This window comes from Triticum urartu, chromosome 7A (assembly GCF_056163025.1).
Source record: "Triticum urartu cultivar PI428250 chromosome 7A, HENAU_Tu73, whole genome shotgun sequence".
Classification (NCBI taxonomy): domain Eukaryota; kingdom Viridiplantae; phylum Streptophyta; class Magnoliopsida; order Poales; family Poaceae; genus Triticum; species Triticum urartu.
Window position 1 is genome coordinate 739,033,164 of NC_141879.1, and position 72,089 is coordinate 739,105,252.

A 72,089-nucleotide genomic window follows, 5' to 3' on the forward strand; every position below is an offset into this window, starting at 1 on the left:
CATGAGAGGAAGAAGAGGATAAAAAAAGAAGAGGAAGAAGAAAAAAAAGAGGAGAAGAAAGAATAGAGGAGTTCTTCTCCTCTATTCTTTCTTCTCCTCTTTTTTTCTTCTTCTTCCTCTCTTTTTATCGGGAATGAGGGTCGTCGAGGGACATAGATGTAGTGTCGTCGTTGTCGATATATACCCCCTCCCGATAGCTTACTATGATTAGGTAGCTAGTTCTACGTTTGGCACTAATATATCCATCTGTCATGTTTGAATAATAATTGCCATGTTGTAAATATTTGTAGAAACTATGGACACCGCCCTAGACGAAGCAAAAGAAGCGTTGTTGAGGGACATAATCATAGAAGGAAGTGATGCCGTCTCGTTGTTTCTGAACGAAATCGATGGTCTGGAAGGAGAGGGTGAACAAGCTGGCTACGGTGACCTAATGCCGGTGCAAGAAGAAGAACATGAGGACGGCTCCGATGACCCAATGCCGGTGCAAGGAGACCGTGATGACGGCTCCGGTGACCGAACCGAGTCCGGCCAGGTATATATATTAGTTAAGCCTGTGCTAACTAGCTGATTGATGGATTCATTGTTTTGGTATGTACACATATTAATTAAGTCTTTGTTCTCTTTTCTAGCCCTCCGGATCGAGCACAACTTTGGTAAAGAGACGAGGCCCGAAGAAAAAGTTGAGCTCGGATGAAAAGTTTGAGATCATAGCAATCGCGCCCGACGGCCAACCGATTGAACCCATCCGAACAAAGAACGCATTTGTTGCTCAGTGCGGGGTTCTGGTTAGGGACAAGATCCCGATAAGCATCCAACAATGGTTTAAGCCGGCTACAGAAGACCCTGAGGTGTCTTATGTCAATGATATGCAAAAAAATGATCTTTCGACTGAGATGAAGTCAAATTTCACCCTACCGCCAGAGGATAATCCAGAGAACCCAGTTAAAGAGAAATTAATCAAGTCTTTTTCTCTTAAGAGGATGGCAGAACTATTCAGGAGGTGGAAGAAAGAGCTGAATAAGTTTGTCGAAAATAATGAGACACCAGAATTCAAGGGCAGATATGAGAAGATCAGAGATCACTGGCCCGCATTTGTGGCCCACAAGACATCGAAAAAGAGTAAGAAGATGTCGGCGACAAACAAGCAAAATGCTGTGAAGAAGAAGCTTCACCATCGCACGGCGTCAGGTGGCTACCTCGTAGCCCGGCCTAAGTGGTCCAAGACTGAGAATGATTTGGTGATAAAGGGATCGAGCCAGAGACAATTAACTGGCCAGACCGTTGCCGGACTTGGTTCTTCGGGGCTGGCGGAACCTTGGACCCTGTAACAGGGAAGTGCATTTGGACGAACGATCAAATGGACATACCAGTCACGAAGCTTAAGCAGTATATCGAAGCAGCGCAGGAAGGGACGTTCTTTCCAGACAGAGAGAACGACGAGCTCACAATGGCCCTTGGGAATCCTGAGCACCCTGGACGGACACGAGGCACGCCAGGCTCCATTCTGTGAAAGGTTGGGTTTCCGGACGCAGGCGGTTACAAATCCCATGAGAGGAGGAAAAAAGTGCAGCAGACCCAAATGCAGGCGCTGCAAGCAAGGGTAGACGCCATAGAGGAACGAGAAGCAAATCGCAGCAAACGTACTGTCGAAGCCTCCCCCGAAGCTACCCCGCCATCTCAGCGCAGAAGCAGCGTGGCTTCCACCGAGCTGCTTCAGCCGGAGCATGCCTTGACGGCTCCTGCCAGCTATCCCGTGGATGCTATCACGGAGTCTCAAAATTGCCACCTTATGACGCAATGGATGAATTTGAAGGTCAAGGCGGCTGTTGGCTTTGTTTATCCTACTGAACCTGGCGCAACTTTTCACTGCCGGCTGATTCCAGAAGGATATGCTAGGGTGATGGTGGATGAAATAACGGAGGGATTTGAGGACCTCCAGCTTGACCACCCTACCGGTGAAGGGGAGACTCGGCTGGGGTCTGCTCTGAAGACTCCATGCCTATGGCGGAAGGAGCTCATCAACCTTCCGAACCGGACGCCTCCGCCTCCTCCTCCTCCTCCGGCGAGTCAGGGCACTCCACCTCCTCCACCGCCTCCTCCTCCGGCGAGTGACGATCAGGGCCCTCGGCCGGCTCCTTCTCTGGTGCGTGGCGGCACTCCGCCTCCTTCTCCGCCTGCGCCGACGCGCCCGAGCAGCCAGCCTCCTCCTTCTCTGCCTCGTCAGCAAGGGCGGAAGAGACCTGCCGCCGCTCCAGCTGCTCCGGCGCGTCGTAGTCCTTCTCCTCCGCCTCGTAAGCAAGTAAAGAAGACAACCGCTCCGTCTGCTCGGTCGGCGTCTAGCAGTACAACCAGAGGCGGGAGGACATACAGATTCGGTCCTTCTCTGAAGACTCCAGAGAAGTTACCATACGAGAGGACCCCGGAGGAGAACGCGAAGATCACGCGAACCGAAGTGGATGACTGGTTTCAAGGGTTGAAAGCAAAGAGACATCCACCTCCAGAGGAGAAGGTAGATCCGGTGAAAGTGAAGCGCACTCTGGCTGCCCTGGCAAAACCACCCAAGTCTCCGCCGAAAGGCAACTATGAGCGCATTATTGCAAAGACATGGGCCGAAGCGGAGCGGTCGGGAAGTACAATCAGTGATCAAAGGCTGAAAGAATGACGAGCAGCTGGGAAACAAATTGCCCAGCTCGGCGAACAAGTGAAGCAATCATGCCCCCCCCCTCAAGGTGCCTAGCGACATCGTCGATCCGAAGATGGTGCCCGGTTATGGCAATGTGGACGATTACCTGCCCGACGATGTACATTATGATCCCATGGAGGTGCAGATACACAGATACGAGTACGGGAAGCCTCTCGTCAAAGATGAAAAATCTTTAACAACGATGATGCGAAGATTACATGATTGGTACTTGAAAATCTGCAGAGAGTCTGGGGGGAGGAGTACTTTGTATGCGGGAGTTAAACAGGAGCATGACCTCATTGGAATTGAACTGTTGCCTATTCCATTTGAGGAGTTCTATCAGTTTTCCAATCAATTGGCCCTCGATAAAACAACGATCACCTGCTACTGTCTGTAAGTACTACTACTTCTGTCATTAAGTCTCTCTATATAGCTCATCTCTTTCATTGCATGTATTTATAATTATCCTCACTATATTATGCAGAATGAAGATCGCCGAATTGAAGAAAAGACAAATCGGTGATATTGGGTTCGTTAACACATATCTCATAGATGCAACTGAGGTTGAACATCGTCCCAGAGATACCGAGGCCAACTTGCTACGATCATTCAACAAAAATGAAAACAAAGATATAATACTCTTTCCTTACAACTTCAAGTGAGTGTTACTGTCTTGTGCATATTCGTTTCCCTTATATATTAGTCCAGGTTATAGTAATGTAATTGATGAGTTATGCATGCGTGTGCAGTTTCCACTATATTCTCCTAGAGATTAGGCTTGAGCAGGGAGTAGTAATCGTCTTGGACTCTAAACGAAAAGATCCCCAGGAGTATGCGGACATGACTGAAATCCTCAAGAAGTAAGTTAAATTGATCATTATCCACCATATCAGCATCTTTGTTCATTTCCTAATATCAAGTAATTGTTTTCTTTGTCCGGCAGGGTTTGGAGAAAGTTCACCAGAAAAGTTCCGGGACTGCCAAAGGAGCTGGAATTTAGACACCCGAAAGTAAGTACTATAGTAGCATGTTCCGCGCATCACCTAGTGATTCAAGCGCTAGTTTCATCAGTACCATTTAGCATTCTTGCTTATCAGTTTGATTGACCTCTATTTCTTGTAAAGTGGTTGTGGCAGGAACAAGGGAATGATTTCTGTGGATACTACGTCTGCGAGTCCATCCGCCACACGACCTGTGAGCAGGGCGGGTACTCTGACGAACAATATGAAGTACGTAAATAACAACATTCACAATTTTATTTTATTACCATCATTTGTATTGAGTTTCATTCATATATATATGTATTGACCCCCTTCTTCAAATTAGATGTTTCGGAAGCGGGATGAACTCCTAGCACCAGCTTGCATGCGAGCAATTCAAGAGGAATTGGCGGCATTCTTTCTTGACCAAGTGATCACTGAAGACGGAGAATACTATGTGGACCATGAGTCCGTATGATTATATTTGTAAGAGATAATTATTGTATATATGTAGCCGGTAGTGTCGGATAGATATACGAGAACTTGTTGTTCGACCAATCTCTCGGAGAAGGAGAGGTGGTCGATATCACTTCTCTCTGTATGCATATATGTTCATGACGATCTTCTGTTTCCTTCGTTTGCTTACTAGCTAACTAGCGTGTCTAGTCCTCTCTATACGTATGTATAGTACGTAGCGTCGACCAAGCACGGACGTAAGAGAGGAAACTTCTCTCTATTAATTATAGCTAGCTAACACAATATATGAAACACCTAAATTAACCCCCCCAAAATCCCCAAACCCTGTAGCGACCCGACCCGAATGGATCAAGTGCTCTGTGCTCAGGTGTCATCCCTGGATCAGTAATGCTGACACCACACAGTACATCGAAGGATTTATAGCAGAGTGGCAATCACACACTTATTACATCGTTGTCTCAAAAGAGAACTTATTACAATAAATATGGCTTAAGGCCATCTAGTGTCGATAACAGCGGAAGACTTGGAAGATAAATGGGTCCATCAACTCCAACGGCATCACTGAGTATAGAACCACGACCTAAAACACCTTACTCGTTGTCTGAAAAGTCTGCAACATGAAAGTTGCAGCCCGAAAACGGGTCAGCACATGGAATATGCTGGCAAAGTAACACATAGAGAGTAATGGAATGATACAGCTATACTATATGCATATATGGCTGGTGGAAAGCTCTATGGTTACAGTTTTGCGTAAAGCCAGTTTTTCCCTACTGCAAAGGAATAAATTTATTTAACTATCATGGTGGTTGTGAAACATCGAGAATGGTTGACAGCATTCCGATCCCAATTAAGTGAACAATTAAACCCAACAATATTAATTAGAAGTAACATGTTGAGATTCACATGATATTCAAGTACTAGATACTCAAGTTGTCCATAACCAGGGACACGGCTAATCATGATTAGTTTATACACTCTGCAGAGGTTTGCGCACTTTTCCCCACAAGACTCGATCGCCTCCGTTTGGTTTCTCGCACTACATGGTGTTTGAGAAGACGGATGACCGAGACACAGTCTTTCAGAAGCGCTAGCACCTTACATGTGGGGTAGACCGTACCACCTATAACCCCTACATCTGCTAGTCCACCCCGTAAGAGTTCGCACAACTTAGTCAACTATGCCAGAGCCCATAGTAGCATGTGGCTGCACACGGAAGTTTCTAGCATGAATTATCTTATGATCCCTTTGAGCCTGAGTGGCGGTCCAAAATAAAATAGGCAAGTCCTCAGGAAATACATACTCATACAGTCCATATCTTGTGGTGAATGCGGTCTTAGGTATGTCCTGCTCCCGAATCTTCAATTGATGGTACCCTGATCGCAAATCGATCTTGGAAAACACTTTAGCTCCTTGCAACCGATCAAACAGATCATTGATCATTGGCAGTGGGTACTTATTCTTGATGGTTACTGCATTCAATCCCCGATAATCTACAACCATCCTTAATGATCCATCCTTCTTTTCCACTAGAAGTATGGGTGATCCCCAAGGCGAAGAACTTGGGTGAATGTAACCTTTATCCAATAACTCCTTAATCTGATTCTTAATTTCCACCAAATCCTTTGCTGGCATCCTATATGGTCTCTTTGATATTGGCCCAGTGCCTGGCAATAACTCAATCAAAAACTCAATGTCTCTATCCGGTGGCATGCCCGGTAATTCCTCAGGAAATACATCAGGAAAATCCTTCACCACTGGTACTTCCTCCTGCACAACTCCTGTTAAACAATTTACTTGAGTCCTCTTTGGCACATGTCGGGATACATACTTGATCCTTCTTCCTTCTGGTGTGGTAAGCAAAATTGACTTACTAGCACACTCAATATTCCCTTCATACTTCGATAACCAATCCATGCCTAATATCACATCCAATCCTTGAGATTCCAATACTATTAGGTCTGAGGGAAACACATAGTTACCATTCCTTAATGGTAACCGATCACACCATCGTCTAGCCATAAACTCCGCTCCTGGTGAGCTTACTAACATGGGTGACCTAAGGGCTTGGGTAGGCAGGTTATATTTATCCACAAATCCCCTTGATATGTATGAATGCGATGCACCAGTGTCAAAAAGAACAAGTGCAGTAAATGACTTAACCAGAAACTTACCGATTACTGCATCAGGCTGATCTTCAACCTCCTCCACATTAATGTGGTTCACCTGTCCCCTATTGAAAGGGTTCGGCTTTTTCCCAGAGCTTCCATTGCCATTTCCATTCTGGCCTTCAGGACATTCATTGGCATAATGTCCGGTCTTGGAACACTTGAAACAGGTGACTTGACTCAGGTCTCTCTTGGTTGGGGTCGATGGGGTGGTCTGGTTCTGGCCGTTGCTTCCTCTATTCCCATTACCATTCTTGTGGCCATTATGGTTGTGCGAGCTACCTCCTCCATGGGTATGCTGAAACTGAAATCCCGGTTTAGGGGTAAAACGGGGCTTCTGCTGGGCTCCAGAGTTATACTTCCCCTGTCCATACTTCCTCTTACGGTTCTCAATCTGCTGTTGCTTCCCTTCAATCATGATGGCACCATCTACCAACTCCTGGTAGTTGTTGAAACTCGCCACCATCAACTGCATGCTTAGCTCATCATTCAATCCTTCCAGAAACTTCTCCTGCTTAGCTGCATCCGTAGCAACGTCATCTGGGGCATAACGTGCTAACTTGCTGAAGTCGTCAACGTACTGGCCAACTGTCCTTCCTCCTTGGCATAAGTTGCGAAACTCACGCTTCTTTATGGCCATAGCTCCTGCTGAAACATGGGCAGTGCGGAAAGCTTGCTGAAACTGATCCCATGTGACAGTGTCAACTGGGTAAGTGGCTGTGAAATTCTCCCACCATGCTGCCGCGGGTCCGTCAAGCTGGTGAGCGGCAAACTTCACTTTCTCACCATCCGTGCATCCTGCAGCGGTCAACTCCCTTCCTATCTTGCGGAGCCAATCGTCTGCTACTATCGGCTCGGTGCTACTGGAAAACACCGGCGGATTTAGCCTAAGGAAACGAGCTAAGTGGTCAACAGGTGGTGGTGGTGGTGGTGGGTTGTTGTTGTTGTTCTGCTGGTTCTGGACTAACATCTGCATCAATTGATTCTGCTACTGGATCAACTGAGTGAGCTCCGGTGGGAATCCATTGTCACGCCTCGGAGGCATCTGAGGGTTTAGAAAAGACGAGAATTAAGAATAGAGTGAGGTCTAAAGGGAAAACACTACCCCAATGCACATGAGCAAATGCACACAAAATCACTTCAATCAATCAAACAAGGGCTTACAATCGGTCTAACTATCGCAAAAGTGCTCGACTATAATGTTTACATGGGGAAATACTACTACTATTTGGTGGTCATCTAAAAATTTAAACCGGTGGAAGACTCCATGATATCTGCTCCAGCTTCGTCTTCAAAGTCGGGTTCACTTGGATCCGAATCGGTGTCGTCGATGATGATGTAGTTGTCCGGACATGCGACGTACTCGTCGTCCTCCTGGGATGCTAACTTCCTCTTGAGTTCTTCAATCTCCTGCTTAAGATCGCCATTGTGTCTCGCTAGAGCTACGATCTCGTCCATGTAGTCCTTGCGTGTAGATTTCAGTTCTCCTTCTAGCTCGATGATCCTTGCCTTTGCATTCTTCAACTCTATCATATCATTGCACATCTGGTTCTCGTGGCGTCGAATGTGCTGATTTAACTCCTGGATGAATGATGCAATGGATCTATCCTTCTTGGTGCTGACTAACTCCCATTGTTCATCTCGGCGTCCGCAAATCTGGTAGATAGTGTCCTTGAGGTCTTCTTGGTAAACTTCTCCAATGCGTCCTATGGTGATATGAGCTGCCATGCTCCTTCCCAGACTCCAGGTTGGTGCATTGAAAACACTATCTATAGGCTTCGTGATTGGCGCGAATGTCCTTCCCGGAACGTGAGCTTGAATCTTCCAGCGCTCCTCTTCAGGCAGAGTGGCGTTGAAGGTTCCCGTGAAGCTTGGTAATCCAATGTTCAGGTACTTGGTGACTTCCTTCAAGTGCAATCCAAATGGTGTGCCTTCATCCGGTTGAGCGTACTTAATCTTCGCGTGCGTCATCCTAAAAGAGTAGAAAAGATGAGGAGTTAGAAAATGAGAAGAGAATGGTGATCTGTGGCTTTAACTTAGTGGTCGTGTCCTACAGTCAGCGTGTGCTCTGATACCATTCTCTGTAGCGACCCGACCCGAATGGATCAAGTGCTCTGTGCTCAGGTGTCATCCCTGGATCAGTAATGCTGACACCACACAGTACATCGAAGGATTTATAGTAGAGTGGCAATCACACACTTATTACATCATTGTCTCAAAAGAGAACTTATTACAATAAATATGGCTTAAGGCCATCTAGTGTCGATAACAGCGGAAGACTTGGAAGATAAATGGGTCCATCAACTCCAACGGCATCACTGAGTATAGAACCACGACCTAAAACACCTTACTCGTCGTCTGAAAAGTCTGCAACATGAAAGTTGCAGCCCGAAAACGGGTCAGCACATGGAATATGCCGGCAAAGTAACACATAGAGAGTAATGGAATGATACAGCTATACTATATGCATATATGGCTGGTCGAAAGCTCTATGGTTACAGTTTTGCATAAAGCCAGTTTTTCCCTACTGCAAAGGAATAAATTTATTTAACTATCATGGTGGTTGTGAAACATCGAGAATGGTTGACAGCATTCCGATCCCAATTAAGTGAACAATTAAACCCAACAATATTAATTAGAAGTAACATGTTGAGATTCACATGATATTCAAGTACTAGATACTCAAGTTGTCCATAACCGGGGACACGGCTAATCATGATTAGTTTATACACTCTGCAGAGGTTTGCGCACTTTTCCCCACAAGACTTGATCGCCTCCGTTTGGTTTCTCGCACTACATGGTGTTTGAGAAGACGGATGACCGAGACACAGTCTTTCAGAAGCGCTAGCACCTTACATGTGGGGTAGAACGTACCACCTATAACCCCTACATCTGCTAGTCCACCCCGTAAGAGTTCGCACAACTTAGTCAACTATGCCAGAGCCCATAGTAGCATGTGGCTGCACACGGAAGTTTTTAGCATGAATTATCTTATGATCCCTTTGAGCCTGGGTGGCGGTCCAAAATAAAACAGGCAAGTCCTGATAGACATCAGGTGCCTCAATCCACCCAGATGTGTGTTTAAGTTGCCACCTTAGATAAACCATTAATTAACAATACTCACATCTGTCATGGATATCACTCACCCAATCCACGTCTACTAGCATAGCATGGCATAATAAGCAAACGTAGAAGTAACTCCCAAAGGTTTCATAATAAACAGGTAATAGGTACTACCTCATCTACTTCCCATCCCACAATTTAATTAGATCCTAATCATGCAATGTGTGAGGATTGATCTAATGCAATAAAACATGGGTTGTAGAAAAGGTATGATCAAAGTGTTACTTGCCTTGCTGATGATCCGCGAGTCCTAGGGATTCGAAGTAACAAGCGGCGCAATCCGGGTGATCTATCGCAGACAAACAACAAGCACACAATAAGTACTCATCTAATGCACAGGCAAAACTCGAACAAGAGATCGAACCAAAAAATTCAACTTAAGAACTCCGGTTGCAAAGAAAGAACGAACCGAACAAAGAAACGGAAAACAAATGGCAAAAGAAAACAACTCTGTTCTAGCAAGTTGAAACTAGGTCAAATTTTACAGGGGCAAAAACTTGTTTAAGTTGATTAGACAGAACGGCGGTTTCGAAACGAAACTCCAGGCGTTTGAATCACCTGATTCCGATAAACGAGCGAGAAGATAAACTAGAACGAAGATCGGATCTGAGATCGCGATCGCAGAATAAATCCGACGAGAAGAAAAAGAAGAACTGTTAAACGAACGGACGTTCGTTAACCTAGAAGAATCCGGTGATCACGTTCGTTAGGACGAACGGTCCGGCGAACGGTCCAAAGGCAACTAAATCGGAAAAGAAAACGAATCCGATCTAGGGTTTCGGAGAAGAAAACTGAAACGAAAAACCGATCTAGAAAACGAATCAAAAGAGAAGAAAAGAATCGGAACGATTAGAAGAAAACGATCCGAGGAAAAGAGACGCGGGGAAACCTCCGGCGAGGGGCTCCGGCGGCGTGGCGTAGGGCGGCGGCGGCGTGGGCAAGGTGCGGCGGCGTAGGGCACAAGGGCGGCGGCGCGGGTGTGGGGTGGCGCGGCGCGGGTGTAGGGCGCGGGGTAGGGTGCGGTGGAGGGCTTGGGGTTTGATTTGATGGGTTTAGAGGGGGGGGTGTTGGGGTATTTATATTGGGGAGGGGAGGGTTTACTTGGGGTAGGGGACAAGAAATAGAATAGGAAAAGGAAAAGAAAAACGAAACAAAGGAAAGGGGGCTAAGAATCCTACTAGGATTCGGCCTAGAAGCAAGAGGCGGCGGCAGCTGGCGCCTGCCTGCGCCTGGCGCGCGCGCGCAGGGGCTGGGGCGGTGGCCGGCTGGCTGGACCTTTGGCCCGGCTGGCCTGGAGGGAGGTTTTTTTTTAACTGGTTCCGCGCGCAGAAAACAAAAGAAAAAGAAACTAAATGAACTCCGAAAAACCTAAAGTAAATTTTCCCCGACTCCTAAAAATGAGCCGAACAAAATGAACTTTACTCCGGACCTAAAATGCAATTTTCGAAAACGCGCATTTTTCCCTATCCAAATAAAATGCAAATAAACTCCGGAAAAAAAATCCAAAATTTGACTTATTCATTAAATCTTCATTTTTCCTAAATTTGGGAAAGTCATATTATTCCCTCTCTTATATTTTTTATATTGGAAAAATAATTGAAGATGAAATAAATAAATCAAATGATCCTCTTTTCCAAAATTTGAGAGAACTCTCAAATATGAAAATAACGAAATCTCCAACTCTCTCCGAGGGTCCTTGAGTTGCGTGAAATTTCTAGGATCGGGCAAAATGCAAGAAAATATGATATGCATGATGATCTAGTGTATAACATTCCAAATTGAAAATTTGGGATGTTACAAACCCCCCCTTTCAAAAAAAAACAAAAACCCCAGGCACAGAAATGCTGACGCGTGGATGCCTATTGGTTCCGGTTGGTGCCACCAACCGGGACCAAAAGGTCTCCTGCCTGGGCTCTGCGCACTGCCCACGTGGAGGCCCATCAGTCCCGGTTCTGGATTGAACCGGGACTAAAGGGTCGGGGCATTAGTACCGACACTTTAGTCCCGGTTCAGGAACCGGGACTAAAGGCCCTTACGAACCGGGACTATAGGCCCTTTTTCTACCAGTGTATAAGCATGGCATATCATCAAGAGTTAGCATTAATAAATACTCATACAATAGGGTTGACTATAAGTTTAGAACTTTTTTCCACTTTCTCTCTATCTCTTTCCTCTCATTAGATACCTCCACCTAGGAGCATGAATATAGCCTGGCTCTTGCATAAGAGGCACTCCTTCAATTTCTACTTGAATCCCTTTTCCATATAGGCAAAACTGCCATGTAAGCAGGCTTATAGCCCACTATTGTACTTGCTCTTATGAGGTGCTATTTAATCTGGTTCTTTGCTCCACGAGTTAATTTTATTAAGATTTACTTTACTTCATCTTTTTCTATTTTGTGTACATAGATTATCGACTTATGGCCTTTATGAAGTATGCCGATTAGTTATTGGACCGTGACAAAAGGTTATTCTCTATCGCATGTCAAGATGTGGCAGTTGTTGGCGCAAGCCAATTATGATGATGGACTGGATGGTTTTGGAAAAGGAGAGTTGAGTATTGGGCTACGGAGGAGAAAAGAAAGGACTGTAAAGCTTTGTCACAAATTCAACTCCATTTGCAGAATAACTTTTTCGAGGAAGTTTTGGCACAGAAAATAACCGATGCTCTATGGCTAAAGCTGAAAGAGATTTGCATGAGAAAAGAACTTAAGAGCAAGTTCCATAAGAAGCAAAAATAATTCCTACAAAGGTTACCTGCGGGGTGTAATGTTTTCAATCATATCTCGGAACTGAAAGAGATTACATCTGATTTGACTGCAATGGATATTCAGTATGAAGAAAAATATATAGGTTTAATGTTATTTGTGATAACTCAAGTCCTTACACCAATTTTAGAGATACAATACGATGCAGTCGTGAAACTCTCACCCTTAATAAGGTTTGGGAAGCTTTGCACTCTATGGAGAAGATGAAACTAATGGTATCCCGATCTGAGGGACTATCTGTTCGTGGAAGGATAAAGGAGAAGAACTCCAATAATGCAAACATAGGCAAAAATTTAAATGTCTATAGGGATCATTCCCAGTGAAGATGGAAGTACAAGCCTTGCAAATATTGCAAGAACAATGGGCATGCTATTTCTAAATGTTACAAGTTGTAGAACAAGGAAAATAGAAAATGCACATACTAACCGAAAGGTGACAAAGAAGGCGAAAATATGCTAATGTTGTGCATGACGATAGCTTTGATGCTGAGGTCAATGATGAGTGGGCTTGACAATACATGTACTATTCATATATTCCTAGATAGACATTAGTTTATTACTTTTGATTTGGTTAATGTTGTTGTTTTCGTTTTGGGTTTCGATAATTCACCATGCAATCGAAAGCTTATGTTCCATTAAAATCAACATGTTTGATGGTACAATCAAAACCTTTATAGGTGTTCAGTACATTCCTAAGATGAAGAGTAAGCGTATGTCGGCAAGTGCCCTTGATGCACAAGGGTACAAGTATTTAGGTGGATATAGCAGTTTGAAAGTCACCGATGATTCTCTCATTGTTATGAAAGGTGACCTAAGTTCGACCAATGGTTTTTATTACCTTTGAGGTTCTACAGTTTCAAGAAAATTTACTCTGGTTTTTTCAAATAATTCTACTTCTGATGTTGCTAACATTTGGCATATGAGTCAACTATGTTTGGCAGAGTTGAATAAGAGAGGCCTTCTTGATTGATATGAACCTAATAAATTGAAATTTTGCGAGCATTGTATCTTCGGCAAGCACAACAGGGTGAAATTCAACACTTCGATTCATATAACTGAACTTATTCTTGATTATGTGCATTCTGATTTATGGCGACCATGTCGCAGAAAGTCAATAGGTGGATCTAGTTACATGTTAACAATTATTGATAATTACTCGGGAAAAGTATGGCCTTATTTTTTGAAGCATAAATATCATGAATTGTCAGCATTTAAAGAGTGGAAAGCTATGACGGAATATCAAACTGGAAAGAAGGTAGAGATACTTCGTACTGATAGTGGTATTGATTTTTTCTTTAATCAATTTGATGATCATTTCAAGTTTGGAGGCCCTATCAAACACTACACGGTTCCTTATACTCCTCCATGGGTGTTGCTGACATATGAACGGGGCCATTACCTCCAAGGCCCGCTAAATGTTGTCAAATACAAGATTGCATATGCATTTTTGAGCGGAGGTCGATTCCACTGTTTGTTATCTTATTAACTGGTCACCATCAATTGTTATCAATAAGAAAACTAATTGAGGTATGGGTGGTTGTCCTTCTGATTATTCATAATTATGAGCTTTTGGTTGCACTGCTTATGCTGATGTTGACAATAAAAAATTAGAGCCTAGGCTATTAAATGCATCTTTTTTGGTTACAAACCTAGTGTTAAAGGCTACAAATTGTGAAATCCTGATAACCCACAGGTGTATGGGCTCGGTTGTAGACTTTTTAATAAGTAAGAGTGTTGAAGCAAACGAGAAGCTAAACATAGAATTAACCTTTTTTTTAACTTGTTTTAAACCCAAACAGATTCAACTCGCATTATAACTTTTTTAAGAAAAAAGCACGTACACTATTAATTGTGCAAGTTGTGCTTCATTCAATCCGCATGCATCACAATCGTATCATGGGTGCAAAGTGTCTACGATGCACCGCTTTCTTTCACGTGGCCAGAGTTGACGAACGAGAAGCCCATGTCATGTAGGGCGTCATCGACGATCCCATCCAGCCTCGATGCCATCTTCGGCGTCATGTGGCTGAGCCAGTAACTGACCATGTCCTTCCAGAAGAAGGCGTCGTTGGAGACAATGGTCATGCCTGGCGCGCCGTTCCTGTTCACCTCCAGGTTTTGCAGCTTCTCCAGGCTACACAGCTCCAGGATGGCGCCCACCACACTGGTGTCCACCTCCCCCGCCGTGAATGGGCACCCGAGGAATCTTAGCTAGCCTCCAGACGTTGCCCGACGCATCACACAACATCTCCTCGTACCCGAGGAAGAACACATTGTCCGAGCTCTCCCTGCTAGCCTCCCAGTACTCGGCCGCCTGCCGCCACACCGGCCCGCATCTGTTTCGGCCCTCGCGGAACAACTCGAAGAGCTCGGGGATGTCGAGGTCGGGGTCAGGATGGGGGTTGACGACGGCGTTGTAGGCGATTACCTTCTTGAGGAACCAGTACCACGACACTAGCACGTCCTTGGGCTCCCGGCAGATGTACACGATCCGGCAGCCGCTAGTGAAGCGGTCCGACAGTTGGGAGTTAGCTTAGTGTGTGGCGAGCACGCACCGCAGGGATGGGAACGCCGCGGTGAGGACGTCGTGAGCCTCGTTGTTGGAGTGGCTAAAGAAGATGCCTTCGAGGAACCTGACGCAACCGTCCAGGTTGTGATCAAGGAGCGGGTGGTTGGCCGAAGACGGCGGGTGAGCGGCGCGGTGTGTAGTGGCGAAGGCGAGGGCCTTTAGCCACGTGGTTCCAAACTTGGGGCACGTGATCAGGAGCACGCCGCCGGGTGCCGGCTCGCCTGGCTCGAAGTGGTCGTAGAAGGCCGCCAGCGCCGACAGGAATCTCTCGGGATCACCTCGGCCACGTTGTGCGTGTGTGATACGTCTTCATCGTATCTATTTCTTCAAATTCTTTTGCCCTTCTATTGCACTATAATTTGCATGATTTGAATGGAACTAATTCGGACTGACGTTGTTTTCAGCAGAATTTTCATGATGTTATTTTTGTGCAGAAATAAAAGTTCTCGGAGTTACCTGAAAATTTATGGAGAATTTTTGTTGAATATATAAAAAAATACTGGCCCAAAAATTAACTAGATGGGGTCCATCCAGAGGCCACAAGCCTGGGGGGCGCTCCCCACCCCTGGGGCACCCCTAGAGGGCTTGTGAGACCCCTGGACCTCCTCCCACCCTGACTCCAACTCTATATAACCCTATTAGCGAAAAAAAAATAAGAGATAAGAATTCATCACATTTACGACACGGAGCCATAGCCGCCTCCTGTTCTTCATCGAGAGGGCTGATCTGGAGTCCGTTCAGAGATCCGGAGAGGGGGATTCGTCGCCATCATCATCACCAACCTTCCTCCATCACCAATTTCATGATGCTCACCGCCGTGCGTGAGTAATTCCATCGTAGGCTTGCTGGTCGGTGCTGGGTTGGATGAAATTCATCATGTAATCGAGTTAGTTTTGTTAGGGTTTGATCCCTAGTATCCACTATGTTATGATTGATGTTGCTATGATTTTTCTATGCTTAATGCTTGTCATTAGAGCCCAAGTGCCATGATTTCAGATCCAAACATATTATGTTTTCATGAATATATTTTTGTTCTTGATCCTATATTGCAAGTCGTAGACACATATTACGAGTTATGATCCGCATACCCCAAGGTGACAATAATTGGGATACTTTCCGGTGATTACCGTAGTTTGAGGAGTTCATGTATTTAGTAAGTGTTAATTCTTTGTTCCGATTCAATATTAAAGGAGGCCTTAATATCCCTTAGTTTCCATTAGGACTCCGCTGCCACGGGAGGATAGGACAAAAGATGTCATGCAAGTTCTTTTCCATAAGCACGTATGACTATATACGGAATACATGCCTACATTATATTGATGAATTGGAGCTAGTTCTGTGTCACCCTAGGTTATGACTGCTACATTATGAATATTATCCGGCACAATTATCATTGCTGGTCCAACGCCTAGGAGCTTTTGACATATTGATCTTTGCTAAGTTACTTTCATTGCCACTAATGTTATCATCACTGGAAAACTTCTACTGTTACTTTTGCCATCGCTACCATTACTTCCATACTACTTTGCTACTAAATACTTTGCTGCAGATATTATGTCTTTCAGTTGTGGTTGAATTGACAACTCAACTGCTAATACAAGTGAATATTCTTTGGCTCTCCTTGTGTCAAATTAATAAATTTGGGTTGAATACTTTACCTTGAAAAACTATTGCGATCCCCTATACTTATGGGTTATCAAGAGCTTTTTCTGGCCCCGTTGCCGTGGAGCATAGCTCTATTCTCTGAATCACTTGTGATTTATATCTGTTGATCACTATGAAGAATTTGAAAGATACCAAAACCAAGATTTTTCCCTCTAGAATGAGGGGAGGTAAGGAACTTCCATCTAGCTCTGCACTTGATTCACCTTCTGTTTTGAGTAAGATTGTGACACCTACACCTGCTATTGATTCTGATATGTCGCAAGTAATTGATGATGCTACTTCTACTATGCATGATGCTTATGATGATACTACTACTTTGCTTGATAATACTGTGTCAGTGGGTGAATTTCTTGATGAACAAATTGCTAGAGCTAAATATGTTGAGAATGCTGGAACTGATGATATTTTTGAAACTGATGAAATTATTGAAACTGAAAACTTTGAAACACATGTTAGACCTAGCTCTCCAAGATATGAACTTCCTGTTACACCTGATGGTTATGTTATGAATGGAGAGGTAGCTAGTGAATTTCTTGCTTGAAAGAAAAATCTTGGAATGCTAGAATGCAATATGATCCTAAGTTTGCTACTTCACATATCTTTGTTACTGATATAAGGATTATGAATTCTCTATCGATACTGAGTTAATTACTTTGGCTGAATTTGATCCTTTCCATGGTTATGAATCTGAAATTGTTGTGGCACATCTTACTAAATTGAATAACATAGCCACCCTATTTGCTCATGAGGAAAAAAATTGCTATTACTATATTCTTAAGTTGTTTTCTTTCTCATTAAAAGGTGATGCTAAGATATGGTTTAATTCTCTTACTCCTGGTTGTGTGTGTAGTCCCCAGGATATGATATACGACTTCTTTGAAAAATATTTTCCCACTCATAAGAAACAAGATGCTTTACAGGAAATATTTAACTTTGTGTAAATTGAAAAAAATAGTCTCCCACAAGCTTGGGGGATCCTTCTCCAATTACTTAATGCTTTACCTGATTATCCTCTCAAGAAATATGAAATATTTGATATCTTTTATAATGGACTAACCGATACTTCTAGGGGTCACTTAGATAGTTGTGATGGTTGTGTTTTCAGGGAATAAACTGCCGAACAAGCTCAAGCACTATTGAACAATATATTGAGTAATGATAATGTTTGGACTCTTCCTGGACCACCTCCTAAGGCAACTCGGAAGAAGAGATGTATTTTATTTCTCAGCCCTGAAGATATGCAAGAGGCAAAGAAATCTATGAAAGAAAAAGATATTAAAGTTGAAGATATTAAGAATTTACCACCTATTGAAGAAGGTTCATGCATGTCACTAAAAAATATATCGTTGGATTCGTATGTGAACATAGTTTTTAATGATATTATTTTTTATGACATGCATTCATATTTTGTTAATTAAATTTATGGTAAAAATTTGACACAAAATACATTGGGAACTTATAGTTAGTCTTATGTATTGCCACGCATGACACATAATAGCATAGAATTTATTATGATATGGTATCATAATATGATACTCAAACATTTTTTTGTTCATTTAATTTTACGTCATTTCATCAAAATTGCCTAATTGACATGCATGATGCTAGTTATGATACTCCAACTACGACCAACCTTATACATGTGCTGTGGAGCTCATCGACTTAGAAATTAAGTTCTTAGGCCAACCACAACGGCAGACTCTTGACTAGGTGCGTATAGAAGAAAAGGTAAATGCTATTGAAATAAAAAAATATGTCAGAGCTAATGGCAGACGCAAATACTGGCGCTAATTGAACGGTAATTAAACAGCCTACGAGCTTGGTGCGGGAGAAAAAATGACTTAGTGTCTGATGTCTTTCTTTGCGCCAACATGGCGTCTGACATGGCCTTATGATGCATGTGATGGGTGTTGGGGGTGGGAAACAAGACATGATTGCGAGTTGATCCTCCACCAGGCTTAATTTAACTTATCTTGCAGGTGGAGCCTAATTAAATCAGCTGCTCAATTTTATCAAGGATTAGAGGCACCGGCATTGCAGGCCATGTCGGCTCAATCTGCCCTCAGGCTGATGAACGTTGGTATGTTTGCTTTGATGCATCATGCTAGCTGCAAGGGTACCAAAACAATGTACTAACTAGTACTACAAAAGATTCTTTGTATGCTTACATCTGAAACTGAAGTATGAGTCAGCTGCACAGGCATCACGAGGAGGGCGGCCGGCAGTGTGCCATGTAAAAGGCAGTGGATGAAGCTCTCGCTTGCAACTATGAACCATGTGAAAGGTAGTTTTTTGAGGGAAGAAGAACAGAGTGACCTGCATGGCTGCATATTATTACCAACTACTGTGAAACCACTCGATGGATCCTTGTGTGCGGCCCAGCCCAGCCTGGCACAAAAAACACATGTGTGTCTTGCTTGAGAGCTCCTATTGGCCCCCGTGTGCATCCAATAGTCGAACTTTCCCTGAAAGCCGCACAAACGAGCCGGCCCATTCCCCGGCGTCGAGACAAATGTGAATATTTCACGACCAATAAAAATCTGGTCGATCCTATTTGACGCTCGTTAGTGTCAAAACGCCGGAGCTTCTCTAAAGGCACTTCAAGTTGGGCCGGCCCGCGTAGGTGTCACTACTTTTCTGTTTTCCGTTTCCATTTTTGTTTTTTCTGTTTTCAAATCTTTGTTCCAAAATCTAAACTATGTTTCGGGGTTCCAAAAAAAGTTCCCGTTTTCAAAATTTGTTCACAGTTTTCTAAAAATGTTTACATTTTTGAAACAAGTTGTTCATGTATTAAAAAGCCTCAATTGTTTTTAATTAGTTCACATTATCAAAACTGTTTGAAATTCAAAATTTGTTCGGCGTATATCACAAAAATGTTCAATATAAATTCAAAAATTGTTCAATGTATATCACGAAAATGTTGAATGTATATTTAAAAATTGTTCAGTGTATATCACAAAAAGGTTCAACGTATATTTAAAAATAATTCACTGTGCATTTATCTATCATTCAGTGTATATTCAAAATGATTGAAGATGAATAGATTGGAAGTTTCGCACCAAAGATAATGTTTCAACTTATACTAAAAAATGATCAATATATATTAAAAATAGTTTACTGTGTATTTAAATATTGTTCAGTGTATATCACAGAATGTTCAATGTATATTTAAAAATGGTTCAGCGTATATCACAAAAATGCTCATTGTATATTTAGAAAGTCCATATGTTAAAATATTCGATGAATGATTACAATTTCAATTTGTTTTCACATTTTCAATAATTATTCAGGTTTAAAACTTTGTTTGAATATAAAAAAATCATGATTTTCAAACATTATTCAAAATTTTGAAGAAAATTTGTTCACAGTTGTTTCCAAGTATTGTTGGATTTTTTTAAAAAATATATGTTTCTGTATATAGTAGTTTAACTTTAGCACTGCAATTTAGCAGTACTTAGTCGGTAGCTCCTTTTGTTGGCAATGCTTTTTTACGTTCGCTCGTCTCCTTGGTATGGGGCGGCCTGTTTCCGTGATCCTTCAGCGAAATCTCCTCTATCGGATGCTCCCTGGTGTACAATAGGAGCTCTCTAAAAATCTGAGGTGTTGTTAGCCAGTTGAGCTGGCGACTGCCAGCGGCTAAACAGCACTGCTAAGTTGAAGTAGTAAGTAGAAGAGACGATCCTTTTTTCACAAAATTTTCAAAATTTCAGGGGAATAATGTTTGAAAACCATTGTTTTTTTGGAATTTTGAACAAATTATGAAAAATAAGAACAATGTTTCAAAATATATGAAAAAATCTGAATTTTTTGAACATTTTACTTAAATGTGAAGAAAATTCGAAAATCAAACAAATGTTTAGACATGAATTTCTGTTTGAAATAGCGAACAAATATTGAAATATTAACAATAGTGAAATTTTTTTGAAAATTTGAACATTTTTGAAACTCGGAACAATATTTGCACATGTAAATAACTTTTCACTATGTGAACAATATTTGCAAATTTAGATAATTTTTGTATTGTATTATACAATTTCAAATGCACATGTATTCTGCTTTGATGCATGTATGTACTTCTAATTGTATTTGACACAGTGAGTGGATTGGTTAGGGCTTAGACATGTGGACTAAGAAGAACATACTATGTTAAGAAGATAAATATTAATTATTTTTGTAATGTGTATAATAATATTGTTTTGGAGTGCAGAATTTCACTTAAAAATAACAAATAATAATGGTGCCTGCTTGCTTCCGATATTTCCCACAAGATTCAAAGAGAATTCGTCTTATCATGAAAATTGCCAAAAGATATATACAAGGGTGAAATCACATTTTCAACCACCACCATGAGGACAAACCAATATAAATGAAAAATGTTTAATTTATAATTATTGAATACTAGCCCACGCATCAGCGAGGGGCTCTTTGCTAGTTATATAAATAAACATAATCCAGCTTCTGAACTGTTTTGGAGCACTGCCAGGTTCGTCCGTGCAGGATTGGCTAGGGTTATTTAGAGACCAAATGGCAAACTTGTCAACTTGGTCAAGATAGCAAACGTAGGCGGCGACGGTGAGTACACTCTGCGTACCAACCGCAATTACAACTAGAGGTACGATTCCTCACTGATGCTCCTTATTAATCTATGACATAATCTTCCAACTGTAATCACGTTGACACATTTATAATATTTGGCCAAAACTCAGCCAAGATCGTGTTTGTTCTCAAACTGTTCCTTTTCTTTCAAATTGTTCTTTCATGTGGTCATTAATTGATGTTTCTATATTTTATTGAAAGGTGTATGGTGTTTAGTTTCCAGGTGGGTCTTTTCATTTTTTGGAAACAGTCAGCTGAAATTCCATACAGGTCGCTGGTACTCAGAAAATTCAATTTGCTTTTTTGTGTGTGTCAAGGTTATTTCTCAAACTTTTTGTGATTATGTTTCTGTTTAATATGCCAATGAAAAACTGATCTAACTCAATATTAACACTTTGTTTTTATTATGCTGCTGCATGACAACTATTTCCTATCCTTTGTTTTTGACTTTGAGGGATCACTTGCAACATATCTGCAGAAATAGAACTATCAAGTTCCTTGGCTCCCTCGGCCCACCCACTAATTTCCTATACGCAAAAAGTAATATAGAAAAATGACCAACAGCCCATCTTATATATTTTGCAGCTCTACCATATAAAACCTAACTTATATTCACAAATTAATCAGCATAAAATAGTTTGAATTTTTAAATCTACTTTTAATTACTATAGTCTTTTAAAAAGCAATAAACCAGAACAACATAGGAAGACCAATTTTTTTGAAATAACTAATAAACAATACTAAAGTCTAACAATTCTTTGTCAACAAACAGAATTATAAAGGAACCACTTTGAAACCAGCTCGCTCTCAACAAAAAAAAACACATTAGCAAGGGCTTAGCAACGGGCGCGGTGTGCTGCCGCGCCTTCTGCCCGCTAGTGAATGCCTCCATTTCGTGTACAATATCATTTTCATACTCATCCGGACACTTACCAAAGCACAAAAATTGTGCTCTTAGAGCATCTCTAGTAGAATCCCAAATATAGGGGACACTACACCGACAAAAAAATGAATTTAGTTACAGGTCAGAAGAACATTCCTATATTCTGATTCCTGCTTCCACCTCCTTGACAGAACATCGTGTGTGGGGCTATGGCATGGAAGTGCTATGTTTTTCAATTTTGAAGTGACCTTATTGTTTTGGTTGTTTTTAGGGTACATTTCAACTTCAAACCTTTTTATTGTTTAGTACACACCTTTGGAAGTCCCATGCTCAAATTTGGATACTTTTTGAGTTGGTGTGCTATTTTTTTCAAAGCATTAACTGATTTTTCAGCAATTTAAAAAAAGGCAAAATGCTCTTCAGTTCCAAATAACGTGCAAACGAGCTTGAAATTGATGAAACTTGGCATGATGTCTTCATAGGACCCCTGTAGGTTATTGCAAAAATGTGACAACTTTACGAAAAAAACTTGATGCACTTCACACACAACTCATTTTTTCAAATGGAACACTCGGCGGCGAAGTATCAGAACACTCTGCAGCGAAGTATCAGGGTTTCGAATGGGAAACCGCCACTTTTCACACACAACTCAATTTTTCTACATTATTTCAACTTCAAACCTTTTCACGGTCTTCAAGTCCTGATATCGTTTCTAGTGGCGAGTGGCTATTACGGTCTTCAATTCCTTATATCGCGAGGGCGCTTGCATGTTCCCCTTTCGCTTACCACCATTGTAGTGAAATTTTTAAGCTTCGGTGGGCAGTATACAATTGAAGGCAAAAGGTGAGCGTTTTCTATGTAATTTTATTTTTGGTTGGTTGTTTTGTGTCTTGTTGTCTTTGCTTTATACATGCTACTGTTTTCCTTTAAAATTATCAAATATATTGGCGGATTTTCTAAATAAATAATTAAAAAATTCACAATATGCGTTACTCGTATCATATAATCTGACCCCAGTAAGTAGCCATCCAAACCTACTAAAATCCATCTCTGCACCCGAGCTCATTTGCACCCGCGCTGACGAAAAAAATCAAAATAAATACTAGAAAAATTCAAAAATTCCAAATTTTTTGTGTTGTAGAAAATTTGTTGCGTGAGACCCACTCCAAATTTCAAGTAGTTTGGATATATGATCAGCTCTCAGCAAAAAAAGACAAATTGGGGATCTGTAAAAATGTTTACTGTTCATGTATTGTTTTGACCCGATTTGTCTTTTGTGCTGAGAGCTGCTCAGATGTCCAAATGACTTGAAATTTGGAGCGGGTCTCACGCATCAAATTTTCTACCACACAAAAAAATTTGGAATTTTTTCAATTTGTTTTGAATTTTTTACGATTTGTTTTCTAACCGGGTGCAGATGAGCCTGAGCACCGAAACGCCCTACTCTCCAAACCTATAGCTACAATTACACTCATCTAATCTGTCAAACCACCCGGACAATACCAAGTGCCTCAGATTGAACGAGATCGGCAACCTGGATGGATAGCAGCAGGCCATGCTCCGTCTCCTTTGCCAAGGGTGGCATCGAGAAGTGCCCGTATGTGGAGCTCCCGGTGCGGAGCTCCCTCATGGCCACCAACGCCGCGACGGTGTTCCTAAGGATGCCTTGCTCCATTGCCATGGGAGTCATCTCAGTGTCGGTGCAGCGCCTCCTCGTCCACGGATCACCATTGTTGTCGGAGGCGAACACGGCCTCCATGCTATCGGAGGATCCTCGACATGAGCTCTGTCGTGTAGAAGGGCTGCTTAAGCACCTCCTCGATGAAGGGCAGCCGGAGCAGCCGGCCCGTACGATGATGGCCTTTATTGAGCAGTCTATTGCTTTTTTATTCCATCATCACAAATTCGTACCAAGTTTTATTTTCCTTTCTAATAAAAGATCATATATATTTAAGAGCAATATTTTTATTCCTAGTGTTAGAGGAACACTTGTGTTGGATCGACCCAAATTGATATTATGCTATGAGATGCATTCGTCACAAGTTGATGATTAGTAACATAAAGAAATTTAGTGTTTGCATAATTCCTTATGACCATGAGAGTATCGGGTTCCTTCATGCTTACTTCACGAACTTTGGGGTTAGTTAAATTTCATCCGTAATAGGCTGGCTATTACGGCGGCTTTCGGGTTCTTGGAAAAGTATGACATGGGACTAGATAGCTCAGGATTGGGATTTAATTGTCCGACAATGGAGAGATAGTCTTTGGGCCCTCTTGGTGCTACGGTATCTATCATCATCTGGCCAGACACAACGTGATTTGGTCACGGGGATGATGGAACGCGGGAACGAGCAAGGAGAACAAAATCGGTAACGGGGAAACTGGCATGTTGAACAAATTTGTTGATTCACATGGATGCCATTGAATCGCACGTCGGGTATTTGTAACATATCACGAAGCAACAGGAGCAACATTCAGTAAACTACAGGTTCGGTTGGATTTTTATTCTTGTGGGTATACCGATCAATATGGATGTCCACGGTTCCGCTATTGATCGAAAAGTGTTCCGGTCATGTCTATACTTCACCGAACTTACAGGGTCGCACACACTTTAAGGTTCATCTATGTGCTAAGTAATAGACAGGGAGTCCGAGAGATTATTGGTGGAAAAGTTTCGGAGACGACGGGAAAGTTTCAGAGAGAAAACCAGAAATGTTTTGGAGACAAAACTACACACCGGAAATGTTCAAAACATCCAGAATTATTTTAGGGGGTGCTAGAAATGTTCTGGACCTTTCAGAATTTTTTTGGGATTAAACAGACGCCGAAAAATATTTCATGAATGTTGGACTGAATAGTGAAAACACTATTAGGGTACAACCCCTTTTGATGGCTTTTTGAAAATCCACCTTTTGAGACTTTACCACAAAGTCAAATGTGATGTCATGTGGTGGTGGGACCCCCTTTGGGGGTGAGGGGCACACATGGTGGCCGGCCCAAGGAGGAGCTCCTCCATGGAGCTCCACATGGAATTCTGCCATTTCGAAAAGAAAAAGTCCGACTCAGATCAATCGCGAGGGTGTCGCTAGGAAGTGTTGGGAGTCTAGAGTTGTTCTGAAGTTACACACACATCTTTGGTCGATTTTCTTGATGCAGAAATCCAGAAGCGGAGGTGCTCGTGGAAGACAGCATGGACTCCCAACAGGCTTGATGCCGCCGGCGATCCGGACCATAAACCCGCGATGGCCATACGCGCATGCATGCATCTGATGGAAGGGAATCTGTGAAATGATCCGGAAGCCCGTCTTGTTAGCATGTACAGGACTTGGGGTGGATCTGTAGGGAGCCATGTGGCCTGCAGGAGCCATTGGCCTCTGTTTTCCTTGCTCTTTCCCCCCGCCACCTAAAACCAAATGCACTTGTAGCCATTGTATTCCATGAGGTGATACACCTATCCTTATGCAGCCGGCTTACTGTGGTTGCGTCGGTAGAATTGTGCTGTTAGCTAATCTCATGCAGCTGAATCTTCAAAACACTGGCGATATTCGAACAATCCTTGGAGGCGGTCTCTTCACCACCAATTTCGCATATGATACAGCCTGAACTTGAGCATATCTACAATACAAAGGTTCCGACATACATAAAAAAGTTTCCTAGCTAGTGCACATGGACCGACTCAACACTCATCAAAATCTTAAGAAAAGACAATCATTGATGAAAAATTGTGCCCTCTCCGTGCTAATGTCCTGGGGTCAAAAGGTCACCTATTCTTTCAGTGATCCTTCGCTTAAGGGATTTTTTTAGACTGGCTATTGTGCCAGCTTAGACAACCATGGCTTCTCTGCTAGTCTCATCTACTACGCCGCCACTGCCAGACTCTCTTAATTTGTTCGTCATGCTCACTGTCGTGTCGAATATCTAGGATTCCAGGAACGAAAAGTTTTTAGAAACGAGATGCTATCCTCCAATGTTGCAAATAAGAAATTTCTATATTCTTTCAATCTTTGGACAAATCGGCTTAGCCGAAACAGAAACATCACGACATACTATGGCATGATCACCTTTCCTAGCATTAGCGTGATATGAGATATATTCAGGTTTGGATGCCCCACCCCCACCCCAAAATAAAGAAAATAATCTAATAAAAATGAATATGGTTCATCCTGATTTTTTTCATCCTTTCTTCATCAAAAAATTATTTTTCTATCCAAGGTGGTACTAAAATTTGTGAGTCCGTCTGCTAGAGAAAAAACGTTTGTCCAGAATTTAATATGGCCCAGCGAAGCCAGCCCACTTATTTTCCTCCCCACGTAGCTGGGAAAACCCTATTTACCGCACATGAGAGCAAATGCTGGGAGCTTCTACAAGGCACCCAAGACTAGGCCAGACCATTTCCCCTTTTTTCTGTGTTGTGTTTCTATTTTTTCTTTTTTATGTTCCTTTCCCTTTTTTGTTCTAGTTTTTTTCTTCCAAGTTTATATTTCTTCTTTACCTTTTTACATAAATTCAATATTTTTAAAAGTTCAGAATTTCATTGTTTCAAAGTTTCAAAAAGTTCAGAATTCCAAAATTTTGTTCCCATATTGAAAAAGTTCGGCACATTAAATTTTCGTTCTCTTTCCATAATTTGTTCAAAACCAAAAAATTATATTTTTAAAAAATATTTGTGCTTTCCTAAATTGTTCAAGATTTTCAAGAAAACACGCATTCCAAAAAATGTTCCAACTTTGAAAAACATTCTTGCTTTAGTGAAATGTTCACAAATTAGAGGATGAATATTTTCTGTAGTCCCACATTGCTCCTTCACAAATAATCGTACAAATTTATATACTTGTGCAGAACTACATGTAGTAAGCTGGATGAAGAATGAATGGATTAACCTGAGTGAAGGATGGACGGATTGGTAACTGAGCTAGCTGGAAAAGGCCCATGAATTGTTTTAAACTAAAAAAATGTTCCCATTATTTAAAAAAAATGTTTCTGTTTTCCAAGATTGTTGGAGATTAAAAAGGCGTTTTAACAAATTTTCCAAAAATAAAAAAAATACTCTTTTTAGTGCATTGTTCCTAACTTCAAAAAAATGTTCATGTTTAAAAAACACATTTTATAAAATTGTTCTGAAGGCTCAAAAGATGCTCCTATTCTAAAATTTTGTTCACAAATTAAAAAATGCTAGCGTTTTTTTATAAAAGTTCTATGTTTTCAAAAAATGTTGTGAATTCCAGAAAATGTTCATGTTTCTAATTTTGTTCTTCTTTTTAAAAAAATGTATGGAATTTTCAAAACATAGTTCGCATTTTTTAAAACTGTTCGGGGTTTCAAAAATTATTTGTGTTTCCATGATTATTCGGAAGTTCATAATTATTTTTTTTGAAAGGTTAAAAAATTGAAAAAAAATCGAATCTGACGCTGTTGTATGTTCTTAAATATTTGTGCTAGCAACTGGGTAGCAGGATGTGTTTGTTCGAGTGGCTGGCAGCACTTGGTTGACTCTTTTGGGTCGTGAGTTCGATCCTTCAACTCGTTTTTCTTACTCGCGCCTTACGAACACATGTCGTTTCGGTGCCCGGGCGTTTCACAGCCCACTCAACTTAACCGGTCCAACTACATGGGAAATAAGGGGAAATATTTTAAATAGTTCCACATTACTCCTGTACATATAGTCGTACCAATTTATATACGTGTGTGAAACTACATGTAGTAAGCTGGATGAAGGATGAATGGATTACACCGGATAAGTGATAGATGGATTGGTACATGAGCTCCTTGAAAAGGGAGCCTGGATTTTTTGAGGATTGCTATCCGAGGAAAAGAGAAGAGAAGACCCTACTATGTGAGCTAGATGCATAGGAAGAGAAGAAACGGCGCACTCCCATACTATGGAACTTCACTCCTTAAATCCTCTCAATCAATGAATGGAAAAATGACTTGTACATGGAAAAGAGAAGAACCGTCTCACTTCCATATTATGGAACTTCATATTGTAAAATCCCCTCGAATAAGTGGAAAAATAGATTGAATATATTGTGGGCCTTCTCTGAAGTTCAATGACCGAACAAAATCCGGGACCTAAATGTTCAAACCTCATACCTTAAATCCCCTCAATCAATGAACGAAAAAAAGCAGCATGATTGCTTCATGTGGCGATACCTAGAACCTATATGTTCCATCTCGGCGTGCACGTAGGATTATGATTGCACATATAATTCTCACTAAGTTAAAATGCACACTCAATGCATGGGCATATGTGCTACGGAGTATTAGTTTATATTTGTTATCTATCATTCCAAAATGAAAGAAAAAGAGCTCCTTACAATAATAAGAAATTAGCTACTTAAACTTAGAAAATATTGATGCCTGAGGGAACTTATTATTCAGAGAAACATAATAGCTTTTTACATATCACCCTCAATCAATGAACAAAGCACCCGCAGGTGTATACAAGGAACAATAATCATGAAAACAGGCCGAATATCTCTGACCATCTTATTTTCTTGAAGGAGCAGTACTGAAATTAAGCCACATATAGCTCGAGCGAAACCTCTTGACCTGCTAGCTAGTCCATGTAAACACCAATTGCGTTCAGGTATCTCATATCAGTACGCCCAAAGAAGCCGACAATTGTTTTGCCATTCGGTGCGACAGCGCTGAAAGGAGTACCGACTTTTGCATTACCAGTATTTCCATAAGGTCCGTAGGATTTCTTGTTGGTGACAAACTTGAGTGTCTGTATGACATCGAGGTTATTATGTTTGGTAATTGTTCCAGACACTGCTGTCACAACCTCCCCAGGGCCGAGCACAATCTGTACATGAATAAAGTAATTTATCTTAGTACTCCCTCTATTCATCAATATAGGATGTTTCACACTGACCATACAAGTCTCTAAAATGTCTTCTATTTATGAACAGAGGAAGTATATTTTTACAAGGTCCTAAACAACCATAACGGTACAATACCATACCATGAATGGAAATTAATGAATTTTTCTTAATTCGGACGTGAATTAAGGCAAATTAGAGCAGGCCGGCCGGAAAAGAACTAAGTATGTAAATAAACACACCTCGGCGCGGTTGGGATTCTTACTACCCCAAGAACCTGCGGTGTGCTTGTTGCCATTTTGGCTGATGTAAGAATATTCAAGTGAACCAATTACTCCTTGATACAGGATGGTGATGCTCTCTATCTTCCAGGGTTTTTCTGATTCAACAACCGAACCCCCATTGCCACCCCATGGGCCAACCTTCGTGAGAGCGATCTGCATGTGTACAAATAACGGATTAAGAAGGATCAGTGAATAAACATGCAAAAAAAATTTGAACACCAAAAATCTGAAAACCCTTCCTTTCTAACCTGCTTCCGGCAGAAACCGTGGATGGTAAGCTCGATTATGTCTCCACCATCTATGTTCCCGTGCAGCTTTTTGTTTACAACACCACGTGCCATCGCGAATTCACCAGTCCCCCCAACAATAGACCACTCACCTTCTTTCTCAACAGATGCACCTATTACCTGAAGTGTACTTTCCTTGAACCTGTGTAAAAGCTAGTGCATTTAAATATCCTCGCTAATAAAGCCTTTTTAGATGCTTAGTTAGTTAATTATAATTCTGATGAAACAAACTCTGAATGTCTAGTAGACTCTAGGTTGTGTTCCTCACAAAAACAAATCCTAGCAAGTTACAGACAATGCCACAATAGATGGCACGGCATACGTACATATGTAATAAAATATTGTAATGTACGTACCCTTCAATCTCGAACACAATGGTGAAGGTATTGTGCCAAGTACCAGCTTAGAGATGCAGCCCTTGTGCACGGGCCACTAGCTTGGCGTTGAGGCCAACCCCATCATATATAGTCCAGTTGTTAGCTAATGTCTGGCCCCACTCAGTAGTAGGATCTGCAGCTATGATGTTTGATTGGTTTGGGCTCGGTCCCGAATAAATGTGGCGCCAGTACAAGCTACTGAATTTAAACTCGGTCATCTGTACGGACCCACCAAATGGAGTCGTATGGAAATTGGGGTGAGTGGCCATCTACTCGGCTCGTGGAAGTTGGAGCAATGCTAAGTGGAGTAGATCAAAGCGATTCTATCCAGTAGATCTATACTGAATTTGTGTGCTGTGGAAAAAGAAGCTGGTGAGGGTGGGTATTTATAGGCCAGCTCAAGCAGATCAATCGAGTAGATAGACGTACGCACACCATATTAGGTTTATTCGTGAGCATCATCTTGTGCACCGTGATTGTATTCAACATAAGATGCTTCTGTACTCAAGCATAATTTATATCGCCTTGTGCAGCATGAGATGTTTTGCCACCTACGAGAGGCACATGGCTAGCTAATGGTTCTCACCACATGGCTAATGTGATGTACTTCTTTCTTTTTGGGGAAGCTGAGATTTCATTGATTAAACGCCACAACATCTGCTGGGGGAGATTCTACAGAAGAGCCACAAGAGGAGTGCTTATCAAACATGTGATTTTTTTTCCGCAACTGTAGGTGAGCACAATTATTAGGCCTTGTTTGGTTCATAAGTCCTAGGACTTTTTTTAGTCCCAACTTATAAGTCCCAAGTCCCTAAAAAGTCCCTATCTGTTTGGTTCCCGGGACTTATAAGTCTCTATAAGACCATATTACAACTATAAGTCCCTATAAGTCCCTTCTTGAGAGTCTTATTTCATAAGTCCCAAATGCCCACTTTAAGTCCCTATAAGTCCCTCCTGTTTGGTTTAGATAGAACTTATAGGGACTTATTTAAGTCCCTAGACCAATAAGTCCCTGGAAACAAACACCCTCTTACAACCCCGCCGAGCAAAGATAGTGTATAATCTAGGAGCATGGAGGCTGTTGGAGATTTATGGGAAATGATTAGGAGCTCCCGGGTGGTCCCTCCCTTATATCAGAGCCAACTAAATACCTAGGGATCCACATCCAGTTTATATTTTCAAATGTATTCACGATGTGTACTCTCTTCCGTCCTTTTTACTCCACATATTAGATTTGTGTCAAGTCAAACTCTACAAAGTTTCTCCAAATTTATTTAAAAAATATCAACATCTAAAATACCAAATATATATACTATGAAACTATCTTTCATAATAAATCTAACAATATTGATTTGGATTGTGAATATTCATATTCTTTTTCTATAAGTTTGATCAAAGTAGAGACTTCCGACAAAAAACACATGCATGTGTTACTAGCCTATATTACTACCTTCAAACTAGTCATAGTGGGGTGTAACTTGGACTAGTAATATGCATATGTTACTAGTCTATGTTACTACCTCTATGATGGGGAGTAACATATACGTGGTGTCATGCAACACTTAATTTATTAGGCCATATACTCATATTGTCTGGTTGGTTTGATATTTGCCGAGTATTAGGCCTCTTTCAATGCAAAGGTTCTTACATGAGTTGCTAAGTGTATTAAATATCTTGGAAACTCAAGTCCCCAATGCATAGGTGTTTAGCTTTGAGTGCTAAACTTCTTTCTCTTAATTAGTTGTAGACTTAGAATTGTACATGTCACCTAGTTACACGCGCTCAGTATCGTTTCTTCCTGGGGTCACCAAAGTACTCTCTCTCTCTCTCTCTCTCTCTCTCTCTCTCTTCTTAATTAACTTGCCACATCTGATTTTATGCCTACTTGGTAGCCTTGGCATCTTTACATGGTGGAGCATTGGGATGGGCCTTATGCATCGGGCCTCTTGGTCCTGCAAGTTTGGTCGGGTGGACGTTCAAACCCGGACAAAGGTAGTACTTAGGGCATCTTCAACACTTATAAGATACGTATTGGTAAACTTGCTGTCGGTGTCAAAATCGGCGGATCTCGGGTAGGGGGTCCCGAACTGTGCGTCTAGGATCGATGGTAACAGAAAACAGGGGACACAATGTTTACCCAGGTTCGGGCCCTCTCTATGGAGGTAATACCCTACTTCCTGCTTGATTGATCTTGATGAATATGAGTGTTACAAGAGTTGATCTACCACGAGATCGTAATGACTAAACCCTAAAAGTCTAGCCCGACTATGATTATGAGGGTCCCTCTACGGACCTAGCCCTCCAGTTTATATAGACACAGGAGGGACCTAGGGTTACACAAGGTCGGTTACAGAGAAAGGAATATTCATATTTGGTCGCCAAGCTTGCATTCCATGCCAAGGAGAGTCCCATACGGACACATGTATAGTCTTCGGTCTTCGTATCTTCACAGCCCATCAGCCCGGCCCATATCCAATAGGTCGGATGCCCGAGGACCCCTTAGTCCAGGACTCCCTCAGTAGCCCCTGAACCAAGCTTCAATGACGATATGTCCGGCGCGCAGATTGTCTTTGGCATTGCAAGGCGGGTTCGCCTTTCCACATACTCCAAGATAGTCTTCGGATAAAACGAATGTGTCCGGATCTGTAACACAAATACCACACACGACTGGAGAGAATATAATACTTCTCGAGCCCCATCTGCTGACAACTTTTTGTAAGATGACATCACGTCTGTCCGGTCATTATATCGAACCATTTTTGTCCGCCGTTCCGTGTTTCAAGATGCGGTTGTCATTGGCACGTCCTGTCAAGGCAAAGACCGTGTCCCCTTATTGGGGGATTCTCATCAATACGGGCATGGGTAACCCAACCGTGTCGTTTACACAGCCCTTGGGAATAGGTGAGTTTTAGGGCGAGTGGGAAGGCATTCAATATTCACTGCCTTTATAAGGGGATAAGGATTACCCTTCTTCTCCCACGCCTTCTCTCTTCCTCCGCCCTTCCACTCTTGAGCTCCAGCGCCCAAGTTCTCATCTTTCCCCACTCGATCAAGCACTCAACCATGTCCGGATCCAGAGGTCAAGGAAATTGGATGGCCTCCTCCGTGAAGGAGAAGGACATTACTGAGCTTCGGGCAGCCGGGTATCTGGCAAAGGAAATCGCCCACCGTCTTCCAGCAAAGGGGCAAATCGCCCCCACACCGAAGCCCAACGAGAGGGTAGTATTCATCCCTCATTTCCTCCGCGGGCTAGGGTTTCCACTCCACCCTTTCGTCCACGGGCTGATGTTCTATTATGGGTAAGACTTCCATGATCTATCCCCGAACTCTTCCCTCAACATTTCGGTGTTCATTGTCGTGTGTGAGGCCTTCCTCCGCATCCAACCCCACTTCGGGCTGTGGCTCAAAGTCTTCAACGTGAAGCCGAAGGTGGTGGATGGCCAGCACGCAGAGTGCGGAGGCGCCATGGTGAGCAAGCTGACCAATGTCTCCTAGCCGAAAGGCACTTTCGTGGAGACTGTCAAGGAATGGAAGAAATAGTGGTTCTACATCACAGAACCCCGCGATGCCACCTGGGCCGCGGCTGCCGAATTCAACTCCGGCGCTTCCATGCGACTCACCTCCTGGGTTGAGAAGAGCCCAAATTGGTCTTTGTCAGACGAGCTGATAGCGCTGCAAACGCGCATTCAAAGCATAGTGGATAAAGACATCAAGCTCGTCGACGTAATCCAAGTGATGCTGGTGCGCCGGATCCTCCCGTGCCAAAGCCGAAGCCGCCCTCTAGGGGAGTTCAATCTGAAGAAGCACCACACCCTGGAGAGGCTCTTCGAAACAACTCATGAAGATGCCAGGAAGTTGCTCTTCAAGGGCAATGAGATACCGCTAGCCACAGACTCGGACCACGGGCACGATATTAACCACCCCGCCAACGAGGTAAATATTTAATGCATCCTCTACTTGCATGTTTCAAGGAGGATATATGAACTTTTATTGTCATCGCTTCTTCAGGAATGGATGAAGAGGGCGAAGCGGATTCAGTGTCCGGCTCCGCTACCTGAGGAACCAGTCATCCCGTGTCTAGCGGAGATGCTGGTACCGGCGCCCTATACGAAGCCGAAGAAGAAGGCCAAAGGGAAGGCCAAGGGGGTCCGGAGTGGCCCCCGCCGCAGGGGCACCTCAGACAAGACCCGCTCCTCCGCCACCGAAGACGACGACGATGAGGAGGAGGAGGAGGAGAGCGACTCTCCCCTTGATGGGGGGAGGAAGAAGAGGGCGGCCTCCACAAATCTAGAGGTGGAGGCGCCCAAGAAGGGGAAAGGCCCTCTCGCGGAAAGCTCCGCGTGGGACATCGACAGCAGTCCGGAACGACGCCCCTGGCCGCATCGTGAGTACCAAGAACCCGTACTCGCATTTTTATCCAGCCTCTCCACTCTGTGGTATTAATGTGGTTAATCATGTTATTGTAGTCCGGCCAATGACAGCCCCCAGCGATCCTCATCAAGAGGCTTGTTGGATTCGAAGGCAATGGCCAGCGAGACACCGCCAGCCGCTCACTCTCCCAAGGCCAAGGGAGATGACGAGGTGTTGTCCCAAAGGACCTTCCCATGCCAGGGAGAGGTTCAAGAGGCCGCCATGGCGGCGCCGGAGGGCGACACCTCGGCCGCCGAACACATGGGGGATCGGACCCCCATGGAGACTGACCATGGGGGTCGTGCTCAGTCTGTTCCCCATCCGAACATGGATCCGGAGACCCATGCGGCTCCAGAATCTGACAGGAAGCCTCCCTCCAGAGAAGGGGGCGTGCCTGTCCCGCCAGTGACCTATGTCCAACCAGAGGCACCGGATAATCTACTGGAAGCGCTACGAGGTGCTTCCATTGTGGAAGAACACCGTATCCTTATGGGTACGGTGATTGAGAAGGTTCAGTCCGTCAAGAGCGGACTAACCGAAGCCTGCAGCGGCCTGCTGACAGGTTTTGAGGTAAGCGACGCAAAAAGAGAAAATCCCTATGTATAGACAGTAGCCCCTGAGACACTGTCCGGTGTTCGGAAAGAAAAGCCGGACAGAGGATCAATTAAATTTCGCAGGAAACTAATCAAACTGTGTCTTATGTGAATAAGCAGGCGTCGCTGCTTGCCGTGACCTCACACACCGTCGAAGTCTCTGTACTAAAGCGGAGACTGGAGCAGGCCGAGAAGGAGCTCGGCCAAGCGAGGAAGCAGCTGGAAGAACAACAAGGTATATAATGACTTGCTGTGTATTCGAAAAGTATAAATGATGTATACTGACCGTAATGTCATTATTCATGTAGGAGCGACGACCGAGGTCGAGGCCCTTAAAAAGGCCCTGGCCGAAGCCGAGGGGAAAGCTGTCAAGGAGCAGGCCACTCGTAAAAAGCTGAAGGCCAGGCTGAACGAGGTCCAGCAAGAGCTCCTGGATGCTGTGAAAAAGTGTGAGACCTTGGATGGTAATGTTTCGGCTCGAGAGACCGAACTCGCCAAGGCTCACCAGGATGCGGAAGCGGCCCAGTTTGAAGCCCAGGGTGCCCTCCAAGAGATCCAGGAGGCCAAGAAGATCACGGCGGTTAAGGCATTTAGTATGCAAAGCAAGTATGTGAAGAAGAAGTATTTCTTACTAACCCGGATTCGGAGTTCTCCAGGGGCCTTCGCTGATCTCCCGCGCAGTGTGTCCGACGCCGTGGAGTTCTTCCGAGCCGAAGAAGGGAGCTCAGCGGAGAAACTGTTCTGGTCGCGGTACCTTGCACCAGAGCATCCTGTGCCCTTCACCGATTAGCTAAAACAGCTGGTTGAGCTGCATAGGGTGGCCGAACTGGCCATGAAGGATTTGATAATCCGGTTGTGGCCTGCCGAAGCTATGCCCGGCAGCTAATTCGGGCTTGTGAAGCGGCTGGTGAATGTCTGTCCCCGGCTGGACGTCGTAAAGCGGTCGGTCTGTATTGAAGGTGCGCGCATGGTCTTCGCCCGCGTCAAGATGTGGTGGGAGAAGATGGACGCCGTCAAGCTGACCGAGGGGCCGCCAGAGGGCAAGGAGCACCGCACGCCCGAGCGGTATTTTGCAGATGTCCTGGAGGGGTCTCGCATTGTTGCGACGCAATGTGCGAAAGACATTATTTTCGAATGAATACATTCATGTTGTCTTTGCCTTGTATGATGAAACAAGAGTCGTTATGTAATATATGTTTTTTAAATGTTTCTCCTCCTGTGCGGCCGTGTTATGTGAAATCTGAGGGTTGGTCAGTCGTCGGTTTCTGCCCCCATGTAGGAAATACGGGGGTGTTCGAGATGTAATCTAAACACATTGTGGATCTGCCGCGCAGTGTGTCTTACGCCGCGGAGTTCTTCCGAGCCGAAGAAGGAAGCTCTACGGAGAAGCTGTTCTGGTCTCAATATCTTGTGCCAGAACATCCAGTGCCCTTTAGCGATCAGCTAGAACAGCTGGTCGAGCTGCATAGGGTGGCTGAACTGGCCATGAAGGATTTAATAATCCGGCTGTGGCCTGCCGAAGCTATGCCCGGCAGCTACTTCGGGCTCGTGAAACGGCTGGTGAATGCATGTCCTCAGCTGGACGTCGTCAAGCGGTCGGTCTGCATCGAGGGTGCCGCATGGCCTTCGCCTACGTCAAGGTGTGGTGGGCGAAGATGGACGCCGTCAAGCTTACGACCGGGGAACCGCCGGAGGGAAAGGAGCACCGCACGCCCGAGCAGTATTTTGAAGATGTCCTGGAGGGGTCTCGTATTGTGGCGACGCAATGTGCGCAAGACATTATTTTCGGATGAATACATTCATGTTCTCTCTGCCTTGTATGATGAAACAAAGTCGTTCTGTAATATAATGTTTGTTATTTAACAAATTCCACCTCCTGTGCGGCCCTGTTGTGTGAAATCTGAGAGTTGGCCAGTCATCGGCTTCTACACCCACGTAGGAAGTATGAGGGTGTTCGGGATGTAATCTAAACACTCTTGATCCAATTGTTGGTCCTTGAAGGAGGTGTTTAGCGCGACGAACTAGGCAATCAGACTATGCGGCTTTAGCACCCTCACTTAGCCATAGGAGTTCAATAATAGAAATATATGCGCAACCCCTAGTATCCGGACTAGGATGTTGTAGACACTTGATCGGGTAAGTACCAATCCCTCGCGTAGTGCGGAAAAAATCTCTAAGGATTTGAGACCTCCGAAAAGCTGACCGGCTCTCACCGCATCATGACAGTCAGATTTCGGCTTTCTCTACTGAGGTGCTCACTTGGGTAAACCAAGGCACAATCACATTAGTTCTCCCTTTACTACCCTAGCCGATACAACGCAACGTAAGATAGTAAGCACAGGAGTCGGGCAACCCAACTATTGACCAAAGACATGATTCGAAGCCGATGCATATAATGCTAAATTCAGGGTGCCGAACTGTACTGTAAAAGTGTTCTGACTTTTGTTGCCATGTTGTGCGGCGCTATGAAGCCCCTGGCAAATTGAAACGCACTAGAGTGTACGGGTGTTACCTGATAGAGTTTACCAGAAAACAAAAGACAAAATGGAAGAAAAAGAAGAACAAGTGATAAGCTAGAGCCGTAAAACTTGGGTCGCGAACTGTTTCTATTATAATTTCCTTGGTGCGTTAAAGTGCATTTATACAAGTAATGCAATAAGCAGAAGGCTATTTACTATGCCTTAACCAAGGGAGAGCTGCGTGTGGGCCCTGAAAAACAGGTAAAGGGATCATTAAAGAAACCACCTAAAGATTCCCCAGTACATCCATGCTTCTTGTCGCCTTGGTGTTTTTATCCTTCAAGAAGAATCAATGGTTAAGCCGCCATTAAAGGCCTGTGAAAAAGAGAAAAAGAAGAAAGAAAAAGGAAAAAGTGAAATTATGTTTGTCCGGGGCGGTTGAGCCGTATTGTGGACCACAAGCTGATTATGCCTCAATCCGTGTCCATGGTACTTTTAGTGCGTAATTATGTACGCGCGGTGCAATTGCCTCCACTTGGCCAGGACTGGGACGGAGGCCAAATTGCTAGTCGAGCTCTTGACGAGCCGAACTGTCCTTCCGCAGAGTGGTTCGGACTCTCTTGACAGTGTCCGGGGGATCGGCTGCCGAATTGAGGTTCTGCTTGAAAAGGCGGCTCTGTACCTCTGCCGCTAAGGCAGCGGTGTGCTCCTCGGTGCGGAGAGAGCGTTCCGTGTTTCCATTGACTGTTATGACACCGCATGGTCCGGGCATCTTGAGCTTGAGATAAGATTAGTGTGGCACCGCGTTGAACCAAGCAAATGAGGTTCGTCCGAGCACTGCGTGGTAGCCGCTGCGAAAAGGGGCGATATCGAAGATTAAATCCTCGCTTCAGAAGTTGTCCGGAGATCCTAAGACAACCTCTAGTGTGATTGAGCCCGTACAACGGGCCTCTACGCCTGGTATGACTCCTTTAAATGTAGTCTTTGTGGGCTTGATCTGTGATGGGTTAATGCCTATTTTGCGCATTGTATCCGGATAGAGCAAATTGAGGCTGCTGCCCCCGCCCATCAGGACTCGCGTCAGGTGGAACCCATCAATTATTGGGTCCAGGACCAGTGCGGCTGAACCGCCGTGACGGATACTTGTCGGATGATCCCGGCGATCAAAGGTGATCGGGCATGACGACCATGGATTAAATTTTGGGGCGACTGGCTCTATCTCATAGACGTCCCTGAGCGCGCGCTTGCGCTCCCTCTTGGGGATGTGGGTAGCGTATATCATGTTCACCATTTTGACTTGAGGGGGAAACTTCTTCTGTCCCCCTGTGTTCGGCGGCCGGGGCTCCTGGTCGCCGTCCTTGCTTTGCGATCCGTTATCCTTGTTCTCGGCATTTAACTTGCCGGCTTGTTTAAAAACCCAACAATCTCTATTGGTGTGATTGGGTGGTTTGTGTGGGGTGCCATGAATCTGGCACGGACGATCAAGTATGCGGTCCAAGCTAGATGGGCCCGAATTGTTCTTTTGGAACGGCTTCTTCCGCTGACCGGACTTAGATCCACTGAATCCGGCATTGACCGTTGTATCCTCGGTGTTGTCATTGTTATTTCGACGCTTGTATCTGTTGCGTCAAGACTTGTCTTTGCTATTTTTAGCTTCAGGGGTGCCGGCGTCGCTTGCATTGTTTTTCCTATGGGCCAGCCAACTGTCCTCGCCCGCGCAAAAGCGGGTCATGAGTGTCGTGAGAGCCGCCATGGACTTTGGCTTTTCTTGGGCGAGGTAGCGGGCGAGCCATTCGTCACGGATGTCGTGTTTAAAGGCCACTAGGGCTTCGGCATCAGGACAGTCAACGATCTGGTTCTTTTTAGTTAAGAACCTAGTCTAGAATTTCCTGGCGGACTCTCCGGGCTGTTGAACTATGGCTTAAGTCATTAGCATCCAGAGGTCAAACGTATGTACCTTGGAAGTTATCAAGGAAGGCTTCTTCCAAGTCCTCCCAGCTGCCGATGGAATTTTCAAGCAGGCTGTTCAACCAGTGCCGGACTGGTCCTTTGAGTTTTAGGGGGAGGTATTTAATGGCATGAAGGTCGTCGCCGTGGGCCATATGAATATGGAGAATGAAGTCTTCGATCCATACTGCGGGGTTTGTGGTTCCGTCATATGATTCTATATTCACGGGTTTGAACCCTTCTGGGAATTCATGTTCCATGACCTCATCAGTGTAGCAATGAGGCTATGCGGCGCCTCTATATCGGGCCGTATCACGACGTAGCTCTAATGGAGTCCGTCTGCGACTTTCAGCCCGTGCATGACTAGGTTTTTCACGTTCGAATAGATGGCCATCGTCGCATGTCGGGGCACGTCCTCGCGATCCTTAGATCGATATGGTATGTCCTGCTTTATTGTTCAGGTCCCGCCGAAGGTCATATGTATGACCGTGGGCTGCTTTATCTCTGCCTTTGCGATCAGGCGGGGCGGGCTGGTGTTCGGCTTGAGTTGCAGTTTTGTCCCGACCACGTGGTGGTCGGTCAGCCGCATTGTGCAATGGTGGTATGTGTTCCGGCGCTTCATCGTCGAACTGAGGTAGCAATTTGCGCTTCGGGTAGCTTTTAGCTGGACGCTTGAGGCCGTATTTTTCGGCTGCTAGGATATCGGTCCATTTATCGTTGAGCAGATCTTGGTGAGCTTGAAGCTGTTGCTGCTTCTTTTTCACGCTCCTTGCAGTGGCTATTAGCTGGCGCTTGAAGCGCTCCTGTTCAAGAGGTTCCTCGGGCACGATGAAATCCACGGTGCCGAGGCTTGCCTCATCCTCGGAGAGCGGAAGATAATTGTCGTCCTTCGAGTCTTCGTGTGTGGCCTGTTTACCAGGGCTAACCTGCCCATCTTCCCGTTCATCCTGTTCAGTAGCTGCATCAACGGGGCCTTCATTGTCTTCGACACCTTTTGGAGTATTATCTTCTCCTGTGCTGGTGTTGCTGTCTTTACTGCGGTGTGACTTAGAGCGGCTCCGCTGACGCCGGCGCTTTGATTGTATCTCGGAAGGTTTATCCTCAACTGGATCTTCCTTGTCGTCGCGCTATTCTCCTTTGGTGCATCCACCATGTATACATCATATGAGGAAGTGGTCGTCTAGCGTCCGGTGAACGGCGGGTTCTAGGCCTCTTCTTCTCCGGCATCGTCGTCCATACCGTCGATGTCGTCGGAGCCATAATCGAGCATGTCAGTTAGGTCTTCCATAGTGGCTATGAAGTGGGCGGTGGGTGGGAGGTGAAATTCTCCATCATCAGCCTCCGGTTCAAACCGGACACAATTCGACTGTGAGCCCCCCCACTAAAGATAGTGCTCTTAACGAGTTCAGCACATCGCCCAAAGGCGAATGTCGGAAGATGTCCGCAGAGTCGAATTCGACGATCGATGACCGATCAAGCTTGACGCACGCTGACGCACAGGGTTTGGAACCTGTAGCCGGAGATGAGTCCGTAGCTCCGGTGACACAGATGTCACGTTAAGTCTGTGTGCGGCTCCAACGCCGCCGAGTCTACGGCTTCCGCGGAGGGGTTGAGCTTCCCGTCTTCGGATGGCGCGATCTGCTCCGGATCTATGGCCAGAGCAGCTGCAGGTACTATCCCCTGTGTGTGAGTTGATGACAGATTTAGGTCATGTTCATCGTGGTGGCAAGCAGCGGCTGCCGTGGTCTCGAATCTATCAAAGATCAAGTCTCCATGGATATCTGCGACGTAGTTCAAACTTCCAAATCTGACCTAGTGGCCAGAGGCGTAGCTTTCCATCTGCTCCAGATGGCCAAGCGAGTTGGCCCGCAGTGCAAAGCCGCCAAACACAAAGATCTGTTCGGGGAGGAAGACTTCCCCTTGGGCTGCATCGTTGCGGACGATTGAAGGAGCCATCAAACCTTTTGGGGACGGCACAGTGGAACTCTCAATGAAAGCACCAATATCGGTGTCAAAACCGGCGGATCTCGGGTAGAGGGTCCCGAACTGTGCGTCTAGGATCGATGGTAATAGGAAACAAGGGACACAATGTTTACCCAGGTTCGGGCCCTCTCTATGGAGGTAATATCCTACTTCCTGCTTGATTGATCTTGATGAATGTGAGTGTTACAGGAGTTGATCTACCACGAGATCGTAATGACTAAACCCTAAAAGTCTAGCCGGACAATGATTATGAGGGTCCCTCTACGCACCTAGCCCTCCAGTTTATATAGACACAGGAGGGACTTAGGGTTACACAAGGTCGGTTATAGAGAAAGGAATATTCATATTTGGTCGCCAAGCTTGCCTTCCACGCCAAGGAGAGTCCCATCCGGACACAGGTAGAGTCTTCGGTCTTCGTAATTTCACATCCCATCAGTCCGGCCCATATCCAAATAGGTCGGACGCCTGAGGACCCCTTAGTCCAGAACTCCCTCACTTGCCACCTAGGACATAGTGATGATGTGGCATTTAACAAATGAGAAAAGGAGCGGGAAATTGTTTGTAGATTAACCGACAACCTTTGCACAAGCTTCAAGGTGAAATAGACTTAAGGCTATATATTAAGTATCATTGGCCCTGAAAGCATACTCTTAAAAAAATAACTTTCAAATCCTTTGGGGTGTCAAAATCTTCTTCTCCTGCATACATCACTGGCGTTCCATGAGCATAGTTTGTTGCCGCCTATGAGCCTATGTCTTGATGAAGTATACTTGTTTCAACCCAGGAGCTTGTAGAAGCAGCGATAGGAAAATCGTCGATGTAGTTCAGAAGACGTCGGGGGTCATGATCAGCCAAGCCCTAATTGATGTTGCGGAAAAGAAAATGTTGAAAGAGCATGTAAAAACTCTGAAGATCCTGAGTGCTAGCCAAATCAAGACAGGTCCACTAGAGACTAAAATAGAATGGATCTTGGATAACCTACCAGAGACACAAATCTACACACCCTCCCCCGACGACAATTAAACACATGAACAAAATGGGGGTAGGTCGGGGAGGACATTATCTTTAATGTGGGACAACATCACCGCGCTTGCCGCCCAAAACTAGACACACAGACTGGCTCAAGGAAACCTGAACCAAGACCCTCACTCTTTGTACGCCAGACCTTGGTCTTAGGTTGAGCTCGCCGCGGTCCAGGAACAAGCTTCGATGCCCACTTCATGCTGGGGTGCTCGCGAGCACCGCCAGCTGAAGACTAGCGCAGTTCCACCACTCAACCCCGGCGCTGCCATGGCAACTGACTAACCCCCGCACACTAGTTCCATTGCAATCGGAACCTCCCCACCACGAGCGTCGCATGAGCTTTCCCTACCAATGCACGCCCTGAGTTCTCCTGAAAAAAAAAAGCTTTATATTGTAGCAAGGCTTCAGGCCTATTACATGTACAGAAAAATTCTGATCTGGTCCAAGTTGGTTGCTGGGCTATCTAAGACGTGATACACGCACGATCTCTGATCTCTCGAAAAGAAAAAGGCATGCAGCATGGCTGATCGATCAGATTAGATTAGATCAGATCTTCCTCTAAAAAAAGATCAGATCAGATCTCTTGGAAAGAAAAACGCAAGCAGCACGCCGATGGATGAATTTTGTCTCACGCTGAGCACCCTTGCCATCAGCTGATCGTCCTCTGACGTCGCGCCTTCGCTTCGCTTTATCACAATATCACCTACATGCGCAGCAGCAGCCAGGAACAAGTGACAAGAGCAGACGAGTGCTGCATACAATCAATCAGAAAACAATTTTAAATCCATGTTCTACAGCTCGAAGGTAACCTTTCTGGTAGTCCCTTTCCTAAATTTGTTTCTTGTTAATTGAAGTTGATGCCGAGATTTGTTTTTGATAATCCAATAATTGGATCGGATTAGTCCTTTGAAAACCACATTATTTGTGCTTAATTTTGAGACGACACAACAATCAAATTTGTAATGTTTATGGATTTCATTCCCATCAAACCCAATTTGTTTAGTTTGGATTAATTGTTGTTGAGGTATCACAAGGACACTGTTGATGGACAAGTACTTTCAAAGTTCAGTAATCAGTATATATATTTTTAGGAAATTTTAGGAGATTTCTATTTTGCAAGAACTAGTCTATTTTTTAGGCGTAACCAGTTTTTGATTACAAGATGAAACAGGTAGATAACTTCCTGTTGAACATCCGGATTTGCTTCTTTTCTCTATTTGGTAGACTCGATCAATATTTATAGGCTAGAAATTTGTATATGAGTGCCTTGGAGTTCATATTAAAAGGAGAATCCAAGTTGTGCTTGTAAATTTACCTAAATGTACATAGCATTTTGAAATCAAGAGCCAAAGCCATTTTTTTTATGTTTATATTAAAGGGCCCCTGGTTTTACTTTGGCCCCGGGCCCCCAAAATGTCAGGACCGGCCCTGCACTTTGACAGTGTAAAGAAGAAGAGGAAACATGATGGCGGCTAGGATTTTTGATCGCCTCACTCTGCCTCCCTCGGTAAGCCAAGGAGATTAAGGTGATGAATATATCTGACTTTGTTTGTTGCCTTAAAAGGACCTCAATTAGTTTAGCAGGCCATCAATCATACGACAACACAGGCTAGCAATTGGACCTTTTTACGAATGGAAAATTTTGGCTTTAGAAACAAATATTATAAAGCATGCATGTAACAGTTTGTGTCATTTGCAGCCATGAGGACAAGAAAGAAAAAGAGTTGTACTCATTACGTTATTTATGACTTACTTAGTTTGTTACGAATTGATGGTTAATTCTAGTTATGCTATGTTTCCTTGTACAATATGTTTTTGAGTCATTTAATGCAATGTTATATTTGTAAGCAGGGACTTATCAAGGTTGTGATTTTTTATCAAGGTCCCATAGATTTTCCACGTTCATAATTTGTAATCGGCATAGTTTTTACTCTAATGGTTGTATCCAAAACAGAAATTTGCCTATTTTTATGTATTTTATTAATTCGGATCTCATTTGGAGATCAATTTGTTATTTCTTATGGCGAAGTATAACCAAATTTAGTACTGTATTAATTAGTACAATACATACACAACTAATATTCTGCATTGGGTAATTTGAAAATCTATACTTGGGATTGCTTTGAATAAGGCTGGTCATAGTAGGAATAACATAGATGCCACATAGGCAAAAATGATGATGTGGCAAGTCACTAATGGAAGGAGAGGCAAATAGAGTAACATATTATGTTACCATCACAGAGCGCTTCTCAATGCAAAATGAGTCTACAAAATAATAAATGAAGATATGTATGTTACTACACCTATGACACTTGCCACAATGAAGATAGTTGTTACTAGTCTAAGTTACTCCTCACTATGACTAGCCTAACGAGTCAGACTGTCCATGGTGGAGTTGGACCAAATCTGGTTCTTTTATGCAAAAATCAACGTAGCAGCACTTATCTCTACCTCGGTACTTGGCATATTGACTCTTGTTGCTTCGGCGGAACAGCCTTCGGCCCGTATAGGCCCTGAAGCCAGTGTGATGTTCCAGAGGTTTGATACTAACATCATGTCGAAGAGTGTGGGCTCTTGTTGCTTGGGGGGCAGAGTCGTTGCCTCACTGGTATGCGCCCTCGGTACAGAAACGTCATGGTGTTGGAAAGTGTCGACTCCGATCACCCGAGAGGTGAGTTCATCTGCTGTGGTGCTATGTGGCCTCTGACCGGCTCGTGTGCACCATTGATATATTTCTTTTTGAGCAGTTTTCCTTGTTACCTGATCAATTTATTTCCTGTATACATTTGTTAGAAAGACCAGTGGCTTCACTCACCTACTTGGATGTCAACAAAGTGAGCCTTTGTATCTACAAAATTAGAAAATTTAAAGTACAGCATGAAGCGTGCTCCATGTTAGTTAGATTAAATCACATAAGAGACGAGTGTGGCATCAACATATATGAAGCATCATTCATATGGTGTTGGGCCTATTAGTCATAGTGAGGAGTAATTTATACTAGTATCATGTATATGACACTACTCCATATTAATACGCTTGATTTGACATGTAATTAAGCTACCTAGAGACACGCATAAGCTAGATATTTATTTGTCGATCTATGTGAAGCATCTTTTGAATTAATGCAAGGTATCATTGCAGTTTTCTAAAAAAAACGTTATCTTTACAAGATCAGGATCTCAATCAGATAGTTTTGTCTGACCAACCCACTGCTGCACAAAGCACATAATTTCCTTCATGTGCTTTGATCCCACACTTGCCTATTAACAAGATCGCTCTTGCTCTTTCATAAAAAAAAGGAAAAATACGAGAACGCTCTTGCTAAATTGCCCACTTGTAACACAAAAGCAAGCTAACAAACACCGACAAATACTATTAACCATGTATCACTCCAACTGGTAATACAAGACACCATCACCATGAGTAGCTCCTCACTCGGGCACCTTTAAAACTTCATTTCCATTATTACAATGATCTGCTCAAGGTTGAGCACGTACGTCCGGTAGGAACGTGATTAAGGAGGCTGCAAAGCAAAACATTGCTGCGGCATGATACATGTGTCGTGGAGCTCATCGACTCAGATATTAAGCTCTTGTGATACTCCAAAGGACTAGAGGCTGCCCTGAGGGAGCGCACGCTCTGTCCCGCAGCAGGCCAGCAAGCCAGTACATGTGATGGACGGTGGGATTGGTGAGATTCGTAACAAGACAAGATCGCTGAGTTTGATCCTTCACTAGGCATAATCTAACTTATCTTGCAGGTGGAGCCTAATTAAACCTGTTGCTCAATTTTATCGAGGATCAGAGGCAGCTGCATTGTCGGCTCGATCTGACCTCGATGGACGCTGGTGCTAGCTGCAACAGTCGCAAAACAATGTACTCGCCAGTACTGCTTCAAAAGATTCTTGTTCAGCTGTGTCTCGAGTGCTGGACCATTGTGTGCTCGCTTTGCAGCGATGAAACATTAAGATGCAGTTTTTTCAGGGAAAAAGAACAGACTGACCTGCATTTGTTTTTTGAGAAATAACAGAGTGACCTGTCTAGCTGCAAAAAAATATATTGAGCCTTAACTGCAAATTTTTTTTCTTGCGCATCAGTACAGACACAAGCGCTCATATACACGCGCATACACTCATCCCTATGAACGCACACACGCACACCCTACCCCTATGAGCACCTCTGAAAGACTGAGCCGGCATATCATCTTGAGATTTACGAAGTCACCGTAGGCGCCTCGTCGTCGACGGGAACGTCTCCTCCCACTGAAAGCGCATCGCCGGAAATCCTGAAATAAATCCAGGAATAATGCGACCACGATTTGAACCCTGGTGGGTTGGGGAAACCACTGTCCACCTAACCAACTCAACCACAGGTTGATTCGCAACTGCAAATATATTGACTCAAATTGACGGCGAGGACCATTTTTTGAAGCCGGCCCAGCCCCGCACTCCAAGTATCCTCATGTGTGGCCCAGCCCGACTTGGCACAAGAAATTCCTGTGTATATGGGCACCGCTTTGTCTCGCCTGCTGCGGGACCGCGTTCGCTCCCCTCAAGGAAGCCTCTAGTAGGGACCTGTCATTTGGTTTATTTGTTGGTTTTGTTTTTTTATTTTGCATTTGTTTATAATTTCCAAATATTCCGAATACATATATTTCAGAAATTAGTTTATCTAAAAATGTTGGTATTTTGCAGCGATTCGGTGCCCCGGCTCATCTGCACCCGGCTAGAAAAAAATTCACAAAAAATTACAATTTTTTCCCCATGGTAGACAATTTATTGCGTGACGTTTGATCCAAATTTTAGCTCATTTGGACATCTAAGTACCTCTCAGCAAAAAAGATAAATCGGGTCAAAACAATACATGAACAGTAAATTGTTTTACAGACACCGAATTTGTTATTTTTTGCCGAGAGTTGCTCAGTTGCTCAAATGGTTTGAAAATTGGGGGACCTCACACATCAAATTGTCTACCATGGGAGAAAGAATTGGAATATTTTAAATTTTGTAATATTTGTTTTCATTTTTTTTATTCGACATAGGTGCAGATGAGCCTGGGCTCAGAAAAGGATTTCCAGCCTAAGAGCAGCTACAATCAGAACTATCCAATCCTCCAAACGCCAATGGACATGCCCCCACCACCCCCCCCGCCCGACGCAGTGCCTGAACAGTTGCCATTTACCTCACTCCAAAACAAGAAATCCCAAGGTTGGTAACTCTATTTTTTGAGACTTTTTACAGTGCATCATACTACCTAATTTGATGGGTAGTATCAAAATTGATCCAACGGTTAATATAGGTTGACTTAGAATTTAGCTTGGGGACAAATTGGTAATGTGGATTTGTCCTTTTAGTCCCGATGCCACCTGCCCGCCCGACTCCGCTAGCCGGCCGCTGCACGCTCGCCGCATACCTGGCCTCCCGTCATGCCTAAGGACATGTGCCCTCGTATCCACGGCCATGTGCTTTATCAGCTACGTGTGTTCTCCATTTTTGCCATGAAGTTATGCCTCCGGTGGCTCATCTAGGCTGCTGTTACGTATGTTTCTCGTACCTAGGTACGACAGCAAAGGTGCAGTGCAGTGCCTGCTGGAAACAACGACGACATCGAAGGACTCACGACCTCCTCGCCGCCCACGCTATGCTCCAACTCTCATCCTCTCCGCACGACGATCAAATTAAGGGCGACGCTACAAGTAGTCACTTACCACCTCGGGCGACGCCGCAGTCGGCGAATGCGTGCAGGGAAGCGAGAAACTCATTGTGCCCTTGCCAACGAGGCTGTGATGGCCCGGGAAGCCCGTGAGCTAGCATGGCAGGTTGGTGATCGCGGAGCAGCTCGCCTGCAGCCTCCAGCCCCATCGTGGCTGCACGCGCGGGGCACTCAGCCGGTGAGCTCGAGCGAATGCAACTCGTGAGCACATGGTGACGAGGATGTGTTTAAGGAGAAGGCGAGAGACCGAACGATTTTTCAGAATGGAGGTATTACGAAGGATGCATCAGGCCTGATATGTTTTTGCCCCTACGAATTTCAGAGTTTTTATGCTGTTAATATTCCGATTTTACCCTTCAACAGAAAATACTACACTGCTTTAGCCAAAAATACTCCACAATTTGAGCAGTAGTATTGGTTAATCTTGTCCGTTCAATGGATAAAATGGATGGCTCTTATTACTTTGATCTACTGTAAAAGGTCTCTATTTTTTCATACAAACATATGCAAAGTACGTCGACCATACAATATATCATAAAACTTAGCAGTTCCGACGTCGGACATCCAGATAGACAGTGGAGATGTGACCCATGCAAACAGGCTGGTTTATTTTTTTTATTAAATTAATGTGTGACGGCCCTTTATGTGACCCATGCATGCACGTAGCCAGTCGAGAAGTGCAGCATGCACGTTCTCCTTCTCTTCTTTGATTTTTCCCGGTTACCTAGCGCTGCGTACTCGCGGGATGGCATCCGGTCCCTAGCGCTGTGCGATGAAGCCGCGGGATGACACGGTAGATGCGTATCATGGCGAGCTGATCAGGAGTTAGAGCATCTCTAGTGGATCTAGTAAAACCAAAATTGGTTTACGGTTCCCTGAAAATGATTTTGTGAGAACGGGAAGGCTCCAGCAAAACCGAACCTGCAAATTTCGTACTGCAAATTTAGAACATCTTCGTGCTAAAATAGTTCATCACAACCATAGTTCATCACACCCGAATTAAACCTAAATCGACGGCTCAACACTCGTCAAAATCTTATGAAAAAGACAATCAGCAATCATGAATTGTGCCCTCTCTCTGAAAAATACGCAAGCCATCATAAGATGGAGGCGTACCGAAGAGAAGATGGTGAGGTGCATAGTTCCCCCGTGGGCGGCAAGGGCGAAGGTTAAGGAAAAGAGAAGCAGTAGCGAGTGCGTCCGGCCAGAAACGAGGCGTCACGTTAGCATGGAACAGGAGCGTGCGAACGCAGTCGTTCAGAGTGCGGAGAACGCGTTTGGCTCGACCGTTCTGCTGGGAAGTATACGGGCATGTGAGACGAAAAATTGTGCTGTGGTGCGATAGAAAAGTGCGGAAAGCAAGGTTGTCGAACTCTTTTCCATTGTCAGTCTGAAGAGCAAGGATGGGACGCCCAAACTGCGTGCTGACATAGGAGTAAAAAGCCATCAAAGTGGAGAGTGCATCCGACTTTCTGCGCAAAGGAAAAATCCACACATAATGAGAATAATCATCAAGGATAATCAGATAATATAAATAGCCCGAATTACTAGGAACCGGAGAGGTCCACACATCGCTATGAATCAACTGAAAAGAAAAAGAAGCTATGGTGCTGGAGTTATTAAACGGGAGGCGAACATGTTTGCCGACACGACAGGCATGACAGGTGTGATCATCTATCTTATGACAACTGAAACTGAAACTCTTAAGAATATGACGAAGTGTGACGGGGTTGGGATGACCCAAACGAGCGTGCCAGAGATCGACGCCGACGGAGAGAGCAACCGGTGTGGTGGTGGAGGTGGACACTTGCTGTCGGTGTCAAAACCGGCGGATCTCGGGTAGGGGGTCCCGAACTGTGCGTCTAGGATCGATGGTAACAGAAAACAGGGGACACAATGTTTACCCAGGTTCGGGCCCTCTCTATGGAGGTAATACCCTACTTCCTGCTTGATTGATCTTGATGAATATGAGTGTTACAAGAGTTGATCTACCACGAGATCGTAATGACTAAACCCTAAAAGTCTAGCCCGACTATGATTATGAGGGTCCCTCTACGGACCTAGCCCTCCAGTTTATATAGACACAGGAGGGACCTAGGGTTACACAAGGTCGGTTACAGAGAAAGGAATATTCATATTTGGTCGCCAAGCTTGCATTCCATGCCAAGGAGAGTCCCATACGGACACATGTATAGTCTTCGGTCTTCGTATCTTCACAGCCCATCAGCCCGGCCCATATCCAATAGGTCGGATGCCCGAGGACCCCTTAGTCCAGGACTCCCTCAGTAGCCCCTGAACCAGGCTTCAATGACGATATGTCCGGCGCGCAGATTGTCTTTGGCATTGCAAGGCGGGTTCGCCTTTCCACATACTCCAAGATAGTCTTCGGATAAAACGAATGTGTCCGGATCTGTAACACAAATACCACACACGACTGGAGAGAATATAATACTTCTCGAGCCCCATCTGCTGACAACTTTTTGTAAGATGACATCACGTCTGTCCGGTCATTATATCGAACCATTTTTGTCCGCTGTTCCGTGTTTCAAGATGCGGTTGTCATTGGCACGTCCTGTCAAGGCAAAGACCGTGTCCCCTTATTGGGGGATTCTCATCAATACGGGCATGGGTAACCCAACCGTGTCGTTTACACAGCCCTTGGGAATAGGCGAGTTTTAGGGCGAGTGGGAAGGCATTCAATATTCACTGCCTTTATAAGGGGATAAGGATTACCCTTCTTCTCCCACGCCTTCTCTCTTCCTCCGCCCTTCCACTCTTGAGCTCCAGCGCCCAAGTTCTCATCTTTCCCCACTCGATCAAGCACTCAACCATGTCCGGATCCAGAGGTCAAGGAAATTGGATGGCCTCCTCCGTGAAGGAGAAGGACATTACTGAGCTTCGGGCAGCCGGGTATCTGGCAAAGGAAATCGCCCACCGTCTTCCAGCAAAGGGGCAAATCGCCCCCACACCGAAGCCCAACGAGAGGGTAGTATTCATCCCTCATTTCCTCCGCGGGCTAGGGTTTCCACTCCACCCTTTCGTCCACGGGCTGATGTTCTATTATGGGTAAGACTTCCATGATCTATCCCCGAACTCTTCCCTCAACATTTCGGTGTTCATTGTCGTGTGTGAGGCCTTCCTCCGCATCCAACCCCACTTCGGGCTGTGGCTCAAAGTCTTCAACGTGAAGCCGAAGGTGGTGGATGGCCAGCACGCAGAGTGCGGAGGCGCCATGGTGAGCAAGCTGACCAATGTCTCCTAGCCGAAAGGCACTTTCGTGGAGACTGTCAAGGAATGGAAGAAATAGTGGTTCTACATCACAGAACCCCGCGATGCCACCTGGGCCGCGGCTGCCGAATTCAACTCCGGCGCTTCCATGCGACTCACCTCCTGGGTTGAGAAGAGCCCGAATTGGTCTTTGTCAGACGAGCTGATAGCGCTGCAAACGCGCATTCAAAGCATAGTGGATAAAGACATCAAGCTCGTCGACGTAATCCAAGTGATGCTGGTGCGCCGGATCCTCCCCTGCCAAAGCCGAAGCCGCCCTCTAGGGGAGTTCAATCTGAAGAAGCACCACACCCTGGAGAGGCTCTTCGAAACAACTCATGAAGATGCCAGGAAGTTGCTCTTCAAGGGCAACGAGATACCGCCAGCCACAGACTCGGACCACGGGCACGATATTAACCACCCCACCAACGAGGTAAATATTTAACGCATCCTCTACTTGCATGTTTCAAGGAGGATATATGAACTTTTATTGTCATCGCTTCTTCAGGAATGGATGAAGAGGGCGAAGCGGATTCAGTGTCCGGCTCCGCTACCTGAGGAACCAGCATCCCGTGTCTAGCGAAGATGCTGGTACCAGCGCCCTATACGAAGCCGAAGAAGAAGGCCAAAGGGAAGGCCAAGGGGGTCCGGAGTGGCCCCCGCCGCAGGGGCACCTCAAACAAGACCCGCTCCTCCGCCACCGAAGACGACGGCGATGAGGAGGAGGAGGAGGAGAGCGACTCTCCCCTTGATGGGGGGAGGAAGAAGAGGGCGGCCTCCACAAATCTGGAGGTGGAGGCGCCGGTGAAGTTGTTCAACGTAGGAGCGGCGGACAGCACGGCGAAAAGCACCGGGTCCCAGAGCGCTGGCGGCAAAGCCAGCAAGGGCGCTCCGTACGAAGCGGACGCACCGTAAGAAGACGCAGGCACCGAGGTTGGCGGGTAGGCGTAGGCCAACGGGGCAGCGTGGCCATAGGACTGCGGTAGCGCAAAGGGAGCCGGCCACTGGCTAGCCGGCGCGGCGTCGTAGGAGCCGGCCACCGGCGGCTGTAAGGACGAAGCGCCCTGATGTGGATGTGCTGCTCCGTAGGGCACAGACGGGACACCCTGATAATGTGTATACGGAGCGGCCCTGTAGAAGCCTGGAGGTGGGATTTCATACAAAAGCGGGACAGCGTCCTGATGACTGGTGGCTGGAGTGGCGCCGTACGGCGCAGACGGGACGACGGCGCTGTAGGAGCCCACCGGCGGCTGAGCAGCGGAGTCGCCGAAGACCGGCGACGGTGACGCGGCGAATACCTAGGCAGTGGCAGCCATGGAGGCGCAGGCCAGGGAGAGCAGCGGCAGAGGGTGTAGTAATTAGAATTAGCGCTCCAGCAGCGGCAGTACTAGCGATCAGCAGCCATGCGGCTTGGCGGGCGGCCTGCACGTGATGGACTTGGTTTTCACGTGGAGATGTAGCAGCGGCAATGGATATCTCGGCGGATATCTCCTCGTGAGCTGCAGCGTCGCTGATCGTCTCGGGACTGCGGCAACTCGCGGATCCGGCTGCAACTGCGATTCGTACGCTTGAACGCGTACGTACAGCAGACCGACTTCCTGTCGATCTTGGACACGGGCGGCGACTTCGGCGGAAACTGCGGTTCGACGGATCTCTGGATGGCGGCGGCTGGCGCGGAAGATGCGCGAGCAGCGGTGGCGGGGTGGTGGCGGCGGCGCGGAGGAGGTGCGTGGCGGCGGCGGAAGCTAGGGTTAGAACTCGAAAATTGATACCATGTATGTTGTGAGAATTGCACGATATATTGCTCTTCGTGCATAGGCACGTATATATAATGTACAAAGGTGGGCCACGGACTTCAACTATACAAGAAACTAGAAGGCGGGTCTAATACACAATACTCAGCATGCACGTATGTATATCATATATTCTTCCCGTGAATAATTAATGAAATGACTGCATGCATCATCCAGATACTGAGACCGAGGTACATCCTCATTTTCTATAAAAAGTAAAAAAAATATTCTCACGATGAATGGACTGAGGATGCCGCTAAAACCATGGGAAGAGATTACCTACTGATGGGCTGGCCAGAGAGATATGCAATCAATTTCTTTCTGCTAATGTCTGGATCCCCTCCCTCCTCCCAATTTAAAAAATCTAATAAAGATGGGTGAAGTTAAAAAAATGAATATGGTCCATAATGGTGACTATAAAAATGAATATTGACCATATTATCATAGTGATGATTTAAAAAGTTACATAACAGTGATTCCTGAGGGAACTTATTATTCAGAGAAACAAAACAGGTTACAACAAAGCACCCGCAGATGCATACAAGGAACAATAATCATCAAAACAGGCCGGATATCTCTGACCATCTTATTTTCTTGAACAAACAGTACTGAAATGAACCCACATCTGGCTCGAGGGAAACCTCTTGACAAGCTGGCTAGGCCACGTAAACACCAAGTGCGTTCAGGTATCTCATATCAGTACGCCCAAAGAAGCCAACAATTGTTTTGCCATTTGGTCCGACAGTGCTGAAAGGAGTACCAACTTTTGCATTATCAGTATTTCCATAAGGTCCGTGTGTTTTCTTGTTGGTGACAAACTTGAGTGTCTGTATGACATCGAGGTTATTATGTTTGGTAATTGTTCCAGACACTGCTGTCACAACCTCCCCAGGGCCCAGCACAATCTGCACATGAATGAAGGAAATTACCTTAGTACTCTATTTTTACAAGGTTCTAAATAACCACAGCAGTACAATACCAGGCCATGTATGGAAATCTATGTATTTTCTTAATTCGGACGTGAATTAAATAAAGTAAATTAAAGCAGGCCGGCCGGAACAGAACTAAATAGTAGTATGTAAATAATCACACCTCGGCGCGGTTGGGATTCTTACTACCCCAAGGACCTGCGGTGCGCTTGTTGCCATTTTGGCTGATTAAGAATATTCAAGTGAACCAATTACTCCTTGATACAGGATGGTGATGCTCTCTATCTTCCAGGGTTTATCAGATTCAACAACAGAACCACCATTGCCACCCCATGGACCAGCCTTCGTGGGAGCGATCTGCATGTGTACAAATAACATATCAAGAAGGATCGGTGAATAAACATGCAAAAAAATAATTTAAACACCAAAGATCTGAGAACGCTCCCTTTCTCACCTGCTTGCGGCAGAAGCCGTGGATGGTAAGCTCGATTATGTCTCCACCATCTGTTTTCCCGTGCACCCTTTTGTTTACAACACCAGAGGCCATCGCGAGCTCACCAGTTCCCCCGACAATAGACCACTCACCTGTCTGAACAGTTGCTCCCATTACCTGCAGCGTGCTTTCCTTGAACCTGTGTAGAAGCTAGCACATTTAAATATCCTCGCTAATTAATCTGAGCGTGAGAAGCTAGGTGCCCTATCAAAACTTTTAGATGCCTAAACGGAGTTCTAATGAAAAATTCTGAATCCTAGTAAACTCTAGGTTGTGTTCCAATGGAAAAACTCTTAATTGCAAGTTGCACAAAATGACAGAATATATGGGCGGCCTACGCACACATGAAACAAAAGAACATACAATGTACACATACCCTTCAATCTCGAACACAATGGTGAAGGTATTGTGCCAAATACCAGCGTAGACATGCAGCCCTTGTGCACGGGCCACTAGCTTGGCGTCGGTGCCAACCCCATCATATATTGTCCAATTGTTAACTGTTGTCTTGCCCCACCCAGTGGTAGCATCTGCAGCTACGATGTTTGATTGGTTTGGGCTCGGTCCGGAATAAATGTGGTGCATGTACAAGCTACTGAACCTAAACTCGGTGTTCTCCACGGACCCAGTAAATGGAATAGCATGGAAATTTGGGTGAGTGGCCATGGTCAACTCGATTCGTGGGAATGTGAGCAATGCTAAGTGGTTTAGATCCAGACTGGATTTGTGTGCTGTGGAAAACGAAAGCTGGCGAGGGTGGGTATTTATAGGCCACCTCAACCAGATCGAGCAAGTAGAAAAACGTACGCACACCATATTATGTTTATTCTTGCGCATTGCCTTGTACACAGCGAGGGTATTCAACATAAGATGCTTTTGTACTCAAGAATAATTTATACCGCCTTGTGCACCACGAGATGGTTTGCCACCTACGAGAGGCACAGGGCTAGTGCATGGTTCTCACAATGCCAAATGTGACTTGTGAGTACTACTTTCTTTTAGGGGAAGCTGACATTGATTAAACGGCATAAAATCTGCTCTGAGAGATTCTACAGGAGAGCCCCAAGAGGAGTGATCATGCGAAATTTTCGCAACTGTATGAGCAAAATTATTACACACCCTCCAAGCAAAGACAATGTAAAGGCTGGTAAAAAGAACAATGTTATGCGTAACGATCCGGCTCCACATATTAGACGTGAATGGAAGGCAGCGCTGACTTGTCGTATCAAATTCGTAGTACCAGTGTCGTATGCATAGCATTGTTCTTTCTTGGGACAATTACATTTGTGCCCCTACATGAAACCCACTACTCAAATTTGTTCCTAATTTTAAAGCATGCTCGAATTTTCCACTATGCCGTTAGTTGCCCTTATAGAAATGCCCGTCTGCGCTGTTACCGTCCAGCCAAAGAGCTTTGACCATCTCGAATATAATAGCAAAAAAATCATAAAATCTGAAATTTTGTAGGATCAAATATACTCAGGTGCGCAAGGTGCGTGCAAATTTTCCTGCAATTTAGACTTACCAGGAGCTTGTGGCAAAGGAAAACAATAAATCTGTACATCTTTGAATAGTAAATTCAAAAAAATAGCAAGAAAGTTCAAAAACATATGAAATTTTTTGGCATCAAGATTCTCGGGTGCGCAAGGTGTGTGCAAAATTTTGTTATCAAATGACATGCGAGTAGATCTAGCAAAAAAAACCAAAATAGTGTATTTTTTCAAAGTTTTTTTCCGAGCCAAATTTTGTTTTTTTCTCCGGGAGCTCCTACAATGTCCAAGCACAACAAAATTTTGCACACATCTTACGCACCCGAGCATCTTGGATGCCATACAAATTCATTTTTTTGAATTTCCTTGCTATTTTTTAAAATTTACTATTCACAGATGTACATATTTACTGTTTTTTCTTTGCCACGAGCTCCTAGAATATCCAAACAAAATGAAAATTTGCATGCATCTTGCGCACCTGAGTACCATCGATCCCACAAAATTACAGTTTTTTTTTAAATCTATTTTTTTGAGATGGTCAAAGTACTTTGACCGGACGGTAACGACGCAGAAAGGCATTTCTATAAAGGCAACTAATGGCAGAAGGGCAAATTTGAGTATAATTTGAAATTAAGGGCAAATTTGAGTAGTGGGTTCCAGTTAAGGGCACAAATATAATTGTCCCTTCTTTCTTTTACAACGCATGCAGGCTGAAGTAGACGTGGAGTGGAGTACATATAGGGAGGGGAACTTTTGGTTCCTGGGTACATATGTACCCTATATGAGAAGAAAAATTAGCAATTCAATAAAAAGTCAAAAAATTCTGAAAATATTTTTGAAATAAACTTGACCCTTCATTGTACTAGTGAGAAAAGTTCCACAACAAGAAAATTTCTCTTTGACATCATTTCAAAGAAGACAAATTTTTGGTCAATATAGCATGAATAGTGACCTATAATAGCAAATAAATTTTGTCTTTTTCGCTGTGAAGTCAACGTAGGTTTTCTTTTTGCGAAAATTGATATACTAGTGCGCAATTAAGTCAAGTTTAATCTAAAAATACTTTTGAAGTACTTTGACTTTTTGTTTAATTATTTAAAAGAAATACCTCATATAGGGTGTATATACATGCGGGAGTCAAAGGGTATTTTCCGTACATATAGAGACTATTATAGTACGATGCACACGGCTAGGGAAGCATTTAATATCACAAATTATTTTTTGAACTGCATCCACTAATGTGCATTCACTAGCTATGCCTAGGATATCACTGTGTGTAAGTATCTTCGTATTGGATGTGTATTCACACAAGACTAATTCAGAAATCCTTAAATGCAGCCTTCTCAATGTAGAGGGACACTGGTTAAGATCTCAGGGTAATGCGCATCTATCCTCCAATTACTTCCATTCAACGACCAGCTGATCGCAACGATGTCCTCCCTTGTTCCAAATTATTATAAGATGTTCTAACTTCTTTCTCAATCGGATGTATATATAGACGCTTTTTAGTATTTGTTCACTATATTTCAATCTATATGTAGTCCATATTGACGTATCCAAAACATTTTATCATTCAAAATAGAGGTAATTCTATTTATGTTTTGGGATGTAACCTCTCTATAGAAGTCAAAAATGGGCTAAGAAAAGGGAAGTTGCTCAAGATCCTTTTTTTGCGAAGAAGCCTAAGCCATATGTTAAGTACTACATGTCCTTAAAAAGACACCCTTACAGAAAAATAAAATTGCATTCAAATCCTTGGAGTGTTAAAGTCTTCTTCCTCCTGCATCCACCGGCAGTGTGCTATGAGCATACATCATTGCCGCTTCTGGGCCTCCGTCTCACCGAAGTCAACTTATTTATACAAATGAACTTGTAGAAGTAGCGGGTGGCAAGTCATTGATGTAGACCAGAAGTTGCCGACAGTCGCGATCTGCGAAGCAAATCAATGTTATGGATAAGAAATCACCAAAAGGGCATGTACAACTTTAAAGACCATGAGTGTCGGCCATATCCAAACAGATCGAGCAGAGACCAAAACGGACTTGGTTCCGAATGACCTATTGGAGACACGCTTCTACACGCCCTCCTCTGACAATAAGAACACCAATGGAATGGGGATAAGGTGGGGAGGACATTATCCCAACAGCAAGACAATGTCGTTGCCTCACCGCCCAATCTGGACACAAAGACTCGCTAAAGAAAACCTGAACCAAGACGCGCACGCTGCTACTTGCCAGATCTGGGTTTGAGGTCGAGCTCGCTTCGGTCCAGGACCAAGCTCCGACACCCTCTTCTCTGTTGACCTAGCCAGGACAGGTCACCATAGGAGATTACCATTGCGCTGGGCCCTCTGTGCACCACTGGTGAGCATGGCAAGCTGAAGACCAGCATTGCTCGACCACTCATCCTCGGCACGGACGCCATAGCAGCACACCAACTAAGGGAGTCCTGTACTAAGGGGTCCTTGGGCGTCCGACCTATTAGACATGGGCCGGACTGATGGGCTGTGAAGATAAGAAGACCAAAGACTCTACCCATGTCCGGATGGGACTCTCCTTGACGTGGAAGGCAAGCTTGGCATCCGAATATGAAGATTCCTTTCTCTGTAACCGACCTTATGTAATCATAGATCCCTCCGGTGTCTATATAAACCGGAGGGCTAGGTCCATAGACATATATTCTCATAATCATAGTCAGACAGGCTAGACTTTTAGGGTTTAGCCAGTACGATCTCGTGGTAGATCAACTCTTGTAATATTCATATTCATCAAGATCAATCAAGCAGGAAGTAGGGTATTACCTCCATAGAGAGGGCCCGAACCTGGGTAACATTGTGTCCCCTCTCCTGTTACCATCGACCTTAGACGCACAGTTCGGGACCCCCTACCCGAGATCCGCCGATTTTGACACCGACATTGGTGCTTTCATTGAGAGTTCCACTGTGCCGTCGTCAAAAGGTTTGATGGCTCCTTCGATCATCTACAACGACGTTGTCCTAGGGGAAGTCTTCCTCCTCGGACAGATCTTCATGTTCACCGGCTTCGCACTGCGGGCCAACTCGCTTGGCCATCTGGAGCAGATCGAAATCTACGCCCCTGGCCATCAGGTCAGATTTGGAAGATTGAACTACGTCGCCGATATCCAGGGAGACTTGATCCTCGACGGATTCGAGACCACGGCAGCCGCTCCCTGCCACCACGATGAACATGACGTAAATCTATCATCGGACCATACCCAGGAGATAGTACCTGTAGCTGCTCTGGCCTTAGATCCGGAGCAGATCGCGCCATCCGAGGACGGGAAGCTCAACCCCGCAGCAGAAGCCGCAGACTCAGCAGCGTTGGAGCCGCACACAGACTTAACTTCAAGTGAAGTCTGTATCACCGGAAGCATGGACTCGTCTCCGGCTACAGGTTCCGAAGCTTGTGCGTCCGCGTATGTCGAGCTTGATCGGCCATCGATCGTCGAATTCAGCTCCGCGGACATCTTCTGGCACTCGCCTTTGGGCGACGTGCTAAACTCATTAAAAAAATATCCCTGGCGGGGGACTCAGCCGAATTATATCCAGTTCGAACCGGAGGCTGATGACGGAGAATTTCATTTCCCACCCACCGCCCACTTCATAGCCACTGTCGAAGACTTAACTGACATGCTCGATTATGGCTCTGACGACATCGACGGTATGGACGACGATGCCGGAGAAGAAGAGGCCCAAAATCCGCCGTTTACCGGAAGCTGGATGGCCACTTCCTCGTATGATGTATACATGGTGGATGCACCAAAAGAGAATAGCGGCGATGACAAGGAAGATCCAGTTGAGGATAAACCTCCTGAGATACAACCAAAGCGTCGGTGTCAGTGGTGCCGCTCTAAGTCTTGCCGCAGCAAAGACAGCAACACTGGCACAGGAGATGATAACACTCCGGAAGGTGCCAAGAGAACGAAGACCCCGTTGAGGCAACTACCGACCAAAACAAACGGGAAGACGGGCAAGTTAGCCCTGATGAACAGGTCGCGTACGAAGACTCAGAGGACAGTAATTATCTTCCGCTCTCCGAGGATGAGGCGAGCCTCGGCACTGAGGATTTCATCGTGCCTGAGGAACCTCTCGAGCAGGAGAACTTCAAGCGCCAGCTAATAGCCACTGCAAGGAGCCTCAAAAAGAAGCAGCAATAGCTTCAAGATGATCAAGACCTGCTCAATGACAGATGGACTAACGTCCTGGAAGCCGAGGAATACAGCCTCAAGCGACCACTCAAAAGTTACCCAAAGCGCAAGTTACTACGTCAATTCGATGATGAGGCGTTGGAGACCGTGCCATCAACGCACAATGCGGCTGACTGACCACCACGGGGCCAGGACAAAGCGGCAACACAAGCCGCACACCATCCCGCCTTACCTTGCCATAAAGGTAGAAACAAAACTGCTCGGGGATACACATATGATCTCCAGCAGGGCCTGAAGAATAAAACAGGTCCGGCCAGATCGATCTACGGATCACGGGGGCGTGCCCCGACACACGAGATGGCTATCAAGCCAAGCATGGCAAGTAAAATCACGTCCGAGCCGACAGACGCAGACGGACTCCATCCAAACTACGTCACGAACTGGCCCGATATAGAGGCGCCGCACACCCTCTCTGCTTCACTGACAAAGTCATGGAACATTGTGACGCCCGGATAATTAAGCTAAAGTAATTCTCTGCTAATGATGCCATGTCACTTTGATTACTGTTGCTAATCTCGTGTTAGTTCGAAACCGATTCAGATTCAGGATCAAAATCAAGCAAACAATAAAAGTTTTCAAATATTAAAGCTAAAATGTTCGGAGTGAACCAAATATTGCATACGTAATAATGATGGAGAAACCACATTTTTATGAAGTGTTTGAGTACTCTAAAATAAACAAAACAATGGCTATGGCAATTTATTAAATACCTTCTATAAATTATAGAGTAAAAATAAATAAATTAATTAGTGCCAAATTATCTGTGGCACTGTTATAATTAGTTATACTAATGTAGAAATTGTTTCACTATTATTTTTATTAAAAATGAATTAGAAAACTAATAAACGTAAAAGGAAATATAAGAAAAAAAAACAACCCCCCCACCATAGCCTAACCCTAGACCAAACCCCCACCCCTCACACTCATTCCCCCCTTTCCTCCCCATCTGGATCGAGCAAGCGCCCCGACCCCGTCGCCCCACATCGCCAGCGCCCCGACCCCGTCGCCGGACTCCGCCCCGCCAAGACGCCCGCGTCGTCCCCTCCCCTGCGGCCGCTATCGCACCTTCGTCGGATCTCCAGCAACATTGTCGCCGTTCGTCGGGGCAACCCAACCGGAGCTCCTCTGCCTCGACGCCGCCGTCGCGCAGAGCCCCTCCCCGTTGCCGGACCGCCCCACCGTCGTCGCCCGTCCTCAACTCCCCCCTGGACTTGGCTCCTACGAGCCTCGCCGCCCCGTGCATCGACGCCGCATGTGAGGCCCTTCTCTGACCCTTCTTTCCCCCGTCCAGTCACCACGCGTCGACCCCGCTCTCGCCGCTCGGTCCGCGCCGTAGCTCGTCGCACCTGCGACGGCCCTGCCCCTCGCGCCGCTGGACTCGCGCCCGCACACGCTCACCCACCTGAGGCCGTGCCCGCGCCCCCGTTGCCCCGCGCTTGTAGTGCTCGTCCCGCCTGCGTCGCGTCGCGCCGCTACGTCCCTTTGCCGCTCTGGCGTCCTACTGCTCCTTCTCGCCGCCTCCCCCCCCCCCCCCCCCGCGTCCCGCTCCGCCTGTTCTAGCGATAGCCGCCGCTCGCGTCGGCCCGCTCTGCCCCGCGCACCACTGCTCCTCTGGCCGCCACCGCCCGCCGGCAAGCACGCGCCCCGGCTTGCCGTGCCTCCCCCCGTTGGCCGTGCTTGAAGCAGCGTGCGGGCGCCCGCTGCACCACATCGGGTTGCGGCTTCGCCAGTGCCCGCGCCCAATAGCCCGCGCCCGATAGGCCTCTGGGCCACAGACGAATGGGGCCCACCCCCCTGTGAATGAAAATGAAAAAAAGAGTAATAATAATAAATACTAATTAATTAATTAATTAATTAAGTTAATTAATCATGTTTAATTAATCTAATTAATTAGTTAGTTTAATTAAACAGTAATTAGATTAGCTAAACCCTAATTAAACTAATCAGTGTACGACATGCGGGACCCACACGTAGTTGACCCAGTCAACTGCACAGTTGACTGCTGACGTCAGCATGATGTCATGCTGACGTCATCATTTACTATTCTGGATAATGTTGATTTAAATAATTAAATAAATCCTAAAAATGATTTAAATCTTTTAACTTAATATAAAATAAACCGTAAGTCGGATGGAAAAAACTTTGTACATGAAAGTTGCTCAGAACGACGAGACAAATCTGAATACGCAGTCCGTTAGTCCGTCACACATCCCTAGCATAGTGAACACGCAACTTTCCCCCTCCGGTTTATCTGCCCGAAAACGCGAAACACCGGGAATACTTTCCCGGATGTTTCCCCCCTTCACCGGTATCACCTCATACTGCGTTAGGTCACCCCTAGCACCGTGCATTGCCATGTTATGCTTTGTGTTGCTTTGTTTGATCTATTATTTATTGTGTTCCCCCTCCGTTACTTGTTTCCGGTAGACCCCGAGACCGCTGCCGGTACCCCCAAACGACTACGGTGTTGACGACCCTTCCTTTCTTGCCAGATCAACCAGGCAAGCCCCCCTTTGATCAACAGATATCGCCTATTCTTCTCTCTACTGCTTGTATTAGAGTAGTGTAGCATGTTACTGCTTTCCGTTAAGCCTATTCTGATGCATAGCCTGTCATTGTTGCTACATATGTTGATACCTTACCTGCAATCCTAAATGCTTAGTATAGGATGCTAGTTTATCATCAGTGGCCCTACATTCTTGTCTGTCTGCCATGCTATACTATCGGGCCGTGATCACTCGGGAGGTGATCACAGATATATACTATACATATTACACATGATATATGTTGTGACTAAAGTCGGGTCGACTCGTTGAGTACCCGCGGTTGATTCATGAATTGGGGGCTGGAAGGACATACTTTCCCGACGGCCCTCTGTGTGGATCTTTGTGGCGAAGCGACAGGGCTGGTTGAGACCACCTAGGAGAGAGGTGGGCCTGGCCCTGGTCGGCGTTCGCGGTTATTTCAAGATAACACATTTAACGAGATCTTGGTATTTGATCTGAGTCTGGCTACTGGCCTATACGCACTAACCATCTACGCGGGGACAGTTATGGGCACTCGACGTCGTGGTATCACCCGAAGCCTTCGTGACGTCAGCGACTGAGTGGCGTGCGCCGGGTTGGACTGGAACGCCTACTCTTGTATAAGGGAGGCTAGGTCTGCTCACCGGCCGCATACGCAACGTGCAGGTGTGCAATGGGCAATGGGCCCAGACCCCTGCGCCATAGGATTTAGACCGGTGTGCTGACCTCTCTGTTGTGCCTAGGTAGGGCTGCGATGTGTTGATCTTCCGAGGTCGGGGATGACCCAGGAAAGTGTGTCCGGCCAAATGGGATCGAGCGTGTTGGGTTATGTGGTGCACCCCTGCAGGGAAGTTAATCTATTCGAATAGCCGTGATCTTCGGTAACAGGACGACTTGGAGTTGTACCTTGACCTTATGACAACTAGAACCGGATACTTAATAAAACACACCCTTCCAAGTGCCAGATACAACCGATGATCGCTCTCTCACAGGGCGACGAGGGGAGGATCGTCGGGTAGGTTTATGCTATGCGATGTTACTTGGTGAACTTACCATCTACTCTCTTCTCCTACTGCAAGATGGAGGTTACCAGAAGCGTAGTCTTCGAAAGGATTAGCTATCCCCCTCTTATTCCGGCATTCTGCAGTTCAGTCCACATATGATACCCTTATTCCTTTTGATACCAATGCATACATATGTAGTGTAGCTCCTTGATTGCGAGTACTTCGGATGAGTACTCACGGTTGCTTTGCTCCCTCTTTTCCCCCTTTCTATACCCGATTGCTGCGACCAGACGTTGGAGCCCACGAGCCAGACGCCACCGTCGACGACGACTACTACTACTCGGGAGATGCCTACTACTACGTGTAGCCCGCTGACGATGACCAGGAGTAGTTAGGAGGATCCCAGGCAGGAGGCCTGCGCCTCTTTTGATTTGTATCCCAGTTTGTGCTAGCCTTCTTAAGGCAAACTTGTTTACTTATGTCTGTACTCAGATATTGTTGCTTCCGCTGACTCGTCTATGATCGAGCTCTTGTATTCGAGCCCTTGAGGCCCCTGGCTTGTAATATGATGCTTGTATGACTTATTTTATTTGTAGAGTTGTGTTGTGATATCTTCCCGTGAGTCCCTGATCTTGATCGTACACGTTTGGGTGTATGATTAGTGTACGATTGAATCGGGGGCATCACAAGTTGGTATCAGAGCTGACTGCCTATAGGAATCCCCCTTCCACACTCTTTGGCCAAAGTTGAGTCTAGCCATTGCAGAACTTTTACTAACATGGCTGTGCGGCTTACGAGCCCACATCGCCATTGGGTGGTAGTAGGATCTTTTATTCCTCGACCTATACTCTGGGACTCTGACATCTCTTCTATTCGGGTTAAATGAATTTACTGAAGCTCTAACATTAGGTTCTAGTAAATACTTTCTCCCGAGAGCCCCTTCAGTCCAGATGATCGCCGGCTGCACCAGAATATTTTGGAGATACTCTCCGATGTTTCCCCGAGACCCTTGTGCCCTTCGCCGTTGCACTTCCATACGACCGATAAATCCCTATGGAAAGCTACATACACTTGTCGTCCATAACTTCATTTCCAACTGTTGTTGTTATTACAAGATACCCTGAAATACTTCGGATATCCTGAGGATCCTTTGTGTCTACTGTCTTGCGGCTCCTTTCCTCATGAATACATGTATGAATAATTCCTCGCATTTACCGGGGATTTGTTCATCCCCAGTTGTTCAGGTATTTCGCAAAATTCTTCGAAATGCCATTCGATCTTCTCAAATCCTCAATAGCCTATTGCTCTTGATCTTCTTTACCTGCTTGCATAATGGTTAATTCCATATGTCAAGCAATATTTGTTAAAATCCTTGTGATCAACATTATGACCATATTGATTCAGCCTGTGTGCGAATGCACGCAATCATCAGTTGATCCTTATAAATTATCTTTCCGGCTCGGATGCCTTCCCGGAATGAGCTGGTTCTCGGCCATTCTAATAGTTGTCGATTGTACCCCTAAGGTTATTCAACTTATCCAACCCTAATCAGATTGTTGCTTCCGATCCCTTGATTTGAAGATCATAATTCCGTTGCATTTGAGTTTAAATTAGTCAGTTGTTTCTATGGTCTGATCTTCTTACCTTTTTCTTCCTCTGGTTGAGTACCGATGGTTACATCAGATCCCTTGAGGACCACCGGATCCTTTGTTGGATTTTATCCGATAGCGTCCTTCATATTCAATCACTTTGGAAGTTCTTTTTCCATTGGTAAATCCTATCCTCTGATTGACCAACAATGCTCTGCTTTCGAGCTTGTGTTATTACTCCGAAGTTTGTGGTATATGTTCCTAAGATGCTCTGATGTATTGAACCTACGCCTTTTCTAATCCGTGTGAACCCGAAAGATTTCACGGGTCATACTTATCTGGCATTGCACCAGGTAAAATTTTCAACAACTAATGTCAATTTCGTAATACGAGAGGTGAATGAAAGGTTATGCATTGAACAAGTGGGAGTCGACCTTGAACCTTGTGTTCATGCCCATGGACCCGATGTGGAACTTATCATCGAAGCTTCTTGTAAATGATAACAATCCCCTTGTTATAAGTTCGTCCTGTATCTATGTTTGGTCCTTTGCACTCATGGTTCCGACCATATTTTCTGCCTAATACCATTTCTCGGAGAAGTTGAAGTACTTGTCTTGTGCAGATCATTGCACCTGTCCAACCTTTACTTTGATGTACCGTCGAGTATTACACTATGGTATCTTGATAATGTCATGGAACTGCATAACTTCTTATAGGTTCTTCATTAACTGTTATTTCTCACCGTTCCAATTTTTCTGGGTTCTGGGTTGTCGTCAACCGAGAACACCGATATGTGAACCGATTCCACATTTCGGTTCGATAACCCTAATTATTTTTTGTTGCTTATGAGTTTAATAATCCTTCAAGTCATTCCTAGCCTGATCGGCTATACCATTATTGGGCTAATTTTTAACTGTGCTACCTGGTCCTGCTTCACGGAGCACAAATTTCGACAATGAGCTAATCTTATGTCGATCTTCTTTGTCATATCATTTCTCCCTGAATAGCAAACTTGATTTCGAGTTTGTTTCATACCCATGGTTCTAATAATTTTCGCTTCACCCTTCCTTTTGCTTGATGTCATCGATGATCGATTATATCCTCATGAAACCCCTCGACAAGTGTGTCGTGATCATCATCAACATTTTGACCCCTTCCAGGATATCAATTGAATTCATGATGGGAAACACCATTCTTGCCCCTCGATAATTTGTGTTATCATCGGCAACATTCTTGCCTTCCCCCAACACAAACTTGTTCATGGTTGTGTTGTACCTTGATTTCCTTGCTATCTAGCTTAGGTTATGTTCTACCTTGTAGTATTATTGTGTTATATATCAAGAATGTTGTGAGGATTGCACCATGTCTTAAGAATTCTTGAAATTGTGATACTTCTCACCATCACCATTCTTTCTTGGTTCCCGTATTGATTCCAACCGGGATACCAACAAGTGAGCGGTGCTCCTTGGATTCTGTACTTATAGCAACCCTATTGCTTTGAAGTTAATGATCGATAATTCATTCTTAGCCTATCGGCTATTAAATCACCATTCTAACAATTGATCAGGCTACCTAAGCGCATATCTCGCGTGCACCTTTCAACCAAAGTTTAATTGTGTATGTTTTCCTCAAGCATACATCAATATATCATTTGATCCGACAAATGTTATCTCCTTGTTCTCATAATTGAGGAAATCCATCTTTTTGGAAATCTCAATGAATTGGCGCTAAGTCCATCATCCACCTCCTCACCCTCGCCTTGATTTAATGATGAACTCTTGTTTCAGAACTCGCTTCCATAGTTCATTTCCCGAGGATCTTACAATGTCATCTCGTCAATTTGTGTCGCACCTTTTTCTTCTCAGGAATCCTGAGTCTGAGGTATCCTGACACCAATCAGATCTGAATCTTGGTCAGATATGATGGTTGGAATATATTTTCAAGAGTTACAACATTGGTCTTAATATGACCCGGTAAGGTGATGTCATGCCTAGCACACCTGGCCGGAGGCTCTATTGTTTGTTGGAAATATGCCCTAGAGGCAATAATAAAATGGTTATTATTATATTTCCTTGTTCATGATAATTTTCTATTGTTCATGCTATAATTGTGTTATCCGGAAATCGTAATACATGTGTGAATACATAGACCACAACACGTCCCTAGTGAGCCTCTAGTTGACTAGCTCGTTGATCAAAAGATAGTCATGGTTTCCTGACTATGGACATTAGATGTCATTAATAACGGGGTCACATCATTGGGAGAATGATGTGATGGATAAGACCCAATCATAAGCATAGCTTAAAGATCGTGTAGTTCGTTTGCTAGAGCTTTTCCGAATGTCAAGTATCATTTCCTTAGACCATGAGATTGTGCAACTCCCGGATACCGTAGGAGTGCTTTGGGTGTGCCAAACGTCACAACGTAACTGGGTGACTATAAAGGTGCACTACGGGTATCTCCGGAAGTGTCTGTTGGGTTGGCACGAATCGAGACTGGGATTTGTCACTCCGTATGACAGAGAGGTATCTTTGGGCCCACTCGGTAATGCATCATCATAATGAGCTTAATCTGACCAAGTGGTTGATCGCGGGATCATGCATTACAGTACGAGTAAAGTGACTTGCCGGTAACGAGATTGAACGATGTATTGGGATACCGACGATCGGGTCTCGGGCAAGTAACGTACCGATTGACAAAGGGAATTGTATACGGGATTGATTGAATCCTCGACATCGTGGTTCATCCGATGATATATCGAGGAGCATGTGGGAGCCAACATGGGTATCCAGATCCCGCTGTTGGTTATTGACCGGAGAGTCGTCTCGGTCATGTTTGCGTGTCTCCCGAACCCGTAGGGTCTACACACTTAAGGTTCGGTGACGTTAGGGTTGTTGAGATATTAGTATACGGTAACCCGAAAGTTGTTCGGAGTCCCGGATGAGATCCCGGAAGTCATGAGGAGTTCTGGAGTGGTCCGGAGGTGAAGATTTATATATGGGAAGTCAAGTTTCGGCCATCGGAAAAGTTTCGGGGGTAATTGGTATTGTACCGGGACCACCGGAAGGGTCCCGGGGGTCCACCGGGTGGGGCCACCTATCCTGGAGGGCCCCATGGGCTGAAGTGGGAGGGGAACCAGCCCCTAGTGGGCTGGTGCGCCCCCCTTGGGCCTCCTCCTGCGGCTAGGGTTGGAAACCCTAGGGGTGGGGGCGCCCCACTTGGCTTGGGGGCACTCCACCCCCTTGGTCGCCGCCCCCCCTTGGAGATCCCATCTCCTAGGGCCGGCGCCCCCCTAGGGGTCCTATATATAGTGGGGGGGAGGGAGGGCAGCCGCACCCTAGCCCCTGGCGCCTCCCTCTCCCTCCCGTGACACCTCTCCCTCTCGCTAAGCTTGGCGAAGCCCTGCCGAGATCTCCGTTGCATCCACCACCACGCCATCGTGCTGCTGGATCTCCATCAACCTCTCCTTCCCCCTTGTTGGATCAAGTTGGAGGAGACGTCTTCCGAAGCGTACGTGTGTTGAACGCGGAGGTGCCGTCCGTTTGGCGCTAGGTCATCGGTGATTTGGATCACGACGAGTACGACTCCATCAACCCCGTTCTCTTGAACGCTTCCGCTCACGATCTACTAGGGTATGTAGATGCACTCCCCTCTCCCTCGTTTCTAGATGACTCCATAGATTGATCTTGGTGATGCGTAGAAAATTTTAAAATTCTGCTATGTTCCCCAACAGTGGCATCATGAGCAAGGTCTATGTGTAGTTTCTATGCACGAGTAGAACACAAAGCAGTTGTGGGCGTTGATATTGTCAATTTACTTGCCGTTACTAGTCTTATCTTGATTTGGCGGCATCGTGGGATGAAGCGGCCCGGACCGACCTTACACGTACGCTTACGTGAGACTGGTTCCACCGACTGACATGCACTAGTTGCATAAGGTGGCTAGCGGGTGTCTGTCTCTCCCACTTTAGTTGGATCGGATTCGATGAAAAGGGTCCTTATGAAGGGTAAATAGAAATTGGCATATCACGTTGTGGTTTTGGCGTAGGTAAGAAACGTTCTTGCTAGAAACCTATAGCCGCCATGTAAAAACTTACAACAACAATTAGAGGACGTCTAACTTGTTTTTGCAGCATGTGCCGTGTGATGTGATATGGACAAAAGGATGTGATGAATGATATATGTGATGTATGAGATTGATCATGTTCTTGTAATAGGAATCACGACTTGCATGTCGATGAGTATGACAACCGACAGGAGCCATAGGAGTTGTCTTAATTTATTTATGACTTGCGTGTCAACATAAACGTCATGTAATTTCTTTACTTTATTGCTAAAGCGTTAGCCATAGTAGTAGAAGTAATAGATGACGAGATAACTTCAAGAAGACACGATGATGGAGATCATGGTGTCATGCCGGTGACAACGATGATCATGGAGCCCCGGAGATGGAGATCAAAAGGAGCAAATGATATTGGCCATATCATGTCACTATTTGATTGCATGTGATGTTTATCATGTTTTACATCTTATTTGCTTAGAACGACGGTAGCTTAAATAAGATCATCCCTTGTAATAATTTCAAGAAAGTGTTCCCCCTAACTGTGCACCGTTGCGAAGGTTCGTTGTTTCGAAGCACCACGTGATGATCGGGTGTGATAGATTCTAACGTTCGAATACAACGGGTGTAAGCCAGATTTACACACGCAATACACTTAGGTTGACTTGACGAGCCTAGCATGTACAGACATGGCCTCGGAACACGGAAGAGCTAAAGGTCGAGCATGAGTCGTATAGAAGATACGATCAACATGAAGATGTTCACCGATGTTGACTAGTCCGTCTCACGTGATGATCGGACACGACCTAGTTGACTCGGATCATGTTTCACTTAGATGACTAGAGGGATGTCTATCTGAGTGGGAGTTCATTGAATAATTTGATTAGATGAACTTAATTATCATGAACTTAGTCTAAAATCTTTACATTATGTCTTGTAGATCAAATGGCCCATGCTAATGTTGCCCTCAACTTCAACGCGTTCCTAGAGAAAACGAAGCTGAAAGACGATGGCAGCAACTATACGGACTGGGTCCGGAACCTGAGGATCATCCTCATAGCTGCCAAGAAAGATTATGTCCTAGAAGCACCGCTAGGTGACGCACCCATCCCAGAGAACCAAGATGTTATGAACGCTTGGCAGTCACGTGCTGATGATTACTCCCTCGTTCATTTCGGCATGCTTTACAGCTTAGAACCGGGGCTCCAAAAGCGTTTTGAGCAACACGGAGCATATGAGATGTTCGAAGAGCTGAAAATGGTTTTCCAAGCTCATGCCCGGGTCGAGAGATATGAAGTCTCTGACAAGTTCTTTAGTTGTAAGATGGAGGAAAATAGTTCTATAAGTGAGCACATACTCAAAATGTCTGGGTTGCATAACCGCTTGACTCAGCTAGGAGTTAATCTCCCGGACGGCACAGTCATTGACAGAATCCTTCAGCCGCTTGCACCGAGCTACAAGAGCTTTGTGATGAACTTCAATATGCAGGGGATGGAAAAGACCATTCCTGAGGTATATTCAATGCTGAAATCAGCAGAGGTGGAGATCAAAAAGGAACATCAAGTGTTGATGGTTAATAAAACCACTAAGTTTAAGAAAGGCAAGGGTAAGAAGAACTTCAAGAAGGACGGCAAAGGGGTTGCCGCGCCCGGTAAGCAAGCTGCCGGGAAGAAGTCAAAGAATGGACCCAAGCCTGAGACTGAGTGTTTTTATTGCAAGGGAAGCGGTCACTGGAAGCGGAACTGCCCCAAATACTTAGCGGACAAGAAGGCCGGCAACACTAAAGGTATATGTGATATACATGTAATTGATGTGTACCTTACCAGTACTCGTAGTAGCTCCTGAGTATTTGATACCGATGCGGTTTCTCACATTTGTAACTCAAAGCAGGAGCTGCTGAATAAGCAGAGACTCGCGAAGGACGAGGTGACGATGCGCGTCGGGAATGGTTCCAAGGTCGATGTGATCGCCGTTGGCACGCTGCCTCTACATTTACCTACGAGATTAGTTTTAAACATCAATAATTGTTATTTAGTGCCAGCTTTGAGCATGAACATTGTATCAGGATCTCGTTTAATTCGAGATGGCTACTCATTTAAATCCGAGAATAATGGTTGTTCTATTTATATGAGAGATATGTTTTATGGTCATGCCCCGCTGGTGAATGGTTTATTCTTATTGAATCTCGAGCGTAATGTTACACATATTCATAGTGTGAATACCAAAAGATGTAAGGTTGATAATGATAGTCCCACATACTTGTGGCAGTGCCGCCTTGGTCACATAGGTGTCAAACGCATGAAGAAGCTCCATGCAGATGGACTTTTGGAGTCTCTTGATTACGAATCATTTGACACGTGCGAACCGTGCCTCATGGGTAAAATGACCAAGACTCCGTTCTCAGGAACAATGGAGCGAGCAACCAACTTATTGGAAATCATACATACTGATGTGTGCGGTCCAATGAGTGTTGAGGCTCGCGGTGGCTATCGTTATGTTCTCACCCTCACTGATGACTTGAGTAGATATGGGTATGTCTACTTAATGAAACACAAGTCTGAGACCTTTGAAAAGTTCAAGGAATTTCAGAGTGAGGTTGAGAATCAACGTGACAGAAAAATCAAGTTCTTGCGATCAGATCATGGGGGAGAATGCTTGAGTCACGAATTTGGCACACACTTAAGGAAATGTGGAATAGTTTCACAACTCACGCCGCCTAGAACACCTCAGCGTAATGGTGTGTCCGAACATCGTAATCGCACTCTATTGGATATGGTGTGATCTATGATGTCTCTTACCGATTTACCGCTGTCATTTTGGGGCTATGCTTTAGAGACTGCCGCATTCACTTTAAATAGGGCTTCGTCGAAATCCGTTGAGACGACACCGTATGAATTATGGTTTGGGA

General features: G+C 45.0%; 1 protein-coding gene and 1 pseudogene across 1 annotated transcript; both read right to left on the reverse strand.

Moving 5' to 3' along the window:
* Window positions 1-14,108: 14,108 nt before the first annotated feature.
* On the reverse strand, window positions 14,109-23,669 carry LOC147962536 (cytosolic sulfotransferase 8-like; annotated as a pseudogene).
* Window positions 23,670-28,466: 4,797 nt separating this feature from the next.
* Window positions 28,467-55,019, reverse strand: LOC147962537 (jacalin-related lectin 35-like). The gene is made up of 4 exons (XM_087537059.1): window positions 54,664-55,019; window positions 54,249-54,426; window positions 28,974-29,168; window positions 28,467-28,715 (listed from the first exon to the last, which is right to left on the reverse strand). The coding sequence occupies exons 1-4, from the start codon at window positions 54,951-54,953 to the stop codon at window positions 28,467-28,469; spliced, it is 912 nt and encodes a 303-aa protein (XP_087393185.1). The 5' UTR covers window positions 54,954-55,019.
* Between the last annotated feature and the right edge of the window lie 17,070 nt (window positions 55,020-72,089).

Excerpts from the sequence above, each read along its gene's own strand:
- LOC147962537 (XM_087537059.1), bottom strand. The coding sequence starts at position 54,953 with ATGGCCACTCACCCAAATTTCCATGCTATTCCATTTACTGGGTCCGTG. Across the intron at positions 29,169-54,248 it reads ACGGCTTCTGCCGCAAGCAG|ATCGCTCTCACGAAGGTTGG; the intron begins GTGAGAAAGGGA and ends GTACACATGCAG. Across the intron at positions 28,716-28,973 it reads AGAATCCCAACCGCGCCGAG|ATTGTGCTCGGCCCTGGGGA; the intron begins GTGTGTTTATTT and ends ATTCATGTACAG.